Source organism: Neoarius graeffei, chromosome 5, assembly GCF_027579695.1.
Source record: "Neoarius graeffei isolate fNeoGra1 chromosome 5, fNeoGra1.pri, whole genome shotgun sequence".
NCBI lineage: Eukaryota > Metazoa > Chordata > Actinopteri > Siluriformes > Ariidae > Neoarius > Neoarius graeffei.
In genome coordinates, this window is record NC_083573.1 from 114,249,144 (window position 1) to 114,321,232 (window position 72,089).

The 72,089-nt window shown below is 43.6% G+C and overlaps 1 protein-coding gene across 4 annotated transcripts; it reads right to left on the minus strand.

The window, feature by feature from the left end:
* Positions 1–1,202: 1,202 nt before the first annotated feature.
* Positions 1,203–57,893, minus strand: slc6a16b (solute carrier family 6 member 16b). 4 transcript variants are annotated; one of them, XM_060922796.1, is made up of 13 exons: positions 57,689–57,893; positions 54,307–54,427; positions 42,249–42,453; positions 41,991–42,148; positions 40,678–40,798; positions 40,420–40,595; positions 29,154–29,264; positions 25,820–26,061; positions 25,471–25,657; positions 18,459–18,660; positions 18,195–18,354; positions 17,909–18,071; positions 1,203–6,968 (listed from the first exon to the last, which is right to left on the minus strand). In XM_060922796.1, exons 3-13 carry the CDS (start codon positions 42,451–42,453, stop codon positions 6,663–6,665), a joined length of 2,031 nt encoding a protein of 676 aa, XP_060778779.1. In that variant the 5' UTR covers positions 54,307–54,427; positions 57,689–57,893; the 3' UTR covers positions 1,203–6,662. The 4 variants fall into 4 exon arrangements, with proteins under 4 accessions (XP_060778779.1, XP_060778782.1, XP_060778778.1 ...); XM_060922799.1 differs by lacking the exon at positions 57,689–57,893 and adding an exon at positions 56,754–57,279; XM_060922795.1 differs by lacking the exon at positions 54,307–54,427.
* Between the last annotated feature and the right edge of the window lie 14,196 nt (positions 57,894–72,089).

The following is a 72,089-nucleotide window of genomic DNA, read 5'->3' on the forward strand; positions in this document are numbered from 1 at the left end:
ATCGATTCTTTGCTCACCCTCGATCCTGCACAAAAGTGCTGCATCTCTGTGATTTACCATTGGCTCCCTTAACCCTGTCCAAACAACCCGACTGAAGCAGACCTGGGAGCAGGAGATAGGAGCTCCAATCTCGGACAATCAACGGAATCAAATCCTTAAGCTAGTTCATACGTCCTCTATATGTGCCAAGCACAGCTTATTACAATGTAAAGTTCTTTTTAGAGTGCACTACACAAACGCCCGACTGGCGAAGATTTACCCAGGCACCAGTGACGGTTGTAATAGATGTAAGCAGTCACCTGCTAATCACACCCACATGTTTTGGTCCTGCTCGAACCTCACTGGCTTTTGGCACCAAATATTTGACACACTTGCAACAGTGCTTAATGTGGATCTTAACCTTGAGCCTTGCACGGCCTCGTTTGGCTCTCCTCCACTCTCGTCACCGAATTTCCCTGTGTCCAAACGTCGAGTACTGGCCTTTACAACCCTATTGGCTAGATGCCTTATTTTGTTTAAATGGAAATATGTTCTTCCACCTTCACACAATAGCTGGCTTAGAGAGGTCCTAACTCATATTAAACTTAAGATTAGATTTTCACTGGCGGGTTCTGATTGATGATTGCCTCAATGCCACGTCGCACTGAGGCAGTGATTAAGGCAAAGGGATCCCCAACCAAGTATTGAAGATTGACATCGTTTTGAAAGTACCATATTTTAATTGATTTGATGTGATCCTAATTTTTTTTTTCTGCAAAAGCTGAGAAGTAAATGGTGATTTGTTCACAGTATTCTAATTTTTTTGAATTCCTGTTTTCATGGGTTTTATGAGCTGGAAGCCCAAATTATGTAAAAAATAAATACTTAATCCATTTAAATTGTGGGCCCTGAATCTATAATCTATGAAAGTTTAACTTTTTGAATGGAATTATGGAAATTAAACAACTTTTCCATGATATCCTAATTTTTTGAAAAGGGTCTGTATACATCACCCTGTCTCTGTTGTACTCCCTCTGTTTCATCTCTGTTTTACATTGTGTTTTGATTTGTGGTATTGTTTCGTTTTGGTTCATCATGTATGTATGGGTTTTTTCCCCCCCTACTGAAAATCAGTTAAAAAAAAAAAAAAAATGAAACAAACAAAACCCACCAACTTAAATTCCCGGGAATCAGTTTGACATAATTCAGGACACTAAAAACAGTTTTATTAAATAATAACCAACTTTAATGTTCCAGTTGAGATTTATCAACTCTACAACCTCAAGGCACACACGCACATGATCAAATTTACTTGCATACAAAACTTTATAAAATGCACAAAAGCTATAAAACAATCTTTATATAAAAATTGCAAACAATTCTGGAGAAAAAGAAAAGCATTAAATTGGTGCAATAAACAGTGTGTGGGAGAGAAAATCTATTTTTCAGACAACTTTTTTTTTTTAATGGTTCCATATTTTTTTTTTTTTTCTTTCCTGTTTGTATTTAACTGATGAGACTTGACAGCATTCTGGTTGATGCTGGTTCTGTTTGTAAAGGAGCTGAACGTATAAATAAATACATAAAGGTGATGAACATTTCACCAGTTCAGTGGGAAAGTTCTGTCGTCATAATGAGCATTGGAGTAGCTGACCAATCAGCAGCTTTGATTCAGCTCGCCCATTCTCACCCCCATTCGTTTTTTAATCCCTCAAATCACTAAAAATTCAACACTTTTACAACGTTGTGGTTTTGACACATATCTGAAAAATAATTCTGAATGAATTACTTGTCATATCTTGTGTACCGTTAGGTTTCTTGCTGTACCGTGTCGCGACAGAGCTGACCTGAATAAAATCTGGCCTGACAGTCATTAAGAGAGTTTTGAGGAAGTTGCAGTGGACTGCAGGGAGTCGAGTGTGACGGCACGGTTTTCACACTAAAGGTTGCGAACTCGTGCAGGATTTTGATTCATAAATGGGGTCGCAAGAGAAACTCCCATTCCCCCTTTTATTTCATTCCTTTATTTTACAAATTATCATTAAGAACCATGATGGATTTTATATTTTGAAATCTTACTGGGAGTCACATTCAGACAAGCCACGTTTAAACAAATATACGCTACTTTACCGTTTCTGACTAGACTATCCGAGACAGAGTACTAACAGTAACCACTTTTCCTATTACAGTTAGTGTTTGGAATTTTAAAAACCTCACGTCCCCTTCAAGCCTTTAGAAAGCTACGAGTACCAGTCTTCTGAGTTTTTGATTTGAGACACTGTCCATGACAAACATCACCGTGTATGAACTCAAAACATTTAACAGATTGACCTGGAAACTTGATGCACAGGGCTGTTCTGCCCTCACGTGTTTCTAAATCTTCCAAAATGTTCATAAGATGCACAGGGAGTGTGTGAGCAACGATACACACAGGTTTACGGTCATTTAGCACAAAAGTCTTTTCGCACAAATCTAAAGTCCTACCTAAAACAATGGGCTATATGGTGAAGATTTTCACTTTTACAATCCTATTGTTCCCTTTAAATCGAGCACGAAGTTAAAACACGTTTAAGTTGTGATCTATCCTACAAGTGTAAAAGCAGAGGTTCACACAACTCCAATCATTCATTCTATCATTAGATTCTACACAGAGCAAGTTTGAGGTTACGTTTCAGCTTCATGAATTAGGTCCCGTGTTTGAAGCAAGCTGCCCGTTTCAGAACGTTAACCATAGTTCCTTAGATGGGAAGACGATTGTCATTGCTGGCAGCATAAGAAAATGTACACACTTGGGAAAATCAAGTGGAGGTGCCACTGGCCCCCAGCTTCCACCTTCCTCTCCCCAGCTTTTCCACAGAGCATGTAGTTGGATAAAGAGTAAACATGCCAATGTTAGTTTAATATCAACATTATCATTTTTCATGCATTATTGCTTGTCTGTTTTACTCTTTCCACTTTTTAAAGTAAACTCCTGACATGTTCATATCTAGTGACCCTTGTGTTTGGAGAGAGAACAGAAGTTTAAAAAAAAAAAAAAAATCACTGCATGGAAAGTGGTTCAGCTGAAGACAGTTTTGAAGGTTGGTAATCCTCACTTTTTTTTTTTTTTAAATAAAGCAAAGACTTGAAGGTAATCCCTTTTCACAGCCCAATCTCAGCAAGCTCACGTGAGCTGTTCACTTGCCAAATAGGCATTCACATTTATTAAATTTGCTGCCCTTTCCCAGGCCCCCAGAGAAAGATTTGCTCTTAAAAAAGGTCAAACTACTAAGATGTGTTAAATTCCTCACATTTCCGTGTTCATGTTGTTAATTGCGCATAAAATTGTGCTATGACTAGTGCATTACTAGCCATTCCTATAACTTGTTCTTAGTTATAGTGTAAACACTAGTTCTTATCTAGCGTTTACACTGTTTATATTGTCTGAGTGTTTAGTCTGTCTAGTTCTTATCTAGGTGTTTATACTGTTTGTTTATACTGTTTATATTGTTTGAGTGTTTAGTCTGTCTAGTTCCTATCTAGGTGTTTATACTGTTTGTTTATACTGTTTATATTGTTTGAGTGTTTAGTCTGTCTAGTTCCTATCTAGTGTTTATATATTTTTTTTTTTTCAATTCTATTTTTTTTATTTATTGCGTTGCCTGTTTGCACCGTGGGTCAGAGAGGACTGAAATCTCATCTGTGCTGTATGTTGAGCATGTACAGCATATTTGACAATAAAGTTGACTTGACCTTGTGCATCATGTTAGGACCTCTAGTCTCAAGTTCCGGAATTTAATTTTACTCCAGATACCACCCCGGATGAAGTCTGACTGGAACAATTACTAGAACAAGGACATAATGCCATCAGTAAGTGTATCCTATTATTTGGGGAGTGAACGTAGTCGTGTGAATGCCAGTAGATATGCAACTTAAATGCTTATCCTTGTTTGTCTCGTCTTTCACAGATGACAATGGTAGTTCAGCTTCCCCGGTCACCTAAAGGAAATTGCAAAACTATTGGGTGAGTGTCATGAGTTTGGTACCATGAGGTTCCTCAGTAAGAAAGAGGGATGTGATGCAGGGGGAGGAACTGGATGGAAATCCCATCAGCAATGTGAACTGCAGCAGAGCAGGTGTTGGGGGGGGAAAAACACCATGAGACAGAACGGAGGAGTGGGTGACGGGATGAAGAGGTACTGAAGGCTGTGAATGATAAAAGGAACGTGAAGAAGAAACTGGATCATGAAAGCTCATTAGCCAATAAAGGGAAGTACAAGACCGCAAAGAAAGCAGTAGCACAAGCGAAGGCTGGAGTCTACTGGCAACTGTATGACAACCTGGAGACAGCAGATGGTCAGAACATGGCAATCAGGATGGCGAAGCAAAGGAACAGGGACTTCAAGGATGTTACCCAGCCTAAGATCATCAGGGATAAAAATGGAAATCACAATACTGACCTTTAAAAGCACTGAATGGTCTCACGCCACAGTACCTGAGTGAACTTCTGCTCCTCTATGACCCGCCACGCCTACTTGGATCAAAAGGTGCAGGATATCTGCTGGTACCTCGTATAGTGAAGGCTACATCAGGGGGCAGAGCCTTTTCTTACAAAGCCCCACTGTTATGGAACAGCCTTCCAAGTAGTGTTCAGGAATCAGACAGTCTCAGCATTCAAGTCTCGGCTGAAAACATCTGTTTAGTCAAGCCTTTTGTTAATAATTTTTAACTTGGGTAAAGGAGTAGATCTGGAGGGTTCTCAGGCATAGAGTGGTAAACTGGGATGTATGGATGTAATCCCTGCTTGCACTCAGCACAAAATGCACACTGTTCTTACTCATTAGGTGACAATGGGCATACCTAACAATCTGTGTTTTTCTTTTTCAAAAAAAAAAGACAAAAGCTCTGCCCAGAAGCTCCAAAAGACTGTGTTTGAGTTAGAGGACAGCCATACACCAGAGGACTTTCTTCGAGGAGATATTCCCGCAAGAGCCCGCCACCATCTAATCTTTGCCATTAGTGAACAACAAGCCATTCTGGCCAAAGCAAAGTGCTTTTACTTCACTGGTCATAACGTTATAGCTGATATCCGTCAATCTCCTGCACAAGCTCCGGCTTCTTCCTAACGAGAGAGGGGGGACACTGCATGTCCCAAACCAAATTTCGGCAACCAGGGTTCAGACCACGAAGGCCCCCACCTTGGCCACAGAAAGAGCCACAATGCACTGGACACCTACGGCTCCTCCTATAGGTAGTGGGCCTGCGGGAGGGCAGACCCATGTGGTTCTTTCAGGATAAGCCTGACCCGGGCAAATGGATAACTGACAGGCGCATGCTGAGGAACCCCTCCCCCAGGCTGCACTCTCTTTGGGTGGGGTGTCCTGGTACATCTATTCCAGGCAAGACACAGGGATTCCTTGATTTTTCTTCTCATAAGAGTCTTTGGACACCCTATAATTAACAACAACAACAACCTGACCACTCGTATAACATCAGCAAACTAGCTTTCTCTGTGATGTTCCTCAGCTTTGGAACAGCTTACCTCCAGGCATTAGACCAGCTGATCCTCTAGCCATTTTAAGTCTCATTTAAAAGCACACTAATCATTCAGCATTTGTAGATGTTCTTAATTGTTTCTTTATATCTTTACAATTTTATTTATTTACTCTATTTTTACACCTTATCTTTACGTTTAATATTTTCCTTTATTTGAATGTAATATTTGTAATTTGCACATTTTGTAATGTTTTTCCTTTTTAGTCATGTTTTAGTTTTTTTTTTTTTTAAATTCTGCCTTACAGTTTTTATCATTCATTTATTTATCATGATGTAAAGCACTTCGTGCCATCTGGCTTGAAAAGCGCTGTAAGTGTATCATCAATAATAACATCATCCAGCTAAATGTATATAGCACATGAAAATTAATGTACAATATTTAACAACTCCTTTTGAAATCCATGTTACTGCTGTACCCGCTCGCTTTATACAGTTATTTTTACATTTTCAAAATTACCTGGGGGGGGGCACAATATATATAAAAAAAAATGTATTATAAATATTATATAAATTCTTTAAGCCATGGCTTCAGTACACCTGTATTATGCCTTAAAAACATTTGCAAAACTGCAAATGCACTTCAATCCAGATCAGAACTGTTTGGATGGACATCTGTCATTTTACAGACATGCCCCAACACTCCTACACCCTGCCAACCACCACAGGTCCTGGGGTAGGAGCTTTATGGGAACTGGAGTGGGCTGAACGTCAAACCCACCTTCTTAAAATTAGACAACATGGCAGAGTTCCAACAAGTAACGGTCAAAGATGAAGTGGTGGTAACGTCGCCAAGCTAATTAACATATAATCCAATGCGTTAACTGCTAACACTGAATATACCATGTCTCACCATGCATTACAAGTAACACACCTCTACGGCAAAGTTGATACCTTTTGTTTTTAAATAAAGGCTGGAATAGCTTGATAAATAGATATAAAAAGCATAAGATCCAGCATTTTGTGTGTGTGTGTGTGTGTGTGTGTGTGTGAGGTGTAAAGTGCACCTTTTATGGCACAGTGATGCATTTGTTCTCACTTTATACATTTAAAAAAAAAAAAACTTTTGAACACACTGTGTATAGAGTTTAAAGCGGAAGATGCGTGTTTGTTCTCTTTAGTAACTTATCTTCAGGAACTTCCTTTCCAGCTCATACTCTTGTAGACTCCTCCCCTCCTTCCTCCCCTGTCTGAGGGAGGAGCCTGTAGCCCTCCTCAGGCACTGGGGAGGAGGCAGAATTCAAGACAGAGTTCAGAGGTGGGCTGAGAGGGGTGGAGTCAGTATCTGTGGTACTGCAGGGGGCGTATCCTGCCTCAGTGTTGAGAGCTGACTGGCTGATACGCTGCTGTAACATGAAGTGGACGTAACCCAGGGGAACAGGAAGTACTGCAATGATGATGAGTGATGAGAGCATGGCCAATGCCCAATCAGGATATGGCAACCTCACCTCTGATGCCTGAGACAGAGACAATAAGACAGAGTCAGACACGGGGAGAGAAACTGAGGCAATGACTCAGTCTGCGAACAATGTTTAAACGGTCTTTCGTATAAATATTTGGCCTGTTGAAGTTACCATAACACAAATTCGTTTTAATGCCACCGATTTTTTTCTGACAAGACAGAAGTCCTTGTACTCGGACCCCATGCAGCAAGAAGTAAGTTTTCTGATTCCACAGTAACTCTGGATGGCCTTTGTTTCTTCACGTGCAGCAGTAAAAGACCTCGAGGTGATCATTGGCCCCAGTCTTTCGTTTGAAACTCATATTGATAACATTACCCAGGACATCTTTCACCCACCTCAGAAATATTGCCAAGATAAGAAATATAAATGTCACTACATGATACAGAAAAACTAGTTCATGCTTTTGTTACCTCTAGGTTGATTACTGTAAAGCCTTACTGTATGAAATGTTCCAGTAGGAGCATAAACGAGCTCCAGTTAGTTCAAAATGCCGCAGCAAGAGTCCTTACTAGAACTAGAAAATATGACCCCATCACGCCTGTCTTATCCACACTGCATTGGCTCCCAATCACATTTTGCATTCATCATAAAATACTACGATTGACCTTTAAAGCACTGAATGGTCTCACGCCACAATATCTGAGAGAACTTCTAGTCCTTTATGACCCGCCACACCTACTTCGAAAGGTGTAGGCTATAGTGCCTTGCAAAAGTATTCATACTCCTTGAACTTTTTCACATTTTTCCACCTTACAACCACGAACTTAAAAGTTTTTTATTGAGATTTTATGTGATAGACCAACACAGAGTAGCACATAATTGTGAAGTGAAATGAAAATGATAAATGGTCTTCAAAATTTTAAACAAATAAAAATCTGAAAAATGTGGTGTGCATTAGTATTCAGCCCCCCTGCGTCAATACTTTGTAGAGCCACCTTTTGCTGCAATTACAGCTGCAAGTCTTTTGTGGTATGTCTCTACCAGCTTTGCACATCTAGACACTGAAATTTTTGCCCATTCTTCTTTGCAAAATAGCTCAAGCTCAGCCAGATCGGATGGAGAGCGTCTGTGAACAGCAATTTTCAAGTCTTGCCACAGATGCTCAATGGGATTTAGGTCTGGACTTTGACTGGGCCATTCTAACACATGAATATTCTTTGATCTAAACCATTCCATTGTAGCTCTGGCTGTATGTTTAGGGTCAGTGTCTTGCTGGAAGGTGAATCTCCTTCCCAGTCTCAAGTCTTTTGCAGCCTCCAACAGGTTTTCTTCCAGGATTGCCCTGTATTTAGCTCCATCCCTCTTCCCATCCACTCTGACCAGCTTCCCTGTCCCTGCTGAAGAAAAGCATCCCCATAGCATGATGCTGCCACCACCATGTTTCACAGTGGGGATGGTGTGTGCAGGGTGATGAGCAGTGTTAGTTTTCCGCCACACATAGCGCTTTGCATTTAGGCCAAAAAGTTCAACTTTGGTCTCATCTGACCAAAGCACCTTCTTCCACATGTTTGCTGTGTCCCCTACATGGCTTCTTATGCCCGTCTTTCAACAATGGCTTTCTTCTTGCCACTCTTCCAAAAAGGCCAGATGTGTGGAGTGTACGACTTATAGTTGTCCTGTGCACAGATTCTCCCACCTGAGCTGTGGATTTCTGCAGCTCCTCCAGAGTGATCATGGGCCTCTTGGCTGCTTCTCTGACCAGTGCTCTCCTTGCTCGCTCTGTCAGTTTAGGTGGACGGCCATGTCTTGGTAGGTTTGCAGTTGTGCCGTACTTTTTCCATTTCTGAATGATGGATTGAACAGTGCTTCTTGAGATGTTCAGAGCTTGGGATTTTTTTTTTTTTTTATAACCTAACCCTGCTTTAAACTTCTCCAGAACTTTATCTCTGACCTGTCTGGTGAGTTCTTTGGTCTTCATGATGCTGTTTGTTCTTCAGTGTTCTCTAACAAACCACTGAGGCCTTCACAGAACAAGTGTATTTATGCTGAGAGTAAATTACACACAGTAGGACTCTAATTAGATGACTTCTGAAGGCAACTGATTGCACTGGATTGTATAGAGAGTGTGCACGTGACGTCACAAGGTCACGTGATATTTGTTTATCTGCCATCTTGGACGGCGTGGCCGCGCATAGAACTTAGATGAACCCGTTCTAATTATCAAGTGTGTGGGAGTAGATCTTTCGAGAATGGTTATATCTTGTTCAGCATTTGGTTGTACCAATAGACAGGGCCAAAAGGAGGGCGTGTCATTTTATAGATTCCCCGCAGACGCGGAGAGACGCGCAAAATGGGTGTCCGCTGTGCGAAGAGAAAACTGGAACCCCAGTTCTACCAGCCGAATTTGTAGTGAACACTTCATATCAGGTAGGTGTAATCTTCTAATTCAATACTCCGAGTACATCTGTTAAGTTGATTTTTGGATTGAATGATAACTGCATACTTAAACTATACAGATACAGATAGCAGTGATTTGTGATTTTTTTTTTTTTCTTCAGACAAAAACATACATATTTACAACCCTGTCATTATCTGGAACTGAGTTTAGATTTCAAACAAACATTCTTACAATAAAATGTCCTGCATAGTCTCTTTATGATAAACGTCTTAATGCCACTTACCCGTGAGGTTATCAAGTAGACATTCTTCTTCGGAACCTTCCAGAGATACAGTTGGGATACCCATCCCGCAACAAAATATTTATAAGCTTCCAGGCTTTTGTAAGCTTTGAGGGCTTTGCCAGTGTAACATGATTAACAAGAAAATTGTACGTTGTGGTAGGCCAGATCGGGCAAATCGCCAGCACCGCAGCTCCGAATTTCCCTGAACAAGGATTGCGGCAAGTTGTATGGATCTGCAATCCCCAACCTGGAACACTTTTCCACGTAACGCTGCCTCACGTCACCTTCAAGATGCTGAACAAACTTAGACAAGATATCGCGCGATGTAGATGGGGTATTTTCCGAATTTTCTTGGATTACTGCTTGGATCCATTACGCTCGCGCAAGGTAAACAATCCTGAAGCCGTCCAATATGGCGGAGTAAACACGGATGGGTCACATGACTGCACATCCTCTATTTAGAGGTATCAGAGTACAGGGGGCTGAATACTAATGCACACCACATTTTTCAGATTTTTATTTGTTGAAAATTTTGAAGACCATTTATCATTTTCGTTTCACTTCACAATTATGTGCTACTCTGTGTTGGTCTATCACATAAAATCTCAATAAAAAACTTTTAAGTTTGTGGTTGTAAGGTGGAAAAATGTGAAAAAGTTCAAGGGGTATGAATACTTTTGCAAGGCACTGTATCTGCTGGTGCCTCATATAGTGAAGGCGACATCAGGGGCGGAGCCTTTTCTTACAAAGCCCCACAGTTATGGAACAGCCTTCCAAGTAGTGTTCAGGACTCAGACAGTCTCAGTGTTTAAATCTCGGCTGAAAACATCTGTTTAGTCAAGCCTTTTGTTAATAGTTTTTATGAGGTCAAGGAGCAGATCTGGAGGATCCTCTGGTATAGTGCGTTTTGGTAAACTGGGATGGACGGATGCTGTCACCCCTGTAGATTTTGCCACTCCTAATATTGTAGCAGTTTCTCGGATGAGTTTTTTCTGTTTTCGTAGCTTAAGGATGGCTCGTTTCACCTGCATGGAGAGCTCCTTTGACCGCATGTTTTCTTCACAGCAAAACCTTCCAAATGCAAGCACCACACCTCAAATCAACTCCAGGCCTTTTATCTGCTTAATTGAGAATGACATCACGAAGGAATTGCCCACACCTGCCCATGAAATAGCCTTTGAGTCAATTGTCCAATTACTTTTGGTCGCTTTAAAAACAGGGTGGCACATGTTAAGGAGCTGAAACTCCTAAACCCTTCATCCAATTTTAACGTGGATCCCCTCAAATGAAAGCTGAAAGTCTGGACTTTATGCCCATGTCCATTATATAACTATAACTTGAATATGTTTCAGTAAACAGGTAAAAAAGAAAACAATGTGTGTCAGTGTCCAAATTAGGGATGGCGAAAACTAAAAAAAAAAAATCTTGACCGACCACCGAGCCTCATTAGCTGGTTAAAGTCGGTTAACCTACGAGTTTAAAATTCTAGAATTGGAATTATTAGGATCTATTCTAAATCTAACCGCGAGCATCCGCACATTCAGTCCCAGTCGCTGCCCTCCACTCACATTACCTTTTCTACAGCGCGAAACATTTAGTCAAACGCGGCACTGATGTCGAGGGGTTTGGATTGGAGCGGAGGACAAATGGCTCCAGCTTAGAGACAGTTGCAGTTGGCCATGATGGCGTTGAAAATAAAGTCAAGTGCTAGAAGAAGTACATAACATTCAGTGATGGGAATAACGGCATTAAAATAAAGGCTGTTATAACGCCAGGTAATCTAATTAATTAGCTACAATCGTTAACACGCCGTTACCAATATCAACACGCCATTGCTGCATGGTATTGAAGTTGCTCTGAAGCCGTCACCGACTTGGCTCACAGACATAAAAGCTGCGTTTGTCACTCCCCCTCCACACACCGCTGTCATTTCATTCTCTCCCCTTCCCTCCAAAAGTCGGCATCTGCGCCTTTAGTTTGTGTGGAGAGATCTGATCTGCAATAACGTGCATTGTTGGCTACAGACCGAAACATACTTTCAGAATGCACTGGCCAAGGCAGGACTAAACTCCATGTGCCTTCTAATAATAATAAAAAAAAAAAAAAAAAAAAAAAAAACAGAATAGTAATTTGTAAGCTAAAAAGCCTGTGTCTACACTTTTCTTTTGCCGAGTGGCAGCTGTCTTCAACTGGGGCGGGACATGACTGAATGGGTGTTTCTGATTTGTCAGCTGTCGTCCTTACACCGCATGGCATGCCCCAAGCGTTTACAACACACAATTCCAGGTTCTCCGCTCCAAAATCAGCAGCTTCAAAACGATTGATTTTTTTTTTTAACCGACAACCAAAAAAAAAAATTAACCGGTTGACGTTGATTCAGTCAACCACCGGTCAAACGGTCATCGGTTAACATCCCTAGTCCAAATATATGGACCTAACTGTAGCTCAGGCAGTGACATCCCTGCAGTTATCGCTAAAACCGGTGACGTCCTGGGTTTTAGTAATTGCCTGAGCCGAGCAGTAATGGCAGAATACATAGTATGAAGAAAAGTGAATGAGTGGAGCAGCCGTCTGATTTCTAAACTGGATATTGCTGCCATCTCACCCTTACATAGAAGAAGTGAATGAACGGAGAACAGACCAAACAACTGAAAGTCAGAGTGTTTTTGAAACAATCGGCCTTCAAGAAGCGAGAATGCAGACGGGTAAGCTCCGACTCTCATTTGGATAAAGATTTAAAAAAAAATTTTTTTACATGCATTTAGATTAATACATGTAACTTGTATTGTGTGTTTAAGTTAGCGGTATAAGATTATTTAATTTGCTTCAGAATGTGATCGTCTCCGGTGGTGTAGTGGTTAGCGCTGTCGCCTCACAGCAAGAAGGTCCTGGGTTCGAGCCCCGGGTCCGGCGAGGGCCTTTCTGTGTGGAGTTTGCATGTTCTCCCCGTGTCCGCGTGGGTTTCCTCCGGGTGCTCCGGTTTCCCCCACAGTCCAAAGACATGCAGGTTAGGCTAACTGGTGACTCTAAAATTGAGCGTAGGTGTGAATGTGAGTGTGAATGGTTGTCTGTGTCTATGTGTCAGCCCTGTGATGACCTGGCGACTTGTCCAGGGTGAACCCCGCCTTTCGCCCGTAGTCAGCTGGGATAGGCTCCAGCTTGCCTGCGACCCTGTAGAAGGATAAAGCGGCTACAGATAATGAGATGAGATGAGATGTGATCGTCTCAGTTCATCTGATTATTTAATTAGGCTTTTAGGTTTTATCAGTGAAAATGCATGCATGTACATGTATGTTGCACAAGTTATAACACCCATCCTGTTTTAATGAGAGTCAACCCACAAATCAGTGAAGTCAAATCAGTCTTAGTTGAGCGAGTCGGTAACGGTGTTTCTTACTTTCACCATCAATTTTTATTTATATGACTTTTTGGTCTATAGCTGTAAAAGGCCTCGGCCTTAAAACCGGTTACTGCAGTGATGTCACGCACTCAGGCATTGCTGGCTCAGCGGGGCGGCTCCAATCACAACTTTGCAGTCGATTTTAACTCTCAAAAATATATTTTTTTTATTCCCATTTATGCAGCATACAAGAGTCAAGGATGGAGATACTATCCACTCAAATGTATTTAAAAATAAAGGCTCTGCGTATCTCCTTTAATAGAACTGAGGAATGTGTGAAGGACATTAGACACTGGATGCTTATTAACGTCCTTCTGCTTAACTCTGACAAGACTGAAGTACTTGTACTCGGACCACATGCCGCTAGAAGTAGGTTTTCTGATTCCACAGTGACTCTGGATGGCCTTTCTGTTTCTTCACGTGCAGCAGTAAAAGACCTCGGGGCGATTATTGACCCCATTTGAAACTCATATCGATAACATTACCCAGATAGCTTTCTTTCATCTCAGTCGTCTTCTTCTGGCTGCTCCCGATTAGGGGTCACCACAGCGGATCTTTCGTCTCCATTGCTCCCTGTCTTCCGCATCCTTCTCTACCACACCTGCCACTTTCATGTCCTCTCTCACCACATCCATGTATCTCCTCTTTGGCCTTCCTCGTTTTCGTTTGCCTGGCAGCTCCATCCTCAACATTCTCCTTCCCACATGCTCTGCATCTCTTCTCAGGATGTGCCCATACCATCTCAGTCTCATCTCTCTTAGCTTCATTCCCAAGCTCTCCACATGTGCTGTCCCTCTGATGTGCTCGTTCCTTATCCTGTCCAACCTCGTCACTCCCATCGCAAACCTTAACATCCTCAACTCCGCCACCTCCAACTTTGCCTCCTGTCTCTTCGTTAAGGGTACGGTCTCCAATCCATACATCACAGCTGGTCTCACTACTGTCTTATACATCTTACCTTTCACTTCTGCTGGGACTTTCCCATCACAAATGACTCCCGAAATCCTTCTCCAACTGCTCCACCCTGCCTGCACTCTCTCTCTCACCTCACTATCGCAGCCCCCATTTTCCTGCACAGTTGACCCCAGGTACTTGAATTCACCAACTTTCTTTACGTCTACTCCTTGCATCTTCACTACACTCTCATCCCCATTCTCACTGATGCACATCAGTAGCGGCTGGCTTTTGTAAAAGTGAGGGAGGAAGGAATGCTTGGTTGAAGGTCACGGGCCCCAATGCGACCGCACCTGCTGGACCGGCTATAGTTACACGCACGGGTTGAGTTGATAATAGTTGAAAAACCTATCATTTTAACGGGGTGTGTACACTTTTTATAGCTGCTGTACACATTACTTTCAGGTGTTCAACACATCTTTCTCTTTCAAAATTCTCTCAAAATCTTCCGTATTTAATGAAGCAAACCTGGCGGCCATGTTTGTAGCTCAGCCCATGGAAGGGTTTTGCAAGCAAAACATTCACCACGTCCTCTGTTTCCATTACTTTATTCGTAGAATATCTATAACATAGTCAATCCACTTCCACCTCGCCGTTCTCACTCTGACTGCCGAAGTGCCCGAGTCACCGGATCTAGAAGTTAAGTTTGATAAGATAACCCCTCCCCCCAGGCAGCTAAGGCCTCTACTTATTGGTTCATTGCGCAACGAGGGCTGCAGCCTATTGGTTGATATTTTGTAGCACTTGTCAGATCTCTTAGCTAGTCCCACCCTCTTAGAGGAGGATTTTCCTCCTCTCTCTCATTGAAGTCTATGTTAACCACGAGCCGCCAGTGCCGGAGACTGTTTGAATCGGAGTGAATGGGAGCCGAAGGGAGGAAGATCCTCCGTGCAGTAATTTCTAATAGCGAGCGATAGGGGGTGCTAATGTAATTTCACCCAGAGAAACGAATATAATGTACATGTCGTATTTGGCAGTAAAATAGTAATATTCAAGGACAGCAATTCATTAAATTGGTCAAGACAATTTCAACTTTTTATTCTTAGAATTTTTAAGGAGGATCTTCCTCCCTCTCCTCACTGGAGAAGCCACCTGTGATGCACATGTATTCTGTTTTGCTACTGCTCACCTTCATTCCTCTTCGTTCCAGTGCATCCCTCCATCTCTCCAAACCCAACTCAACCTCCTTTCTACTTTCACCACATATCACAATATCATCTGCAAACATCATGCTCCATGGTGACTCTTGCCTCACTTCATCCATCAAGCTATCCATCACTATGGCACATAAGAAAGGACTCAAAGCAGATCCTTGATGGAGTCCCACCTTCACCTTCAACCATTCAGTCGTTCCAACTGCACACCTCACTGCTGTTTCACTGTTCTCGTACATGTCTTGCACCACTCTAATATACTTCTCATTCACTCCACACTTTCTCATACAATACCATAACTCATCTCTCGGCACTCTATCGTATGCCTTCTCCAGGTCTACAAACACACAATGTAGCTTTCTCTGGCCTTCCCTGTACTTCTCCATTAACATTCTTCAAGCAAAAATTGCATCCGACGTGCTCTTCCTTGGCATAAACCCGTACTGCTGTTCACAGATTGCTACCTCTCTTCTCAATCTCGCCTCCAATACCCTTCCCCATAGTTTCATGGTGTGGCTCATCAATTTTATTCCTCTGTAATTACTGCAGCTCTGTACATCTCCCTTATTCTTGTATATTGGGACTAGCACACTCTTCCTCCATTCATTTGGGATTTTCTCATTCTCTAGGATCTTATAAAACAATCTCGTTAGGAACTCCACAGCCATCTCACCCAAACATCTCCAAGCCTCAATCGGGATACCATCTGGTCCGACTGCTTTCCCAGTCTTCATTCTTTTCATGGCTGCCCTCACCTCATCCTTACTAACCAACTCTGCTTCCTGATTTGCTGTCTCCAATGAATCTGACCTTTTCTCTCTTGGATTCTCCTCATTTAATAAATCCTCAAAGTACTCTTTCCACCTTCTTAATACACTGTCAGCACATTTCCATCTTTCATCACTCTTACCTGCTGTACATCCCTCGCTTCCCTGTTTCTCTGCCTAGCTAGTCTGTACAGGTCTTTCTCTCCTTCTTTGGTCTCCAGTCTTTCATACGACTCCTGGTATGCATCTGCTTTCGCCACAGCTCTTTTTGCCTTCTGTCTCGTCTCTCTGGATAACCACCTGCTTTCCTCGTCTCTCTGATCGTCCCAATTCTTTGCTAGCCTCTTCTCTTTTATAATTTCCTGCACTTCTTTGTTCCACCACCCTGTCTCAGGCCTCGAAATTCGTATATTTTTTCCACCAGCCAGCCGGACTAGTTACCTTCCAAAGTAACTCGCCAAACAGAAAATCAACTCGCCAAAATTTGTTCACGTATGAATTTTACTTCTGTCAAAAATAACACAAAAAGAGAGTAGTTACCATTGTTCATGACTAATGGGCATTTATTTCAAGAACTGGAGTATTTTGATCAGGGGTGAAAGTAACTTATTTCTTGCCGGTACTATTATTTTGAGTCATAGTGCCTGCACACAGCGCGCACCGAAAAATACATCTAATTATTTATTATTGTCTAACAGGCACACACGCAGTCGCTCTCTCGCGCACTCCGTCATATGCGCGACGCAGACATTAATGTTTCGCGTGCACGCTCTTGCTCACTTGCTCTAGATTCCGGGAGATATTCTCCAGTTTGCGGGCATCAGGGAGCCGCTATCGATATGCGGGAGACTCCCGGAACTTCCGGGAGACTTGGGATGTCTTATAAGCATGCGCCGTAGTGAAGAAACCGACAGCCTGACCGTCCTGCCGATAAACACATCGATTAACACAGACACGGCACGCGCTTAATATGTGGCGGCTTTAGTTGCTGGTGTGTCTAAATCTTCGCTTCATACATCTTTTTTTTTTTAATTTTCAACTAGCCAGCCGGGCTGCCTAGTGACAGGAATTGCTCGCCAAATGACAAATTAAGTCGCCTCGGGCGACTGGACCACCGCGAATTTCGAGCCCTGATGTCTTCCTTCCTACTTCCCGAAGACCACCCTAGCACCTTCCTTGCTGCCTCTCTTACTAGTACAGCAGTAATATTCCAATCTTCTGGCAGACTTCCATGACCACTCAATGCTCGTCTCATTTCTTCCCTAAACTCCTTCTGATGTTCAACCTCTTTTAGTTTCCACCACTTAATCTTCTGCTCCACTATTCCACGCTTCCTCTTTTTCACTTTCAAGCTCATCCTGCACACGACCACTCGATGTTGTCTAGCTACACTCTCCCCTGCCATCACTTTACAGTCTCCAGTCTCCTTCAGGTTACCCCTTCTGCAGAGTATGTAGTCCACCTGTGTAGATCTTCCTCCACTCTTAAACGTCACCCTGTGCTGCTCTTTCTTCTCGAAGTATGTGTTGACTATTGCCAAATTCACCCTCTTTGAAAAATCAACCACCATTTGCCCTCCCACATTTCTCTCTCTTACACCATATCTACCCATCACGTCCTCATCGCTGTTTCCCTCGCCAGAGTATTTCTTTCATCTCAGCAATACTGAAAAAAAAAAAAAAAGTCACTACGTGACGCAGAAAAACTAGTTCATGCTTTCGTTCCCTCCAGGTTGGATTACTGTAATGCCTCACTGTCTGGATGTTCCAATAAGTGCATAAACAAGCTCCAGTTAATCCAGAATGCAACATATCTGTTTAGTCAAGCCTTTTGTTAGTATCCTGCAAAATGCAAATAACTGGACTATAATGCTTTTTAATGGTGTTACGGTTTAATGGTGTTTGATGGCCTTCACCAGCTGATCAGGCAAGAGCCAGTTTCTAGAGAACTGAGTCAGTATTTAGTTACTCCCTAATGCAGCTAGTCTAACAGGAGCACTACAGCACGTGTGTGTGTGTGTGTGTGTGTGTGTGTGTACCGTCTCTCTGTTCCAGGCTGTGTACCGTGGTCGGTTGAGACACATGTTCAATAGACTGGCTGTTAGCAGAGCCAGCATTGCTAACAGACATACATACTTCCACAGATACTTATAAAACACGCACACCGGGCGGCCCAGCATCTGTCTGATATCCTGCAGGAACCTGTCTCACACACGCACGCGCGCACACACACACACACACAAAAACCCTCCAACTGAATAACTGTTTGTGGTCAAAAATGCAGCACCATCACTATAAGATTAGACAAACCCAGGTGTGCATTACCTGTCTGCCCCATACACCCAGGCAACGCTGATGGTCTGGAAAACAACGACAATGATGAGCGGCAGTGTGGCAGAGTAATCATCAAACATCAGCACAAAGTAATTCCCACAGCGCTGAGTGAACAACAGCCCGATCACACACGCCAACACGCAGCTACACACTGCGGAGAGAGAGAGAGAGCGATACGGAGTGAGAGTTAAACATAATAAAACACTGAGACCGTGTTACAGTGCGTCTCAGGTGTGTGTGTGTGTGTGTGTGTACCTGTGAAGAGGAGTTTGTGATTCCTCAGTAGGGAGAAAGTATCAGACAGGGGAGTGAGGATCCCCTCCATGGTACCGAACATGGTGGACAGTCCCAGGTTGAGGAGCATGAGGAAGAACAGTGCTGACCAAAACGGACTTGCAGGAAACAGCGTCATCGCTTCCGTGAAGGCTATAAACGCCAGACCCGTCCCCTCCACTCCCTGAGAGAGCAAGACAGATAGGGACAGACAGAGGGGTGTTATTAAGCAGCAGTACTAACAGACGAGTCCAGAACCGCACTCATTACACAGTTTTCTAAAAGATTCTACAATCAAGGAAACTATTAAAGCACGCACACACACACACACACACACACACACCTTCCATTACATCAGCCACGATGTTGAGATAAATGGGGAAATACAACATGTAAACTAAACCAGTCGAATTTGAGAGTCTGGCATAATAGAGAAGAGGACCTACACTTTAATGTTTTGAAAGATTTCTCTCAAACTCTGACCTTATGACCTTTAAAACATGCTTTTAGTGAGATGACCTAGTCAACTCCTGGTAGACATTTATTTAAAAAAAATAAATAAAAGGAGAGCAACACCCATCAATAATAGCGATGCCATATTTCTGAGGAAAACCCTTCATGTCTGGAATTAAAATACAGCCGAGATTTCACCCTCACTAGAGTCAGCATTCATTCTGATGTAATTTAACGAGTAACCAATAAAATAAACTCATCTTTGTGTTGCTCTGCATGATCTATAAAAAGGCTTCTGTGTTCTGCAAACGTGAAGGACCAGTGCAGCCAATCAGAAGCTTTTTCTTACAGATCATACTTCCTGTATGAACCACAGCGAGAGAAAATCACAAAGCTCTTAAACTACAAGCACAGTTAAAAGTTGAGCAATTTAGCTGCAGGTTTCTTCACACGACTCTGGGAAGAGAGCGCGATAACTGATGCCAATAACAACGAAAATGACTGCCCCCCCAAAAAAAAACATTTCAGGTTCGTCGCTCGTGGTAGACATGCTGCCAATGCCAGGGGAGAAAGTTTAGACAGGTAGACGGAGTCACGTTTACATCTTGTGGGCAGTTACTATGATCTTTCTATTGTGGAAGAGGTTACTGCGAGGGGCATCAAACACAATGGGACTCAGCGTTAATTTCATTACCAAGTACGTTTCAGAGTCTCACAAAAGCCTAACAGTACATCGTTATGTTTATATGCACTGTGAGAACACTGAAGGCACATAAAAGGTAAACCAGGATGAGAAGTTTCAGTCACGTTCATTTTATTGCCCCATAACATTGCAGAGTCTCGACCTGACCAATCGAATCAACCCCAGATGATCAGACCGTCTCCAGAGGCTTGAACAGTGGGCATTATTCATGATGGGGCAGAGCTTCATGAGCTTCCCTTCTGACCCTGACATGCCCATCACTCAGGAACAGGGTCAACCTGGACTCAGACCACATGACCTTTCTCCATCACACCACCCAGCATGGCAGTACTTGCATCAGATTTTACAGTGTCATAAATCTAACAGACTGGTTTAAAAACTGAATAAATGCAAGAAACTCCAACACCGTGTATAACGTACAGGGCAGAAAGCAGCTCAGGTCAGCTCCTACACCACAACGGACCGGTAAAGGACTAGCTCAGGAGTTTAGTGCAACGCAGGGTTGCCATGTTGGTGCGACAAAACCAAACCCTCATACGTGTTTGTGTTCAAAAACCATAGCCCTGTTCACACGGCACATATTTGCATCGATGCTGCACCGATGTATTTTGTTGCGATATATCTTACACCGGTGTAAATTTTGTGGAGCGTTCACACGTCACAACCCTGCTTACTAGAGAGAAGCGTGTTAGCACCGGTGCAGCCCCACTTGCGGTCACACGGCAGTTTCTGCGACCGTGTTATAGTAGCAAAAACTTTATTACTATCATTTCCTTTGATAGTAATAAAGTTTTGATATCATTTCCTTTTATTATTATCATCATTTCCTATCATTATTACTATCATTTCCGATAGTAATAATGCGGAAATGAAATATGCGCATGCGTGAAAATGTACTTCCTTTTCCCGGTTGTCATGGCATCATCAAGTGCCGGGAAAACAACGTGGATGAAGACACCAGTGTTGCCAGATATTGCTGACTTTTTCCATCCCAAAATATGTTCAAATCCACCAAAATGCACTTAAAACTGACAATCTGGCAACACTGGAAGACACGCAGTTCTGTTGTTGTTGATATTCGCCATTTTGGAAGCGCAAAATACCAGGATGCAAAATTATGCAATGCCCGTATGTAATCAACTCTCCTCACGCGTAGCGAGTCTACCCCTGTAGCGTTCAGACGGCCCATTTTATATCGGTGCTGCCCCGCAAACTAGCATTTACTCCGGAGTAAATTTCTTAAACCACCTCCCGAGCAGGGTTAGATTTGCACCGGTTTAAGCAGCTTTCAGGGGCTACACCGGTATAACTTTGTACCGTGTGAACGCTCTACCGGGGCAGCCCCGGTGCTACACCGGAGTAAAAGTTGCCGTGTGAACACCCCTCATGACTACCTATCAACATTAAAAGCGATGCAGTTTTCCATATAGATACATATTCATCAAGGCCCTGAAACAGGAATATTATGAATATTCTCGCAAAATAAACACACTTTTACACAATAAGCACATTCGTACATAAATGGTAGGTTTGGACTATTTTAATCATTACATCATTTCTAATCCATTTCCCTCTGTGCATAATTTCACCTGTTAATTCTCATCTCATTTCCTTCCGCTTATCCGGGGCCGGGTCGCGGAGGCAGCAGGCTGAGCATGGAAGCCCAAACTTCCCTCTCCCCAGACACCTCGGCCAGCTCCTCGGGAAGAACACCGAGGTGTTCCCAGGCCAACCGAGAGACATAGTCCCTCCAGCATGTTCTGGGTCTTCCCCAGGGCCTCCCGGAACACCTCCGCTGGGAGGCGTCCAGGAGGCATCCGAAAGAGATGCCCGAGCCACCTCAGCGGATTCCTCTCGATATGGAGGAGCAGCGGCTCTACTCCGAGCTCCTCCCGAGTGATTGTGCTTGCCACCCTGCGAAGGAAACTCATTTCGGCCGCTTCTATCCGCGATCTTGTTCTTTTGGTCACTACCCAAAGCTCATAACCACAGGTGAGAGTCGGAACGTAGATCGACTGGTAAATCAAGAGCTTCGCCTTTTGGCTCAGCTCCTTCACCACGACAGACCGGTAAAGCGACCACATCACTCCAATCACACCTGTTAATTCACTCCTGTAATAACACACACACACACACACCTCTCGAGTTGGTAACCACAGACCTGCGTGTTACCGCGATGCTCGTTATAGCCATGCTTATTAATACTGTATAAAACCAGGGCTTTCCACTAAGGCTCATGCTAGCCAGCCATGACGAATAAGTAGCCAGCCCGGGGAGTAAACACAAAAACTCCTGTGCACACAGTTCCCAGGATTAATTGTATTTTCCACAGACCATTTATTTATTCACTTTACTCAAACACAAAGTAAAATGGTAGTAAATTTTCTTTCTTTTCTTGCGCATTGCATCATGAGGCGTTCCTGGCTTGTAAATCTCTTATTTTCGGTGCATGACACATTCACGCAGCTGAGCATGCTATGAATTAACAACGACAACGGTCTGCAGTGGGGCTACACAATTACACACTCAGCCAACATTTCTCCATTTGTGTATGAAAATACACTCCAACCACTCAGTTTGGGTTCATTTACAACCAACGGTGTCTTTTGATGCCAGCATGTAATTGAACGAGAGAAGACTGGTTTACCGGAGACAAAATAAGTGTCATCTCTGCTTCTGTTCCCTCCGACGGCCCCGACACACTACTGCCTCCGCCGAGTGCGCGCACACACCGCATGTCGGGGCCGCGGATGAGTTACTCTCCCCTGATCCACGAAGTCGGCGGGGAATTTGTGGTTATTATCGGTACAAACAGCGCGAATCGCAACTTAAATGAGTGCGGTTCAGTTTGACATTATTGTCAGTCCGTTAGATAAACATTTCATTTTATTAAAATTCAAAATTAATATTTAGAGCCTAGGCCTGTGCGATATGGGAAAAAAATGAATATCCCGATACATTTTCTCCATTTCACGAAATACAATATACATCTCGATCTATTTAAATCTCCTCTAAAGGACCCCATGAAATCTAACTTTTACTCTTTACTGTTTTCACTACAATCCCTGCAGATTAAATAACATTCTTGGTTAACTTTACAGGTGGTTTTCAACAACACATTTTACATTTTCATGTTGGTGATTAATCACAATTGAGTTGAAATAAGACTTTTTATTCAACAAAGATGAGGCACAAACTGCAAAAACAATCTTGAAAATTGCAACAAAGGGGCAACACAATACAGAGCTGCTCAGAGCTCAAACCAATAAAGTGCACCTCAACACTGAGAGAGACATTTAGCCTAAATAAGAAAAGTGCTCTTTCATTAAATTATTTAAAAAATAGATCTCCAAGCTCTTAACCCGACTACTGAGAACCACTGGAACATTCACAATAGAGAGAGAGATCTGCAAAACATCATTTTCCTCTTTGCACACTTTTGAACTGAATGTTTTCTGGCTCTGCCTCTCAGATGTGTAGAATTCCGGTATTGCCTTCTCTGTAAAATGTCTGCGACCAGGCAACTCATGTTTGGGATCAAGTGTGTTTAGTAATTGTTGGAAGCCTGGTTTTTCCACTATACTAACTGGGATCATGTCTTCGGCAATGACGTTAGTGATTGCATCCGTTATAGCTCTCCATCTCCGACTCGGTTTCTCATATGGGGGGCTTTGGAGAACGAGCCCGCTATGGTCATTTGTTTAGCTTGTGGGGGTTTAGCTCGTGGGCAAGTAGTTCGGAGTTTAAGAGACTCTTCATACTGTACCGGGTCAGTTTATGGAACACATTTGTAGTGCTGCTGCCTTTCGTGATGACAGGTTTTTTTGCACACTTTACAAACTGGCATTTGCTGTTCCACGTCCTCCTCGCGATATCCAAAAAATGCCAGATGACTGACCCCTTACTAGTTCTTTTAGGAACCAATTCGTCCGCTTCCATTTTTAATTTGTCGCTGAAATTGACAGAGCTTACACGGTAGCCTATGCAGCACCAGCGATTGCACGAACTGAGTCAGCGCTGGAAACCGGAACTAGAAAATCTTCCCGCCGGCAGTGTTGCCAGATACTGCTGATGTTTTCCAGCCCAAAATATGTTCAAAACCCGCCAAAACGCACTTAAAACCGCACAATCTGGCAGCACAACCGAAACTAGGAAATCTTCCCGCAAGTTCCTTTCAGCACCGAGATGTCACCCGGGATTGGTTGGCGAGTGTGTGACGTTATTGTTTTTTTTACCCTTAGGCAGCCTCTCACGTTACTGCCTGAGGGACAGGGAGAAAACCACCAGAAGTGTCAGCAGATGACCATAAAATACTCAATAGTTACGATATAATAATTATATGCATCTCACACAGAATTTTCGGCGATATATCGAGTATATTCGATACATCGCACAGCCCTATTAGAGCCTGTGGGCTACAAAAACAATAGTCATTAAAGTAGCCGGCTGGACTCAGTTGTGTAGTCGGCTGTATGGCCGGCAGCCGGCGCTTGTGGAAAGCCCTGTAAAACTCCTCTCCTTGTTTTCTCTTCACATTACACCCTCATTAGCTGCAGCTCGCCAACACACTCCTTTCCAGTCACAATACGTTTTACACCACAGGTCCAGATATTTAGTGAAGGATGGTTAAGATGTTTTTTTTCTGGATTTGCCCTGTGCCATTCACCGCTTGGCATTACAGTGTTCCAAACCAACAGGTCTGCGTTACAAACACAGCTAGAAAACATGCTTACGCCCCGAGATAATAAATAAAACCTCCAGCATGGAGCAGGCTAAAGGCAGGAGGGGTTCTTGTGAAGGAGGATGTGTGTGTGTGAGAGAGAGAGAGAGAGACTCGGAGGCCCACAGTAACATCTTATTCTTTGTTATGACCTTGGGGTGAGGGACCTCGGCATAAATGTGTTATGAGAACGGAGTGTTTGTTGTGAGAATCCTGAAGAAGGGAGAATGAGCGGTGTACTCGCGCTCAGACAGGACAAACACCCGGGTATGAACCTGAAGCTTCAATAAAACTTCTCTCCAAGTTTGTGCCTGCTGCACCTTTATGAAACTACAGGCATTTACTGCGCCAGACGCTCTTCCCCAGAGTGATGTACAACACACCCAGAGCAGCCGAGGGGTTCGGCGTTTTGCTCAAGGGCACTTCAGCCATTCCTGCTGGTCCAAGGAATCAAACCGGCAACCTCTTGGTCCTAAAACTGCTCCTCTCGCCTTCAGGCCATGGCTTCCCCATTAAAGAGAAAACAAAATTTATTTCATGATCCAACATCAGCCTGCTAGATCATTTCCAAGCATCTGCAACACATCAGAGACTCCTCACCGAGCATCTTTGAAGAGTTCAAACATCACAATTGAGTGCTCTGTGAGCCTCTGACGATCCTCCTCCGACCCAGAGTTTTCTTAGCGAGCTCAAAAAACCGTCTGCAGCTGGAAAATCCTTCCAGCGTGAACTAGACAGTCAGTGTTTCCTTTGCATGACGCAGGCCAATAATCTGACCTTCTGAAACACAGCAAGATCTTTTCCATGACCGCGAGATACGCCTTCTGACACTGTCGTTAAAGAAACAAGAAGCTCCTCACTGCATCCGTTCGGATTAAAATAACTGCTACAGCTGAAACGTTAATCACTGCAGTAATTATTCAATCAAAGGCTCTTGTATTTGCTTCTTTAAATCCACACAGCGACTTTATTGGCCAGCCAGTGGATATACCGCACATCTATAATCTACAGGTACCGTGTTCACAACCTCCTCCAGGCTGCAGGAAATCAACTCCACTGACGAGGTCCTGAGTGTTACTGTACATATTGTGTATAAATGGATATAAATCAATACATACTTGTTTCATGGTGTTCTCCACGCTGCAGTTACTGATCTTGTAGCCGGAGAGGTTCAGCTGAGAACCCTGCACGTCATACCAGTTTTTATACATCTCCACGGAAACAGAATCCACATCCGTTATGTTAATGAGAAGATCGGGTGGAGTAACGGAGGACGAGAGCACTTCAGATAACAGCTTCAGATTCCTGCCCCACACACACATACATATTAATATACAGATTATGATCAAACCTGCTCGCCCTGCCACGCCCTTTCACATTCATTTACTCTGCCTCATTCTGGGTGGGGGGTGGGGTGGGGGAGCGTAGTGTGTGTGTGTGTGTGTGTGTGTGCGCGCGCGCACATACTCAGAAATGCAGGTCTTTGCGAAGGTCTTGGCCCTGAACCCCAGAACAGAGAAGACGACAAGCGAGGCGAGGACGGAGGTGAGGAAGTTGATGATGGAGACGGTGATGGCATCACGGTGACAGTTGTTATTGCGCTGGTTGTAGGAGGAGTACGCTATGATGGAGCCAAAACCCAAACCCAGGGCAAAGAACACCTGAGTGAACGCCTGACGCCACACCTGTACATTACCCCATATCTCCAACTGAAAAAAGAGAGAGAGAGAATTTATGAAGAAAAATGTGTAAACAGAAAGTTCCTTATGGCAGTGTTTCTCAACCACTGGGCCGCAGTCCATTAGTGGGCTGTGAAGCGCCATCTAGTGGGCCGCAATTCCCCCCCCAAGTTGAAGCTATTTTTTTTTTTTTTACTCGCAGTAGGGCATCGCTGCTGGGTTGCATCCGACATCACATCCACCTCATTAAGCTACGGTCACTACAGCTCGTGATGCTTTGCGATGGATTACCACTGAAAATGAGGCATTTTGATAGTGAGCTACACGCGAACTAAAAGGTGTAGTCACACAGTAGGTGAACACTTGACTGTCACACCTTCGCACGCTTGAGTCTGGCGCAGCTCAAGCGGCCACGCACGCTCACGGAGCACGTTGCGCGCGCTCACAGGACCCAGTCAGTCATTACTGGGGGGGACCTGCTGCTTATTTGAGCGCAAATCAGCATGCACAGATGCAGAAGCTGTTTTCACAAAAGCTTTGCGAAGCGTCACCACGGTCACGTTTGTTTCTAGCCATATTTATAACGCTGGTTAAATACTCTGCTTTCCGTTTTGTTTTTGTAAAAGCACTTGGAAGACGCTCTGGACACTTACAGTAATGCATTTACATCTGAGGACTACAGTCAACTTGATAACTTTAGGACTGCAGTTGTCATGAACAGGGATGAGAATGGGACATTTAAAAAAAAAAAAAAAAAAAAAAAAACTCTGAAATGTCTGCCAACTTTCCCCACACACACACACATATATATATATATATATATATGAATGTTTTCCAATTTAGTGATGGTTTAAAACGTTTATAAACTTAATTGTATAACATTTAATAATCCCTAGTACTTAATCACTAATTCATAAGTAGTAATGATTAATAATCAATAATAATTACTATTACTACTAATTATTATTAGTGGTTGTTAATATTATTCTTATTATATTAAAAACACTGTTGTAGACGATAAGTAATAAAACTAAAAAAAACTTTGTACAAATTATTTATATTGTACTATATTTAGAATTATTGTATTTTCTGGAGTTCTTTTTAATTGAGTTTTGAAATAAAGGTTGTTTATATATTATATTAAACTTGGTACAATAAACAAATGTTAAATTATGTAAAAAAAAAAATGCTAATCATTATCATCATCATCAATAAGCCCCATTTTCCACCTGACTCTTGTGCGCATGCGCGAACCCCCCTGCATTTCACTCCGGAGCGCTTGACCTCTAACACACGCGTGCGCCTCGTGTTGGTGAAAAGCTAGTTTCCCAGTCCGCCGTGTCCCCAGCGCTGCGGTACCGGCTTTAAACACATTTGTGCGATCCAGCGCTTTTTAATCGCAAATGATTCCTCTCCTTATTTTGAGGGTATTTGTCATCCCCCAACCACTTGTTAAACAGACATCTTCCCATAATTATCAACGCTTTCTAGCGCCCGCGTAAGCTACCTGCGCATCTCTCACTCTTCACAACCACCGCACCGCACCACCTCCAGTAGCCTCCTAACGTTAGCTCTTGATCTACGGAATGCACAGAGCACACAGAACCAATGCTGCCCCCAAAAGGTGCGCGGGGTCACTTAAAATTACAGTTAAAAAAAATACCCCAAACCGGATGGAGACATTTCACTCGTTCGGTCCGATATTAAATTTAATGCCTCCCTTTCGAAAATTCCAGTCATTCCAAACAATTTAAGACATTTTTAGGCCTTGAAAACCGAAAGTTGTATTTAAGACTTTAAGGACCCGCGGGAACCCTGGCCTCGCCTTGCGCCGACCCCTCCCCCGAAATTCTCAACGGATTTACACGTTTCACAAAAATGACATTTTCAGCGGGAAAAACTTGGAATTCCGCGGATCCGCGGAAAATTCTCATCCCTGCATGAAGAGTTTTGCAGTCAAGTTTCCAATCAACGAGCAGTTTATAACATCAACAAAACAGAGTTCCTGTTAAACTATAATGAATTTCCTGGTTACACAGTTGTACTTTGTAACTCTATAGGACACAGTTATAGAAGTGAGTTATTTATAAATCACGTTCTCCGTTATCACCCAGATGAGGATGGGTTCCCTTTTGAGTCTGGTTCCTCTCGAGGTTTCTTCCTCATGCCATCTGAGGGAGTTTTTCCTTGCCACCGTCGCCACAGGTTTGATCATTGGGGATAGATTAGGGACAAAATTAGCTCATAAGTCTTTAATTTTCTGTAAAGCTGCTTTGGGACAATGTCTATTGTTAAAAGCACTATAAAATAAACTTGACTTAAATATCACGCCTGCACTTAGAACCATCGACTGCCGTCTATCTTGTAGTGTCCTGATCCCCAGATCTTTAACCCAGCCACATATAAAAAGTTGTCCTCCTCCATGCTCTTCCAGGTTTTCATCTGTGTGTCCGTGTAGAACGATGTCTGCAGCACCAGGTAGTTTGAGATGTCAGGGAACTCAATGGATGGATAATTTTCCAACTCATAAGAAAAATCCTTCTTTGTTAGCGTGTAAGGATTTAATCCCATCGAGTGGTTTCTATATCCACTTCTTTCAAATGTACTTCTGGGTTTTAATAACTTGCTCGTTTGCCGAACACAAACATGGCAGTAAGTTCTTGTGTTAATGGACCAGACTCCACTTTTGGATCATTAATCCCTTTTGGCTGAGAATGACCTGCATGCAGGGGTTTGGCTTCTGGCGCATCCATACAGTTTTAAATACAAAACCCACAATTAAACACAGTTTGTTTTTACTGCAGTTATTTAATTCCTGGGCTCCCATCTGTAACAGAGAGAGATGTCACATCCCAGTAACGCACTTTACAGTAGATTACTAGATTCTTTCCAGGAGATTACTAGATTCTTTCCAGGAGATTATTAGATTCTAATCGAATAGATGAGCCAAAATAATTGGAGATCTTTTTTAACGGGCCTCAACTCGTTAGGAGTATGAATAGGTGGGCCTCGAAGCAGAAAAAGTTGAGAATCCCTGCCTTATGGAACAGATCAGCACAATATTACAGACAGCATGGGGTGTGCGCGCGCGCACACACACACGTGTGTAAAAGAGAATGTACCTTTGGGTTGAACATGTACTTGAGTCCCTCTGATGCTCCGTCCAGTGTGAGACCTCGAACCAGGAAACACAGCAGGACCACGTACGGAAATACAGAGGAGAAATACATCACCTACAGAGCACAACACAATCATCAACTTTATTTGTACAGTTATTCACTTCCTTACTTACAGTGCTGAGCGTAAATGAGTGCACCCCCTTTGAAAAGTAACATTTTAAACAATATCTCAATGAACACAAAATTTCCAAAATGTTGACAAGTTTAATATAACATCTGTTTAACTTATAACGGGAAAGTAAGGTTAATAATATAACTTAGATTACACATTTTTCAGTTTTACTCAAATTAGGGTGGTGCAAAAATGAGTACACCCCACAACAAAAACTACTACATCTAGTACTTTGTATGGCCGCCATGATTTTTAATGACAGCACCAAGTCTTCTAGGCATGGAATGAACAAGTTGACGACATCTTGCAACATCAATCTTTTTCCATTCTTCAACAACGACCTCTTTTAGTGACTGGATGGAGAGTGATGCTCAACTCGTCTCTTCAGAATTCCCCATAGGTGTTCGATTGGGTTCAGATCAGGAGACATACTTGGCCACTGAATCACTTTCACCCTGTTCTTCTTCAGAAATCCAACAGTGGCCTTAGATGTGTGTTTAGTCATGTTGGAAAAGTGCGCGACGACCAAGGGCACGGAGTGATGGTAGCATCTTCTCTTTCAGTCTAGAGCAATACATCTGTGAATTCATGATGCCATCAGTGAAATGCAGCTCCCCGACACCAGCAGCACTCATGCAGCCCCACATAAGGACACTGCCACCACCATGTTTCACTGTAGGCACCAGGCAGTTTTCTTTGTATTCCTCACCTTTGCGGCGCCATACAGTTTTGAAGCCATCAGTTCCAAAAACATTCATCTTGGTCTCATCACTCCAGAGTATAGAGTCCCAGTAGTCTTCATCTTTGTCAGCATGGGCCCTGGCAAACTCTAGGTGGGCTTTTTTGTGCCTGGGCTTTAGGAGAGGCTTCTTTCGTGGACGGCATCCATGCATGCCATTCCTCTGCAGTGCACACCGTATTGTGTCACCGGAAATAGTCACCCCAGTTTGGCTTTCTGCTTATTTAGATAACTGCAGTGAACTTGCATCCCGATTTTCTTCAACCCTTATCAGAAGACGCTCCTGTCGAGGTGTTAACTTCCGTGGATGACCTGGACGTCTCTGAGAGATGGTTGCAGTTCCATCTTTCTTAAATTTTTGTACCACTTTTGCGACAGTATTCTGACTGATAAGTAAAGCTTTGCTGATCATCTTGTAGCCTTCACCTTTGTGGTGTAAAGAAATTATTTTCTTTCTCAGGTCTTGTGTCATTTCTCTTCCATGTGGTGCCGTTGCTGACAGCATGAAACGGGGAGGGGTTTTCTTTAAGTAACACCCTTTTATAGTCAACTGTCTGCTGGACACCTGTGTAATGACTAATTAGACTCGCCTGCGATTGTATTCTTGTTAAATTAGACATCTGTAGTCTACAATTTAGCTTTGCTCCAGAGACTTTCAGTGGGGTGCACTCATTTTTGCACCACCCTAATTTGAGTAAAACTGAAAAATGTGTAATCCAAGTTATATTATTAACCTTCCTTTCCCGTTATAAGTTAAACAGATGTTATATTAAACTTTGTCTTGTCAACATTTTGGAAATTGTTTGCGTTCATTGAGATATTGTTCAACATGTCACTTTTCAAAGGGGGTGTACTCATTTACGCTCAGCACTATATGTGCAATACAAAACAGCTTTTTTATTTTACATTTATGTAACCCCCTTTTTTTTTTTTTGGACAGGTGCTGATTACCCAGCACAGTAGGCTATAGGCTACTAAAGAGTTACCCTAAATCCCAATAAATAATGGCGCAACAGGGTCCTAAGTTCTCAGCGGTGGAGTGGTGAGCTGGCTGAGATTCCTGATACCATAAGGGTACAAGTATGAGTAGAGAGAGAGAATAATAAGCATAAATCTAATAAATGATAAATTTAACAGCGCGGTGCCTCCACTGCGAAAATACTACACTTACCTTTGAAGCTAGTGTATGGTGTATTTCCTCAGACTTTAAAATAACAGTAGCATGAGTGAAAGAACTAATAGCTAGTCTGCAGTGTGCATGTCAGAATGTTCAAATATAAACAACCAAATGAGCAGCCAATACACCCAAGATATAATTAAATAATAATGATTATATTTATTAATAAGCAATAATAATAATAATAGCAATAATAATAGCAATAATAATAATAATAATAATAATAATAGTATTTGACAATAAATGCTCCCAAAGAAGCATGCAATGTAATCACCAAGAAAATAGTAACACCGGCACAAGAAGAGCGGAAACAATTAGCCTACATAATAGAGATGTTACAGATAGCACATCAACAGTGTGTATACCAGCAGTACATAGTAAGAAAATAAAACTGGGTAAAGTATCAAAAGAAAAGAAGTGGACAAGAAAGAAAAACGCGCGCGCAGTTGGGGCCCGTTGGTGCACAGGTGGCAGCTCTGTGAACTGCAGACAGAACAGCAACCGCTGCAATGCCCTTCTAAAACGCTGGCTATCCAGGCGAGACCAGAGGAACGCGTGTGTGTGTGTCAGTGTAAGTGTGGGTTCGCGTTACTCACAATCCACGGTCAAACCAGACGGATCAGGTTACAGATGTCGGTACAGTCACGCAGCAGATGCTCCTGAGCAGAGGGCTAGCTATTGCTGTGGGTTAGCTCGCTCGAATAAGATGCTGCTCACCCCAAACCCCTCGGTAGCGGGCTGGGTCCCAGACCCGACACAGTGAGTTCCCGGGACTGACGAAAGCGCTCCGGTGGGCACAGCACGGAGGGCAGATGTGTCCGCAGAAAAAAAAAACAGCAAGATCACTCACTGGAGTGACACCGGAGTTTATGGCCACAAGCAGACCAAACTATAAAAAAAAAAAACTGTCTGCAAAATAAGTGCTGAAATAGAGCTCACAAACAACGCGATCTCTCTCTGCTCGGCAGCAGGCGGGAACTTCGTGAGCTTCTCCCTCGCGAAGTGATGAAACATCTCAAAAAGCCCGCGAACTCGCGGGCATTAAACATATACCAATTACCATTGGCTGACATCAAAATTCAAATAAAACTACAACGAGCAAATAAGTCTGATTGGTCCGAATGCACAGAACGTCACAACACATCAGAACAGTGAAAATATTCCAAACCACAAGGCATTATGGTAAATGGAGTTAATTACACAGAAAATAGGGCAATCCAATATAGAGTATAAAATACAGTGTTATTTTAGAGGACCTTACACTCTCCCCCCACCAACAAACAGCATGCCCCCATGCTGGGTTACATATATTATAAGGTGAACAGGAAAAATAGGTAAGAAAACAAATAAGCAAAACAAAACAAAGACCCAAAACAAACATGGCCTATTGCTTAAAAACTAGCTATGGGTGTAAAGGCAGGTGAAGTGCATGGCATAAGGAATGGCCGGTCTGTGCATGTACTGCAAAGAGCCTGCGGATTACACCACCAGGCATGAGAAACTTTATATCGTGCAGGGAATGGCTCGGCAAGTGCAAAGTGTGATGCTACAACATTCCTGCTCTGCACTCCTAGCTTGCCATAAGTCAAGCGGTCAGTAGGCTTCCTATCCCTATGTGACCTACGTACTAAGGGAAGAACGGAGTCTGTGGGAGCTGCAGAATAAACTACAGAGTGAACATCAGGACAACTAACATCCTGGTCTGTGGCTACTAAATCCTTCACTACCTCAGGAGACCTATGTGGAGAGGTAAGGAGTGCAGGGTTGAGTGGAGTTATCACATCTCTAGGTGTGGGCACTAACCTAGGGCTTCTAACTGTGGTGGAGACACACGGCGCAGTAGAATCTGGTACAGGCTGGGCATTATGCGTGCCAGCAGTCAGAGGAGCATGTTGCACTGCATCCTCAGCATAACAACCATATTCCGAATCAGAATCAGAAGTGCTAGACTGTGCATGTACCACAGGAGGCAACACCTCAGAGACACCAGTCCTACGATTTTCCCTAGCCCTTCTGTGTTTCACAGCTCTTGGGCCCACGGCTGGAGTGGTGGCGACCCCTGGACCTAGTCTTACCTCCTGTCCTAAAGGCAAGATATGGTTACGGTGCATCACCTTGACTGGTCCATTACCATCAACAGGCGTCAACCTGTACACAGGGAGGTCAGAAAGCTGACCATCAACACTGTAAAGACATGAGCTCCATCTATCCGCTAGCTTCTGCTTCCCTTTCAGACCCAAGTTTCTAATCAAAACCCGATCCCCAGGACTCAGGCTATGATAGCGAACTTTCTGGTCATACCTCTCCTTGTTGCTCTGATTCATCCTATCCGCAGAGGCACATGCCAGCTGGTAAGCAGCTTGCAACTCCTCTTTCATCTTTGCCACATACTTTAAATGTGATGCAAATGACGTGTCATCAGATGAAACACCAAAGCAAACATCAACAGGGAGGCGAGCCTCCCGACCAAACATCAAGAAATAGGGTGAGTACCCGGTAGCCTCATTAGGAGTGCAATTATACGCATGCACCAAATGTGCTATATGCTGACTCCACTTTGACTTTTGATGTGACTCTAGGGTGCCCAACATGTCTAACAAAGTCCTATTGAACCTCTCAGGTTGTGGGTCACCCTGGGGGTGGTAAGGAGACGTCCTCGACTTTTTCACACCCAACATTGTCAACATCTCAGTCACCAGTCTACTCTCGAAGTCCCTACCCTGGTCGGAGTGGATACGGGTGGGCAAGCCATAATGAATAAAATATCTCTCCCAGAGAGTCCTTGCCACTGTGACAGCTGTCTGGTCCTTAGTAGGAAAGGCTTGTGCATAACGCGTGAAATGGTCAGTGACGACCAACACATTGCAAACATTTCGAGAGTCAGGCTCAATCGAAAGAAAATCTATGCACACCAAATCCATGGGTCCAGAACTCTGTATGTGGGAAAGAGGAGCAGCCCTCTGAGGCAACGTTTTCCGCTTGATGCAGCGCTCACATGTCTTACAGTATTTCTCTGCATCAAGCTTCATACGAGGCCAGTAAAACCTGTCCCGAACCAGACTATATGACTTGTCAAACCCCAAGTGGCCACTATCGTCGTGCAGCAGCTTAAAAACCAGACCATGGAATTGCTTAGGGAGCACCAGTTGTCTCACACACTGACCACCCTGCTTAACAGTCCTGTATAGCAGTCCCTTGTCAATAGACAGCTTTGCCCACTCCTTTTTCAGGATCTTAAAGTCAGGATGCCGCGTCAGGATACTACTAGCAGGCTTCTTCAGACTTATAGCTTGCCAGACATCTCCTATAACAGGGTCGCTTTTCTGAGCTTCTTGAAGCTCACTAGAACTAAAAGTAGGCAACTGATCAGGTGCTACAGCAGCAACATGACAGAATGCTGTTGGAACAGCTGACTCATGGCTGCAAATCTGATCAGCAACCCGGGGGAATGGAGAACAACCAGCTCTCTGTGTGGCCACCACCTGACAAATAGCTCGCACTCCAGGGGCGGGAATCTCTTGCCACTCATCGTCAAGGGACAGACTGACGTGAGGGCGTCGCGACAGTGCGTCAGCATCCATGTTCTTCCGCCCAGGCCTGTACTTCAGGCTGAAGTCGTAAGTGGACAATGCCGACAACCAGCGATGACCAGTGGCATCCAATGTGGCAGACTTGGTTATATAAGTCAGGGGGTTGTTGTCCGTCCTGACTTCAAAACTGGCTCCATAAAGGTAGTCATGCAGCCGATCCACAATAGCCCACTTCAAAGCTAAAAACTCCAGTTTGTGAGCTGGATAATTCCTCTCTGAAGGGGAAAGACTACGACTGATGAACGCCACAGGACGCAATCCTTCAACGTACTCTTGATAAAGGATACCACCTAGACCATCCAGGCTTGCATCCACATGCAAAACATATGGCTTTTGGGGGTCTGCAAAAGCTAGCACCGGGGCCTGAGTTAACCTTGACTTCAACTCCTGAAAAGCGGATTCGCACTGATCGCTCCATCTAGGGCCAAAAGGTTCAGAGGGCCGGAAAGAAGGTTTCGAGTCAGCAGCCTGTGAACTCGAGCTCTTCTTCCGAGGCAGACAGCCCTGAAGCAACTCGTTCAGCGGTCGGCATAATGTGGAAAAACCCTTCACAAAACGACGGTAATATCCACAAAAACCCAAAAATGACCGTAGCTCAGTGACAGTCTGTGGTCGAGGCCATGAAACAACAGCCTCTATTTTGGAGGGGTCAGTGGCTATGCCATCCTGTGAAACTATGTGCCCCACATAGTTCACAGACGTCCTGCCAAACTGACACTTATCCAACGAAAGTTTGAGACCTTCATCTCTCAACCTGTCCAGAACCTTTAAGAGTCTCTCCTCATGCTCCTCCAAGGTGCTACCAAAGACAATCAGGTCATCTAAATACACCAGAACCTCCAGAAAATTCATGTCTCCGACTGTCCGCTCCATGACTCTCTGGAATGTGGCAGGGGCACCACAGATTCCCTGAGGCATACGCTCAAACTGATAGAAACCTAAAGGACAGATGAACGCTGTCTTTTCTTTATCAGCCTCGCTCATGGGAATCTGGTAGTAGCCACTTCTCAAGTCCAACACCGAGAACCACTTACTACCAGAGAGACAATGGAGGGCGTCTTCGATCCTGGGAACTGTGTACTGGTCAGGGATGGTCCGCTGGTTAAGTGTTCTATAATCAATACACATCCTGACTTTACCTGACTTCTTGCGCACTACAACAATGGGCGAAGCATACGGACTCCGAGACTCCGAAATGATGCCATGATTCTGGAGTTCCAGCAAATGCTGACGCACATCCTCTAGATCAGCAGGAGCTAAACGTCGAGATCGCTCCCGAAAAGGCCGCGAGTCATTTAACCTGATTTCATGCTGAGTGCTTTTTGAGCAGCCTACATCCCACTCGCTACAAGAAAACACTTCCTTCCTCTGCAACATCTTCTCGCAGAGGCGATGTTTTGCCTCCTCTGGCATAGAAGAAGTGCCAAAATCAAAAGAAGCAGAAGTAAGCTCACCAGCAGCTATGGGACTGCAAGTGGACGGAAACTGTGGCACCATCTCTACAGGGTATATGTGAGCGAGGGGACTACCTCTCTTCACAAGAACATCCCTGGAAGAAACATTCCTCACATTTACCGTAATACGACGGCAGGACACCGCAGAGACTGGATGGACTTCAGGCCGAACCTCAAGCTCAGGGACAGATGTATCATCAGCACTAAAAGGCTGGTCTACCAGGACTAAAGAGTCATTGAGTTCACCAGGAAACTTGGGCAGTCCTGAAAGCTGCAGCTCCTGCCCAGGCTTTAAAACAACAGGCTTAGGTTTCGTGAACCACACAGTACCGTGTTTATTCACATCCTCCGGTGATACACCTGTGTGCTTAATGGACTCAAAAACCTCTTTTATCACCGGGTGTATGGTCAGCGTGTTAAGAAACCCGTCACCTGCCTGTTCACGACAAGAGTGGAACAACTTCTTCACTAAGTGAGTGTTTGTGCCTACCAAAATGGCTATACCCTCTTTTGTCTGAGGGTCAGGACACACAAGAGCTAAAGTGTCCACCACCTGAGGCACACCAGTGACCGCTTCAGTGAACTCAAGCCTAAGAGGTAAATATCCATCATATGGGTATTTGTGAGAGCTCAAACCCCATATTTCCAGATTTTCCACTGGCTGCAGTGGCAAATGCTTCAAATATGCATTATAAAAGCTATGATACAAGATGGTGACCTGAGAACCACTATCAAGCAGAGCTTTAGCATAAATACCTTCTATCTGCACGGGCACCTCAGCCGAGGGCCCCACTAACCCAGACGGCAGTTGTGATTGGCTGACTTTGATTGGAGGTGAACAATGAGCGGAACGTGTTTTGTGTGATGGAGCTCTGTGCCGTTCCTTCACTGAGCTCCGGGGAAGTTTCCCTGCTGCGTGACCCTCTTAAGCAGCTTCTGATTCACTACCCTCAAGTTCTCAGGGCGTGTGCACTCTCGCTTGGTGTGGCCGTCTTCTCCACACTTGTAACAAAAAATGGCAGGAACAGAAGAGGATGTCGTAGACTTCGGCAGGTTCGAAGAAACAGCCCTTGTGGGAACAGCTGGGGCTGTGGTTTCTGTGCTGTGGCTTACACCAAACTGTGAGACTTGAGGATTTTCAGGAGCCACGGTAGTAGCAGTCAAAAGTTTAGTTACTAAAGACGTCAGCTCCTTGACCTCTTTCCTCAGACTGTCAACCTCAGACGCCAGGGGAGTAACAGGCACATGAGGAAGAGCGACAGCAGCAGTCACAGGAACCTGGCAAAATGTAGATGAGGCCACAGAAACCTTTGCACTCTCCCTTGCACTTACCCAGTGCTCTTCCTCTCTCACATTTCGCATTAACTGGGAAAAAGAAGGCGGAGCTTGCAAAGTGTGCAGAAGTCGCACACGTAAAGCCACAATGTCAGTGGTGAGAGCACCCTTGAACAACTGCTCCAGACGTGCACGATTCAGGCCTGCAGCTTCAATCCCTCCTCTCAAAAGAGCACGGTGGAGAAGCTTGTCCAAGCGATACAAGAAAGCAGAAAGTTTCTCACCATCTTCTTGAAAAGTATGGCGAAACGATGCCATAAGGTCTGCCCCACTCTCAGTTGATCCATAAGTAGTGTCAAGAGCGGTTAAGTAATCAGTAGCAGTAGCAGATGGGCTACTGACTTTCAAAAACCTTACTATATCCGCAGCAGGCCCACGCAAACTCTCAACAATGCGCTGTCGCTTAGCAGCATCACTGCACTGCCACTCAGTAATCATCTGAGTAGCCTGCTCCATCCAGGCCTCATATTCTTCCTCGCCTGGGGGAACGGGCCGTAAACCGGAAAACAGCCTCAGTTTTCTATAGCCAGGCACATCAACAGATGCCTGGTTACAGCGATCAACGAGCTGGCCTATGGCATTCACAAGATCCATGCTGACATCAGGTTTAGGAGGCTGCGTGCCCAAAACAGCCTTCACATCACCCATAGACTTGCCTTCCTGCTGTAATAATGAAAATAGCTTGGCTTCGAATCCATCACTTTCAAGAACAGGACTAGCAGGCAGCAAACTACTCACTACATGAACAGCCCATGGACCTGCCTCACCTACAATTCCCACTTCAGGAGGGACAGAGCTCTGATCCAACTCAGCAGAAGTCTCGACTAAAATGTACAGGTGCCTACCAGTCTTGTCACCACGGCGACCGCGTATCCGGGTCCTACCCAGAACCTTAACTGTGCTGAGCACACGGCTAACCACATCATCAGTGGCCTCCAATGGCACTCTGCTAAGTAAAATGGCATGACACAACTCCACATTCTCCTCACGGCTCCACTCAACAGCCTGACTAAGGTCCATGTTTAAAAAAAAAAATTGCCCAGCAAACAGCAATAACTAACACAACACAAACACTAAGCAAAACACAGCGATCTACTTGTTCTGGTAAACAGGAAAATCCCAGCGGTGCCTCCAAAATGTAACCCCCTTTTTTTTTTTTTGGACAGGTGCTGATTACCCAGCACAGTAGGCTATAGGCTACTAAAGAGTTACCCTAAATCCCAATAAATAATGGCGCAACAGGGTCCTAAGTTCTCAGCGGTGGAGTGGTGAGCTGGCTGAGATTCCTGATACCATAAGGGTACAAGTATGAGTAGAGAGAGAGAATAATAAGCATAAATCTAATAAATGATAAATTTAACAGCGCGGTGCCTCCACTGCGAAAATACTACACTTACCTTTGAAGCTAGTGTATGGTGTATTTCCTCAGACTTTAAAATAACAGTAGCATGAGTGAAAGAACTAATAGCTAGTCTGCAGTGTGCATGTCAGAATGTTCAAATATAAACAACCAAATGAGCAGCCAATACACCCAAGATATAATTAAATAATAATGATTATATTTATTAATAAGCAATAATAATAATAATAATAGCAATAATAATAGCAATAATAATAATAATAATAATAATAATAATAGTATTTGACAATAAATGCTCCCAAAGAAGCATGCAATGTAATCACCAAGAAAATAGTAACACCGGCACAAGAAGAGCGGAAACAATTAGCCTACATAATAGAGATGTTACAGATAGCACATCAACAGTGTGTATACCAGCAGTACATAGTAAGAAAATAAAACTGGGTAAAGTATCAAAAGAAAAGAAGTGGACAAGAAAGAAAAACGCGCGCGCAGTTGGGGCCCGTTGGTGCACAGGTGGCAGCTCTGTGAACTGCAGACAGAACAGCAACCGCTGCAATGCCCTTCTAAAACGCTGGCTATCCAGGCGAGACCAGAGGAACGCGTGTGTGTGTGTCAGTGTAAGTGTGGGTTCGCGTTACTCACAATCCACGGTCAAACCAGACGGATCAGGTTACAGATGTCGGTACAGTCACGCAGCAGATGCTCCTGAGCAGAGGGCTAGCTATTGCTGTGGGTTAGCTCGCTCGAATAAGATGCTGCTCACCCCAAACCCCTCGGTAGCGGGCTGGGTCCCAGACCCGACACAGTGAGTTCCCGGGACTGACGAAAGCGCTCCGGTGGGCACAGCACGGAGGGCAGATGTGTCCGCAGAAAAAAAAAACAGCAAGATCACTCACTGGAGTGACACCGGAGTTTATGGCCACAAGCAGACCAAACTATAAAAAAAAAAAAACTGTCTGCAAAATAAGTGCTGAAATAGAGCTCACAAACAACGCGATCTCTCTCTGCTCGGCAGCAGGCGGGAACTTCGTGAGCTTCTCCCTCGCGAAGTGATGAAACATCTCAAAAAGCCCGCGAACTCGCGGGCATTAAACATATACCAATTACCATTGGCTGACATCAAAATTCAAATAAAACTACAACGAGCAAATAAGTCTGATTGGTCCGAATGCACAGAACGTCACAACACATCAGAACAGTGAAAATATTCCAAACCACAAGGCATTATGGTAAATGGAGTTAATTACACAGAAAATAGGGCAATCCAATATAGAGTATAAAATACAGTGTTATTTTAGAGGACCTTACATTTATAATTACTTTTATTTTCATGATTGATGAGACGGTCATGAAAAGGTTCTACAGAAACAAAACCTACTGGCATTTTTATTAGTTTTCCCTCATAATACATGAGGTGTCTCTCTCTCCCTCACACACACCTTGCCAGAAGACTTGATGCCCTTAAACATGGCGAGACAGACGATGGCCCAGGCGAGAGCGAGACAGCCAGTGATGATCAGGTTAAACTCTCCCGTCTCATTGATCGAGTCCGTAACATCCAGGGCTTTACGGAACCAGAAGTATGATGTAGGAGAACTCGCAGCACACTCAGGAACTGCACACAAACACATACACGTGAGCTACTTTTCCTCTGACAGCACAGGGCAGTCTAAACACACACACACACACACACACACCTGTGATGTTCCCCTCTTTCGGACATTTCTCCCAGGGTAACGGACTCTGGAACGATTTGAAGAGATAAAAGATACTCCAACCGATGATTACGTTATAATACAGCGCAACGAAGAAACACACCTGAGAGACAGACAGGGGACAGAGACAGACAGGAGAGAGGGGGTAGGGAGTGTTATTAGGTCTATCCCTTTCCTGAAGGTTTTACAGCTGAGAGAATTGTAGAAATGTGCACGGACTCTTACTGCGTGACAGAGAGGTATCCAGCAGGTTGCAGAGCTGCACTGCTAATTCTAGAATCAGCGTGAGCCTCAGGCCAGCATTACACTGTACAATATTCAGGTTTTCTGTTGCACAGACAACAGAAATGCGTAAAGGACAATCTCTGTTCGAGAGTTGGGATCGGTGGGCTTAGAATGTATAATGTAGCCTCCCCTCGTGGCTCATGTCTCATCACAGTTAGATCATGACAGAACAAAAAGGGAAGCAATATGGGGGGGGAGGAATAGGATGAATTACAGGGTCCAGGTGCAGAGCCAGCAAATTAAGACAACGTGAAACTGTTTCCAGCTTTCCAGTTGAAGAGCTACAAACCTGTGTGCATTTCTGCACACGCAGTCCAGCAGAACAGAGTAGCCGTCTTCATCGTTCTGTTACAGAACTCTTACTGGGAACATCTCAGAGAGCTTGAAGTAATAAATCATCCAAGACCTCTGGATTCGCACAGTGTAAACCAGGCTATACAGCACACCTGAGGACTCGAGTCCGGCATTACTGAGTTTAGGTTCATCAGAAAGCCACAGGAATGGCTCTGGATTCAATAGAAGGCTGCACAATTTATTCTCAATTAACTGGACTGCAGCATTTCTGATTCTACAGTCATTAGAGTCCAGCGAGAAGGATTCAAGACTAATTAGACCGTCAAACTACTCTACTAGATTCATCAGAATGCTGCACACATTGTTCTAGTTTCTTTACAACACTGCACAAATGCTTCTAGGAGTCCTTAAAGTGCTACAAGACCAAGTCTAGATTCACTGAAATGCTGCATTAATGCTTCTAGATTCTTTAGAAGACCATACGGCTGATTGGAGATTCCTTACAATGCAGCAAGAATTATTCTAGAATGCTGTATTGCGTATTCTAGATCCAGCAGATTGCAGCATTATTAAGTGTAGAGCCATCAGAATGCTGCATTAACCAAGAGGCAGAAACACAGCTGCTGTAACTACAAACTTCTGTCCAAAACATGACAATGGTAAGGTTTGGAAAGGCTGCCCAATCAGATTTGAGATGAGTGGTTTAGTGTACACACCACACAGCTGGAGTAGCCAATCCCAACCAGTTTTGGTGAGATGTGTCTCCAGACACCGATGCTGCCCTGTCTGATCCTCTGACCCACGGCTAACTCCAGGAAAAACAACGGCACACCGACCACCACCATCAACAGCACATAGAGCAGCAGGAACGCTCCTGAGAGGGACAGGGGGAGAGACGGAAACCATGAGGAGACAGAAGGACATACTGGGAAGCATTAGGTTAAACTAAAATACACATTTACACACACACACACCTCCTCCATTCTGGTGACACAGGTAGGGGAATCGCCACACGTTTCCGAGCCCGACACTGAACCCCACCTGAGCCAGGAAATACTCCACCTTACTGTCCCACCCATCACGCACGCTGTCCAATGGGGCTTCAGGAACTGCCACAGGCCCCACCTCCTGCCCCACCTCAACTCCATCTTCTGACAGCGGTGGCTTTTCTGAGCTCATCTGGAGAAACAGCAAACACTTTTTATTGTAATATTTAGTCATTTTAAATGTTTTGAGAAGGAAAATACTGCTGTACCTTTAATACGTTTTAAGTTCTTCATGCGAACATCATGTATGTGGCTATAAAAAATAGGTCTACCCAGTTAATTCTGTTACTTATTACTTCCAGGCCCATATTCTGAGTTTCTTTCTGAATTTGCAGATTTCATCTCAGACCTGGTTATTTCCTCAGGCAAAGGTTTAATTGTTGTAGACTTTAATATTCACTTCAATAACCCTGAAGATAGAGCTGTGCAATATATCGTATTTTTATCACGATATCGATATTGGTGTCAAACGATATCAAAATTCATAATATCGATATGAAACGATTTTTTGTCATTTGTCGAAAGGGACGTGCACAATATTTCTACAATGGCAATAAAACAACAATAACATTGACGTGACAGTAAGGTAAAACGAACCCTTCTGTCCCCTAAGGCACACCGTAGCCTTGCATACGTCATCCATTCTACTCCCGCGATATCTCCGCAACAGTAAAAAATCAGTTCTTCTGTTTTCATACGTGTCGGGTGATTTGATATATTGATTTCTTAATATGTTGTTTGATTTGCTTGCTAATAGTTATAATAATACAATTAACATATATTTACGTCATATTTTTGGATGTGGGACTGGGTAATGTAAAAATGGCATCTACGGAAGAAAACAAGCACAACAATATTAGCACATATCCAGCTTGCTAGCTGTGTTAGATGTGTTAAACCGTGTGGATTTAAGTGGAATAATTGCGAGTCGTCCTGTGGTCAAGGCAGCGTTTTAAGGTAAGGCAGTTTGGTTATTAATGTTGCCCGCCGCGGCATGTTTACTTGGGTTCATTTGATTTTGACTTGTGCATCTGCAGCTCGCATCATGCTTTGAAGTAGGTTCTGCTAAGGACGGGTTTATTGCGCGATGTAGACGGACTCAGATGTAATTACATTGTTTTTAAAATTCCGTGCGCTTAAAACGGTGTCCCCCTGCTAATCATGTAGCCCTAATCATGTGTTGCTTTTACTTTTCGAGTGAAATATCTCTGCAAATGGTATTTCAATGCTGACATGCCAAAAAGATAGCGGAGTCCACATTTGGAAGATGAAGGAAGAGAAGCCTGATGCTTGAAAATAGATCGCTTAATCCACAACACATATCTGTATTTGAGACATAACCTGCAACTAGTGGGGATGTTTTGGAATGACTGTGCGTGGGGTGTTTTTGGCCACAGAACACTAACCCACAGTAGTAGGAGGACTACTGGGTTCGTGGATTTTGTCTGTTGACTGAGCGAAGCATGGTGTTTCCCTTGTGCCATTTCACGTAGCATCTAGCCGCAGTGCCACCTACACTTTCAGGGAATGTTTACATGCCGCTGAGCTATTTTCATGTATGTTAATTCTTAAGGACTTGTCTCTATATTGTGCGTGTTCACACACGGACTGGCCATCGGGAGTAGCGGGAGTTTTCCCGGTGGGCCGGCGGAGAAAAAAAACAAAACAGTTGCGCGCTGGCCTTTAATATGATAAGCAATGTTAACAGTTTCTTAAAGAAACTGTTAACATTAATATGATAAGCTATGTTAACAGTTTCTTTAAGAAACTGTTAACATTGCTTATCATATTAAAGGCCAGTGCGCAACTTTTTTTTTTTTCTCCGCCGGCCCACAAACTCCCGCTACTCCCAATGGCCAGTCCGTGTGTGTGCGCGTGTTTTAATGTTGGTGTCTTAACAACACACAAGCTTACGTTGTAGTGTGTGTGTGTGTGTGTGTGTGTGTGAGAGAGAGATTTTATCCTTGGCTGGCTACGAGCCAGTGTGGACGTTACGCAGTAATCACTGGTAATACCAGCGCTGGCTCCATCCTCTGTGATCGGAAATGTTGAGTGAGGAGAACGTGAGCCTTGTGCAGGCTATAGGACCTATGCAAAGTACGCGCTTGCACAGTAAATAGTTTAAGTAAAAGGCGTTTCAGGGTACAACGGGAAGGGTTGACAGGTAGCCTATGAGGCCTGTACTATAAAAATGTGGCCCGGTGCCTCAGGTGTTGATGATCAGGGCTTTAAAAAAAAAGGTGTATAAATATCGTTTTAAAAATCGCGATATCGATATTTACTGAAAAAATCGTGATATTGATTTTTTTCCAATATCGAGCAGCCCTACCTGAAGATCCTCTGAAAATAGCATTTGTGTCCATTCTATATATTATAGGGATTAATCAGAACGTCATAGGAGCTATTCAAAACTCAAATACTAAAAAACTACAATGAAACTCAAAATAAAACAAAATGGAATTACAGGTAAAACCAGCTTCATTTTTATTTGTTTCCCCTTGACACAGTAACAGACTAGTTCCAGAAGGTGTCAGTAATGTCATGCTGGCTGCCGTAAAACTCCAAAGATGATGCTTGCTGTGCACATATCTGATAAAGGCCCGAGCACACTTCAGCAGACATGGTCCATACACTGTGCACGTTGACTGCATGCGTGTGAAGCTGAGCACGCAGTAACACACCAATCCAGTAGTAGTGGTGCACGTGCGCTCCGTGCCTGCACACGCGCAATCAACACGCACAGTCCGCGCAACCACATAACCGGAGACCGTGCACACTGCTGAAACCTGCGTCATGTGCACCGTGCACACACGGTGTGTGGACCACGGCCGCTGAAGTATACTTGGGCCTTTAATACACGGGAACAGGCACGCTGCGTCGAACATACTGATGAGCCGTGGGCTCGTCACGACACCATCTTGGAGAGCTGATTTTTCAGCGTCCTGTAAGATGACAATCAAGTGGATGAAATTCTTTGGAAGTAGCATTCCTGCCTCATGATTAACTGCATTCATGATGCCAACAACATACCTGCCAACCTTGGAAAAAAATTTTGAGTAGCAACTTATCGTGGCGGTGCAGCGCAGCACGGCGTGAGGTCAGGCACATTTGCTGATCAGTATTGATTGTAATGAGGGAGCATGTGAACAATGTATTACTAAGCACAGAGTTCCCACTCACCACCATATCTAGTTATTCAACATACAAGTAGACTATGAAGAAAACAAGAACTCTTAATGAAAAGGCATGAATATATTTCCAATGCTTTCACCAAGACATTTGGCACAAGGCAACTGTGCCCCAAAAATATGTCCTTTATACAGACCTTAAACTTAAAGATAAGGGATAAATGTACTGCCTTTGGCATATTGTGTCTTAAATACATTGGGAATTATAAACAACAAAGAATCCCAAATAGCATGCTATGTCCCTTTTGACATTTAGCATTATATTGTATAGATAACAGAAAAACCAAAGGGCTATAGCCTATGTCTTTTAAAACAGACGCCGGCAGTCTGCAAAACACACACACACACACACAATCCTTTTTTCATAAATTTAGTTTTGACCATAAAAGAGATTCTGTTGCTCCTCGCTACACTAAACATCGAAAGTGAATATTCCAGAGTACCTATATAAATATATTTTTTTCAATATTAATATTTAGTAAATGCAAACTGATAACCACACTTACAGAAAAACTTACTGAAAATAAATTATAGGCTACTCTGGCCTATCCAATAACATAGCCTTTATAATATTCACTGACCTGGCCTAATTTGGAAAAAAATAATGGCCTATGTATATAAATGCAAGCATTTCTATGTTAGCAATATTATTACCTGTATTTCCTTGATGGCTAATGTCAAAATCATAATTGCACACTGTGCAAAACGCATGATTAGGCAGTTTAGGGGGCGGAGGCATGGCCATTGATCTTGATACTTCGTTAGGAACTTCTGAGGGGCATAGACTCGCTTCTCTTTAGATTTGCTAACCTCTCTCTGTCAGTATCCTCATCTGACGTCATGTGTATTATTAACTGCAAGGCACGCACATACACAAAACACACATCATCCACTACACGCACTTACGTGAAAACACTTCGTGCGCTGCTCATTGAATCTCACATGCACGAGTAGCCTAGTTCAGAAGATTTTAAACGCGTCTATCGGTCGACTGGATGGAAACGTCAGTAGGCTACTACATTTTCACTTTAGGCTATGCAATATTTTTTGGATTGAGAAGCCTGGGTCAAATATCAAAACAAGCTGGAACAAATATTTCCTTCAGATAAGGCGGAACACTGTGCTTTGAACTGTGACGTTAGAACGGTTGTCCTTGCTTTATTCACAATGCCCTTGCCCTGCCCATTTACCTTCAAAACGGTGTTTAGCACCGTCCTCCCTTGTAAAACCAGTCACAGTATGAAGATCGACCGAGAGGGATGAAAATCAATGTCGTTACTTTCGTTCTGCCGGTTCCTCGGCTCTCCGCTTCGCCTCATAGCCTAGGCCTATTTGAAGAGTTTAAAACTAGCGCTGTGATTGGTCGAAGTCTTCTTTTCTCTACAGGTTGCTGGTCAATGCGGTTACACCCACAGACGAGTTGCCTAGTGCGCGAATGCACAGACAGTTGAACCGGAATATTAAAGATCTTTCTAGAGGTCTGCGCTGGACAGAATTTTCAGTCCCGCTCCCGCAAAGAATTATGATTTTCAGTCCCGCTCCCACCTGCCATATTTTGTCCCGCTCCCAAATCCCGCATGATGCAGACGTTCGCGTTATTTCTCACGAAAGTTCTTGTCATTGGCTTGGGGAATTAAACATGCTGAGCTTAGCTGAGCTCTCCACTGACCGATCCTTCACCTAGCGCACGGAGCGAGGGTGCGCGTTGCCAGGCGGCATGCAGCGCAGCTGAGGCTTTACAGAGATACCCAACACACCTACCAACATCTACAGTGGATATTAAGAATATTGTACATAGCTTATATGTCACGCCTCACATTTACATTCTAGGAAATACAAGTAGGTCTATAAGAAATGAATATAATTTAAAGACACAGCGTGATGGTGCCCCGCCCCCTACTTTGAGTGGATTTGAGCATAAATATCTACAGCTCATGTTCAGGGCTGCGTTTCCCAAACAACCAACCAAGTTAGCATTAAACCAATATGGTACGATGCAAGTTTGAACTAACTAACATCCAAAAAACGACTGTTTCCCAAAGCTGTAGTACCAACTTGGTCTGAACCAAGTTGATTTGAACCAACACAGTTCAAACCACGATGTTTTCAGATGTGTTCGGATGGTCTCGTTTATTGTCGGAATTCAGAGAAACAACCCGAAGTTGGCTGACAGTGCGAGCGGCATTTCACCATTAAATGACCGTTAAGCCAAATTTGGTGCGTCCATAATCTTCCCCTGATGCTTGCAACTTGGTGTAGATGTTCATTTAGACTAATATAAAATTGCAATACCCCTCATTTGGAAATCACGTGAAAACAAAAGGCATCTCCATAAATTAAAGCATCATATACTAGTTTTGGCTATAAGGCTATTTGCCCTGATTAAAAATAGCTAAGCAAACTGCTGTGAGATGGCACAGATAACGTTATGTAGATCTACATGTTGTGTATTTATAGGTGGCATTGTTAGGTTTATTGTTTAGACTCTGACATTCTACTGACACATTCCAAGTTGAGCGCTGCATGCGCTCATGATTGACAGCTCTCACTTTGATTGACAGCTCTCACTTTGCACACTCGCACTCCCACTTTCTTTTTAAAGCAGCACTTCTGAAGCACTGTGAGCTTCACTAGAGGAGCTCTGCTCTTCTGCCACGATCGGAGATCTCAAACACGGAAGAGCGGAAAGGAATCGGAAACGTACGCGAGATTAGACCACATCCGCAAATTTAGGCATCTTAAAATGTTTTTATTAATGCCAAATAAAATACCCAGCACAAATTATATACGATAGACATAAATTAATAACTTATAAATTTTATTTTAAACACGTTTTTAGTTAGCGGGACTGCAGCTTATCACCTCCCCCTCCCGCCCGAAATGAGCTTTCAAAATTTGCCCCGCGCCGCACTGCTTTGCGTCGGGTCCCGCGGGAGTGCAGGGCTCTACTTTGAACTCAAAGCCATCAATGGCTTTTTGCGTATTTTGAAGTGTTAAATCGTAGCAGCGTAGTTTGATGTCTAAATGCGTATCTGCTACGCAAAATGCGTAAAGGTTGGCAGGTCTGCAACAAATATCAGAACTCTAGAAGGATCATCTTCCATAAGTATGAGTTCAAGTTCGAAACATATTTCTGGGGTGTTTACAGGATTGTGGTGTTTGTGTGCTGATTTTCATCCAGTACACTGATAAAGGGCTCTCTACAGAACAGGATAATACTCTGACATGTTCCCATTATAATGATTCTTATTCTTTCCAGATTCACTGGATATGAGCAATCACGTGCTCTGACTGGCTACTCTACTACTAGGCTATCAGCTCATATACCGTGAGTAGACAAAAACAAAATGGTGGAGCGTGTTCCTGAACCAACCGAGGACCCCCCCCCAAAAAAAAAAAAAAAGAATAAAAGTATTTGATGGTAAGAACTTTATTTTTTCAAGAATTATTGCATTTTTCACAAATTGCTCCTGTCATTTTGCCAGTTCGTTTACATTCTAAGCAGAAATAATTGCCAGATGTTTTGTATAAAGTTATTTATCGAATCTGCAAAAAATTAAAATGCTCCATTTCTCAAAATCCAGTGTAGATAGGATAAAACAGTTATTCCACTCAATCTCGTCATACATGGATTATAGACAACTCGGTGCGCTATGCGCCTCGTCAGCCATCAGCTCATGCATGACTCAATTTTGTGGAATAACTGTTAAATACCTGGAAGGAAGCAAGTAGAGTAGATTTATTTATTTGAAGGATTAGGGAACAATGGATGGACGGACCTCGGTAAAGTCCGTGTACATTTTTATAGTTTGCTGAATTACGGATAGTGAACCACAAACGATCTTTCCCAGAGGGATTTCTAACATGCTGTTGGCTCGTGTAATCAAAAAAATTCCCGTTTTCATCGACCTCAGAAACACACTGAAAATGTTCTTCTCTACGATGAGGAGTCTTGGGGTCACATCAGGTACGACTAGGGTTGCCAACCGTCCCGTATTGTCCGGGACATCACGATTTATGGCCAATTTTGATTTGTCCCTTCAGGGACAGCTCCAGTCCCGTATTCCAATCACAGCCTTGTCGCGCCAAAACTCACACAAACGCACGGTTGTTAGTAGTGACGGACCGGTGGGTGTGTGTGTGTGTGTGTGTGGGGGGGGGGGGGGGGGGGGGGGACGACTGGCCCCTGGTGAGCAGTATTGTGCGTCAAAATGAGCAGTGAACCTGCAAAGAAAAACCTTTGTAGCTATAAAAAAAAGTGGGAAGCCAAAAGGCCATGGGTTAAAGCAGTCGCCGACGACGCAAAGAAAGCGTTTTGTACAGTATGCTGCCAAGAACTATTTATTAGCCATGGTGGCGAGAATGATTTAACTTGCCGTGAAGCCTCAGACATTCACAAAAAGGCTGTGCTAGCGAAATGAGCAAGCAACATTGGTACATTCTTCGCCACATCTACGGCAGAAATCGACAAAATTGCCGCAAGTGAGGTAGGTTATGTATTGAGGTATTTCACCTGATGTCACAGGGTCACGTGACGCCCCGGTGTCCGCCATTTTGGACGGCAAGCTAGCTAATGTCAACAACAGTAGCTGGTATGTTACTGTAGCAATGTTTACGTTCAGTCATTTGGATGACTTAAAACCTTTCAGTCTCAAGTTTTTCCTTTACTGGATTTACTAGTTTACTGAGCTAGCCAGCCGGCCAGCCCGCCCCGGAGCGCGCTCAGTAAACTAGTAAATACAGTAAAGGAAAAATTTATAACGGGCCATGTCTCAACAGACTAAGAAGTAAGTTATTTCAATGACATTTAATAACATTTTGTTTATCCTGAGGACTGAATGAAAATGTGAACAAATCTTAGCTGTCAGTGAACAATCCTGGTGGAAGCAGGTAAACGTCGTTCTCCAAGCCTGCTAAACTCAATTTTTGCAAATGCCTCTCCCTCTGCTCGCCCTGTAAATGCCCTACGTCGCTGGATAGTGAAGGTGTTTTCTGCATCTCGCTCCTTTTTCTTTTATGTTTTTCGTTTGTCGCCTTCCTCGCATTCAAACTGATTCGAGCCGTGCCGTCCAAAATGGCAGCATCACATGACTTAGTCACGTGAGTGAAATACCTCAATACCATACCATCAACCACGGTCTTAGCTATAACAGCACTGACTGCACTGTTAAGTTAAATGGGACTTTATTTCAAGATTCATGTGTTGCTAAGAAGATGCACTTGGGCAGGACCAAAGCTGAGATGATCACCATGAATGTTTTAGGACCGAGCACAGTGGGGAGAGTTCTGTCTAACCTTTCTCCAGCCGAAGGTGAGCCTGTCTATTTTTCACTTGCCACCGATGCCTCGAATAAGGGAAATAGAAAAAATGTTTCCAGTATGCATGAGGTATTTCTTTGTGTCCAATGGCATACAATTCAAGTTGCTTGACTTTTATGAAGACAGCGATGAAACGGCAAATGGCATACACCAAGCTCTAATGACCTGCCTGGAAAATTATGAGCTGGATATTAGAAATATCACTGCATATACAGCCGATAATGCGAACATGAATTATGGAAAACATCACTCTGTTTACAAATTACTCAGCAGTGCAAACGATGGCATTTTAAAAGCTAATTGCCCGGCCCACATCGCACATAATACACGCAAACATGCCAGCGATCAGCTGTCAGTGGATATTGAGACCCTTGTTGTGAAAATATGCAGCCACTTCTCTGTTTGTTTCAGCTTCTAGGAGAGAGGAATTACGCTCCTTTTTCGCTTTTGTGGCTATAGAGTGATGAGATATTGCGTCATGTGTGCACACGATGGCTCTCCCTTCATCCTAGGGCTGCACAATTAATCGAATTTAATCGAAAATCGCGATTTTGGCTGCCACGATTAAATTAAATGAAAATCACGATTTATTTCCATTTAAAATGCGAGCTCTGCTGTATATCTGATCAAGCACTTTTTGACCAATACTCCGCCAAACCATTAGGGGGCGAACCAATGCATGTAAGGTTTCATTACTCCGCCTAAATAAGCAAGCAAGCCAGCCAAGTGCAGTGTTGCCAAATTGGGAGGTTTTAAGTGCATTTTAGCGGGTTTTGAACATATTTTGGGCTGGAAAATGTCAGCAGCATTGGCCAAGTGCGCAGCACTTCAGTGTAGCGGTTTCTTCTTCAAGGGGTGATAGCGTGAGAGTAGGTAACAGATTGAGGTGAGAGAGAAAAGCTAACTATGTCGGAACAACAGACTATTTAGCACTGGAGGCAATGCTGTGACCTGCCTTCGCTCATGTTTAAAGCCAGAGCATGTTGATAGGCTGCTCTTTCTAGCTAAAAACTTGTAGGCCTCAGTATAATGCTATGTAATTGTTGCAATGAGTTTTCAGTTCCTTCATCCTTTGGTAATTTCTTGGATAAATTTCATTTGTCATTTGGAAATCAGAATTTCTCTTTTAAATTTCATTCTGCACTGAAAGCTGTTCATATTGTTTGAATATGGTGAAATAAAATTTAAGTGATTTCCCTAACATCAAGAATAATCGTGATTAATAATCGTGATTACAATTTTGATCAAGATAATCGTGATTATCATTTTTTCCATAATCGTGCAGCCCTACTTCATCCTGCTGTGACTTGTCTCCTAGAAACCTGGCCTGCTCTGACCTCATATTTCAGGTCCCTTGGGGAGAACTGTCCGCTGATGCTGAGGAGAATTTTTGAGGATGAAGCAAAAACGGACACTACTGAGATTTATCTGTGCTTTTTCCACAATGTGGGATGCGTTTTCAATCAACTTGTTAAGAAGCTAGAGTTAACAGATCTCTGCATCACAGACGTGTGTGAGGAACTACGACAGTTCAAAATGAAGATGCTTCAGAGGAAACAGGACTGCTTTTTTGGATTCCAGACCAAGAAGCTGCTGGACAAACAGTTGCCAGCACAGACGTCCAAGCTACAAGAAGACTTTGTGATGTTACAACTCAGCCATTACATCAGCAAGTGGTTTGACTTCTCATCCGAAAATGTAATGGTGCAACTGAAACCAATAGGCCTCTAGAAGAAACCTTCTTTCTTAAGAAGAACCCTTTATTATTCGTCACATGCACACTTCAAGCACAGTGAACTTCATCCTCTGCATTTAACCCATCTGAAGCAGTGAACACACACACACACACAGAGCAGTGGGCAGCCACGCCAGAGCACCCAGGGAGCAGTCAGGGGTTCGGTACTTCGCTCAAGGGCACCTCAGCCCAAGGCCGCCCCACGTCAACCTAACTGCATATCTTTGGACTGTGGGGGAAACCGGAGCACCCGGAGGAAACCCACACAGACACAGGGAGAACATGCAAACTCCACACAGAAAGGCCCTCGCCGGCCGCTGGGTTCAAACCCGGAACCTTCTTGCTGTGAGGCGACCGTGCTAACCACTACACCGCCGTGCCACCCTATGATGAGCTCTCCTTTCCTGACCTGGAGCAGATGGTGGCTGCACTAAAACTGACAGACAGAATCAATATGGATCAGCTCTATGAAGAGTTCTGTGCTAGCAAGGAGGAAACACAAAGCTATAAAGGATACCACAAAATCCACCAGTGAGAAGTGGGCGGCAATTTTCCGAAATGTAGGGAAAGCCAATATGATCAACATGTTCAGGATTGTCTCGTTTGTCCTCAGCATGCCAGGCTCAAATGCCTTTGTAGAGATAATCTTCTCACTGATGAATAATTAATGGTCAGAATCAAGAAACAGATCAGGGATGTGATTTGGAGCTGGTGAAATTATCTGAAAATTTTAGCCGGGGGTCTGGGGGCCATAGGCCCCCAGCTGGTCCAGGGCAGAACCCTGGTGGGGGGGACAAGGGGGGCGAAGCCCCCTGAAGCTCCTAGGTTCTTCTGACTTAAAAATTGTACTAAAATGGCAAGCAAACACACAAGAAAAAACTTGTCATGATTAAAGGATATGGGACATGGATTTTTTTCTGGGTATAATTATGTATAAAGGACATAAGAAATGTCATCTAAATCACTGCAGGGCGTCAAAAATGTGAAAATCATCACATTATTAAACTTTTTTATACATCAGCGTAAAACAATGATTCGTTAATGAGCTAGGTGGTCACGTGACCCGTGACATCACAAAAACTTTCCAAGGAGCCAGCGCTTGGGAATCTAATGCAAACAGGTTACTGAAATGGACACCAGTGACATTCCCGATGTTTCACAGAGATGTGAAGTTAGACCCTATCAATTCGAACCGATAGCTGGAAATTCACATGAATCTTGTCTTTACTCTGACGGGTCAGATGATTCTGAGAGCGAGAGTTCATTCAATCCCCATGAAACTGAAAGCGGTCGGCTCGATAACACTTCTTGGTAAGTTAAAAAGAAAACAATTCTGCTCAAAGGCTAATGATCTGTTGAAAGAAGTATTATTTTTGTATCATACATTGAAAGTTCATCATAGATCTAGCTAAAGTCCGTTGCAAGCTAGGTTTTTTTTGCTGATATTTTTCGAGATTGATTGAGATACAATGCTTCCAGAGTCCGAGATGAAAACATTCAAAATGGCGAAATGCCATCACACAGCCAACAACACTACGCCGTTTGGCAAAAGAGATGAAAATTAAGTTAAACAAACTTACCAACATAACATTTATTTAAATGTCCATTAATGTTACAGGATTTCTTGACTGTCTCTACAGTTGTAGGAATGTTAGGCCCTGTATATTATGGCGCTATCACTGCCTCCATGAACCCGGCTATACGGCCTCTTAAATTTGGCTTGGCAATTAATATCGCTCAGTACCTGAGTATTAATGTTGAAAGAATCCTCAGTGAAATGGTCCGAACACAGTTTGTGGGAAACAGTAGGTGCAAAGTTTTTTTCTACGGCAGTAGTGAGCCCACACTTTCCTCAGCTTCGGGTCCTTGGGGAATGCAAAAAAAAAAAAAAAAAAAAAAAAACTTACTCCAGGGCATTTCCCATTGGAATTATTGCAACCATAAGCAGCACAATACACCATGATGTTCAATGTACGTTAAAGACTATAAAAACAATTTTCTTGTCATTCACTTCTCCATTCATCTACCCGCCTGTTCTGTGCCCGAAAGTTTTTGTGATGTATGATTACGTGACAGCGGCTCTTCCGGTTGTAAAATATGCATATCGGAGCTCGAGCAGAAATGCCATATAATCATCACGAATATAACGATTTTGCTGAATTTAATAGATGATTTTGTATTTGTTGATGCAATTAATTCATATTTTTAATGGAAAGAAACTGATATAGCGTGCATTTATGTTTCATGTCCCATATCCTTTAAACAAATTCAAGCCAATTTAATGGTCAACATGCAACTCTGAGCCCCTATAGTAAATTCAATGATTCTTAACTGACAAAAAGCCAAAACATGAAACCTAAAAATGTCATTCTAAATTAAATCATCTGCATTAGAATAAATAGAAAAATGTATAAGGAAAAACAAAAATTTATACTTTCAATTACTGTAGAAGTTGAACATACCTAAATGTGCCTTTTCAAACAAACATGATGCAACATAAGAATTCATCCACAAGTCTTCAGGAACTCTCAAAGAAAACAGATGCTAGCATCCATGTCCAGTTCCAGCAGATCAGTCACTTTTTTTCTGCAGTTTCTACTCTAGCAATGTCAACTTCATATACATAACTCTACAGTGTTCACTCACCAAAGGATAATCATAACTCCACAGTGTTCACTCACTTAAGGATATTCAAAACTACTGCGTTCACTCACTTAGGTTTCGTTTCTATCCCGGGCTCCAGCCCGACTTTGCACGCTCGTAGCTCGGGCAGGGGAGGTCCCAGCATCCCCAAACTTAACAGCCAGAGACCTCTGCCCTCCCCCCAAAGAACGAAATCGCTGAACAAATGTCTCACAGTCTTATGCCCAACGTCTGTAGCAACCTCTTTCTCCAACCATTCCCAGTGGAACTTATTTTTCACTATTCTGTCGATTTCTTTAACTCGATTTGCATCTTTACGCTCGATCACAGAGGCTGCCATCTTTCAACTCTTTGAAGCGAGCTTACGTACAGCTATCTAACAAGCGTGTTCATTGGTTGTTACAGAGTGATGGGCCAATCACGTACCTCGTTTCATCTCAATGACGGAATTACTGAAAGTTGGAACGAATAGGATACGAATGCGGATTTTTGAGCAAAAAATCTGAAAGTTTTTTCAAATTTTGAGGTGAAAAAAGCGGAATTCCACGAATTCGCGGAAAAATGACATCCCTGACAGATGCAGCACAGAGCTGATCAAAAATGAACTTCGTCACTGTCAACTGTGACTTGTCATGCATGCAGACAAACAGAAGACAGATGGACTAACAAAAAATTATACACCTGTTAAATGACATGTTTTAAATGTCAAAGTTATAATAAAATGTTAATATATAATATAAATGTGAGTTTTTGCTGCAAAATGCGCTCCCCATGTATTATTGAGAAGTGGGATAAGTTAGTTTGACAATGGTTGGTTTAGGCTTTTCAGTGTCTGTGGCATATTGAGCGAGGTGCCGAACCCCTGACTGCTCCCCGGGCGCTCTGGCGTGGCTGCCCACTGCTCTGGGTGTGTGTGTGTGTGTGTGTGTGTGTGTTCACTGCTTCAGATGGGTTAAATGCAGAGGATGAATTTCACTGTGCATGTGACAAATAAAGGTTCTTAGTTTTCTTCTTTTTTCCTTATATGGCTATAGTCAAGTGCTATTTCAAGAAAAGAACATAAAATGTAAGAAAACTTGAAATAACTGTCTTGACTATTACTGTGAACCATACATCCAGGCAAGTACAGTAGTAGTTTGTCCTTTTACACTGAAATGAGTAGATTTATAGTGCGGTTAATGAAACTTTAACATTTCCATTCCTGCGGGTCAGCTGCTGGGGGCGCGCATGCGCACACACCTGGAAGAAAGTGTCCCTGATTTGGGTTGAGGAAGTTGCCAACCGTCGGTACGACACCGCTGTCACGGTCTGATCGCGCGCTGGTGTAAATTTACCACGCGCAGACCGAGTTTTCCCCCGGTCAACTTCCGGGAAGTCTAAATTTACCATTTCTTGCTGCGATTTTGTACCGAGCATTTCAACACATTTGTGGACTAACAGAACGCGAATTGTGAGATTTGATTATCAGTAGACAAGCTGTTGAATATGGACGAGGAAGCAACAGTTTCCCAGCCACAGAATGAAGATCAGCAAACTCCCATCTCTTACCTGCTGGCGGTAAACATACAACCCCGCCGCGCGCTCAGAGTCACAGACCCTCCGGCACACAGTCTCATCACTTCAGCGTTAAAACATCCACACGCAGCGGGACACCTGGGACAAGAACCAGCGAACCGACATGGCGCCGAAGGAAACCGCTTGAGAAGAGTTCAGTCACATTAGCACACATGCTAACATGGATGTTACTGGGCTCATTTCATTCTCTCTCTCTCTCTCTCTCTCTCACACACGTATTGTTTTAGTTTCCCGCCTTCTGCGATGCAATTGGCTCGTAGGCTCGAGCCTCCAGTGTTGTGATTGGCTCTTTTGCTTCCCGCCTCTGTCTCGAGGCCCGACTCCAGCCCTTGTGTGTAAGGGGCGTGGCTTGGGAATAAAAGAATAAGTCTCTGTAACATCAAAGGCGTTTAATCCCTGAATGAAGTAATCCGGCAAAAAAGGGTTAAAATACTTTCAGCCTCAGTTATTGCTGGTGAAATTTAAACAGGAGGTTCAGACTGTATCCTGCGGTCCAGGTGTTTAATAAACAGAAGTGACTCCTCAGGAACTTCCCGCAGGCTAATAAACTCGAGAAGCATCACAGTTAACACAGACCTCTAAACAAAATTAACAACAAGCAAGTTATACTAAAATATAATTTCGGTTAATTTTATTCAGAAATAAAGTAGTCTGGATCAGCGTGAATGATGTTTTCCCATTAAAGTGTGAGATATGCACACTCAGTTTAACTCAGAGAGAGGCGGGTTTTGTTTTTTAATGGCGTTCTCCACGTGGTCGCGCTGCTGATGCAATCACCAACCGCTGTTACTGACACAGAAAAAGCGCGCGGCTCCTCATTAAAACTACACATCAGGGCTGTATTACCACATTTATTCAATTAAAGTGTGAATTATTCGCGCGTGTGAACGGAAATCACAGGAACGTACCTCAGTGTCTGTGTTCTTCTGCTCTGAGTTTCTCTCCGGGACTCCAGCCGAGACAAACACAAACCACGCGCTCAACGAACCGCGAGTTACTCACACAAACAAACAAACAAACCGCTCAGTAGCAGCTCGGCGTTCGATAAAGTGCAGCAAACTGAGCCGCGTTACCCGACGCCACACTCTCCTGAACCGACTGCCACGTTGGATTCCCGCCCCTTTCATCTGCTGTCCAATCAGGATACCGGAAGAAGGGTTTTAACCAATCGCTCTGTTTACACAGAGCATTTTTAAAGCTGATCTCAGACATAATAATAATAATAATAATAAACAATTTAATATACAATAAGCCCCATACATTCATTTCGACTATATCAATAATACATAACAAATAATTTATTTTTTTCACTTATGAGGCGGCACGGTGGTGTAGTGGTTAGCGCTGTCGCCTCACAGCAAGAAGGTCCGGGTTCGAGCCCCGTGGCCGGCGAGGGCCTTTCTGTGTGGAGTTTGCATGTTCTCCCCGTGTCCGCGTGGGTTTCCTCCGGGTGCTCCGGTTTCCCCCACAGTCCAAAGACATGCAGGTTAGGTTAACTGGTGACTCTAAATTGAGCGTAGGTGTGAATGTGAGTGTGAATGGTTGTCTGTGTCTATGTGTCAGCCCTGTGATGACCTGGCGACTTGTCCAGGGTGAACCCCGCCTTTCGCCCGTAGTCAGCTGGGATAGGATCCAGCTTGCCTGCGACCCTGTAGAAGGATAAAGCGGCTACGGATAATGAGATGATATTTTCACTCATCTTCAGTAAAATCTTTATCCTGGTTCTATCCCAGGAGTCTATCCCGGGATTACTGGGTGTGAACACACACCCACAACTAGAGCCAATGTAGCATGTTTTTGGGAGGTGACAGGAAACAAGAAGTTTGTACTGATACCTTCATTTGCAGTGGACTGACATCACATCCAGGGTGTATTCCAGGGATAGACTCTGGACTCACCATGACTGATAATGTTTACTGATGAAACAAAGAATACGATTACAAATTGTAATGCTGCTTCAGGGAAAAGGTAGCAGGCGACTTGTAATTCATGCTCACGTTTGGAGGAAACCAATGGAGGAAGCACAGCAAAGCAGTGGTGTGGGAGAACTTGGGGAGGTTGAACATAAGAACTGGACTCTGGAATCAGTCTCAAAATGACAAGGGACTGAACAAGCACCTGAGTTGCCACTGTGGACAGAAATGGATAAATCTTCCTAATCTTGTAGAGAAGAACCCTATACGAGCATGTCAGGTTAGCGATGTGAGGCAGGATTGTCTCTGGTTGTGTGCAGTGACAAATGATAAGATCTGAGAGTTGTCCAAGAAATTCACAAGCTCCTGGCATGGGTCTGCATACAGGTATCACTGAGCGATACTTCACACTGAATGAATGTCCAAAGTCTGTTTATATCGGCAGTGACTGTGAGATTGAGATCAGCTGTGCAAGATTAGAACTCAAGATTCAACCGAGTGTGAATGGGCCAGTGCAGGAAGAGTAGGGGATTGTAGTCCAAGGTGGCCATATTTATAGGTCACTGTGTATTGTGGGAAGTGGAGTTTCTGGCAGATTCGGGTGTTGGCATGACAATGAAAAGTTCATTTGATATTTGTACAGTTAATAAAGGCATGGATTGTGGGTATCGTTTTGCATAATCCACTAGAATTAACACAAAGCGATGTTATTCCAAAGGTTTGAACTTGCAAAGTTTTTAATGCAGAATTACAGCCACCACAGGCATCTGATCGAGGATGAAGGAGACAGTAGAAGTTTGCTTGCAACCTTTAATCTCCTTTCATCATTGATGGAGTGTGGTTATTTGTTTTCATCTTGACAAATCCAATGATACTGGGTCGTTCTTCTAACCAGTTCAGAATCAGAATCAGAAACACTTTTATTGCCAGGTATATGGACACACAAGAGGAATTTGACTCTGGTTTCACTTAGCTCTCATAGTACAAAACAGATAAAAAGCATATACACAAAGCAAACAAACAAACAAACAAACAAACAAAACCTCCTTCTGTTGGTGGTTTCCAAATTTGTAAATGTGTTCTGTGCAGCACTCAATTATATCTTCCCTCCCTGCTTCTGCTTCTGCTTCTTGTAGCCATTCTTCACTGAATACCGCTCCAAATTCTCCCTCTAGGGCAGTGGATCTCAAACTGGGGGGCGCAGACACTCGGCGAGTGGGGCATGTGGTCACAGACCGCTCAGTGGAAAATGCAGGGGGTTGGTTTACAGTTGCACCAACAAATAACGAACGTCTTCATCTTCAGTCCAGCCAATGAAAACGGAGAGTTATTATTTGAAATCTCAGCAAGGAACTTTTATAGACACACCTCAAGTACATAAGAGATCATAGACATCGGAAACACACCACTGTGCAATCGAGTTGAGCTTGTACCATTGCAGCTTTCATATAGCCTACTATTAGCTTTTCAATTACCTTTCACTAACAGCCTTTTTAAAGGCTGTATCCTTGCATATATAGCCAGACCCGTTGCAACAAGGTAGGCAGACTTGGCAATTGCCTAGGGCCCCAGCCCTCGAAGGGCCCCCGCTGCCGAACGACTGGTTATGTATTCAATAGCAATGACAACTTTTTGAGCGTGGCAGCGCAGCGCCTAATGACACTTGTTGAAATACCCTAGTTCCAAGGGGGGGCCCCCTAATGCACAACAGCGCCTCCCTACATGCTTTGGCTGAAAAGTGCAATGACAGTCTGTTGTCAACCCCTCAATGCCCATCTCCGTCTAGTCAAGTGGTTGCAGAGCTCCGCGGCAAAAAAAAAAAAAATCAAATATGAAGCAAAATTACCCCTCAGGGAGCCAGAAGAGAAAGAAGAAAAGGGAAGAGGAAGACAGAAAAAAACAAGACACTGGTAAGTGAGAATGTACACACTCATTAATACCAAGCGGGTCGACAAGCAAATGTGGTAGCTAGCTTACGTTAATGGTAGTTATCTTGTAGACAGTGTTTATAACAGTGATGTAAACGTTGTCATGCACAACAGGCTTACAAACTTGCAAGGACTGGCTAAAAATTCTAATATGTGCCACACAAATAGGTGAAAGACTGTCAACTTCTCCCAGATTAACTTATTGTGTTTATCAAAATGTCATAGGCAGAGTTAGTTTCAGCGAGCTGCATGGCTTTCATCAGAAGTAGCTAGTGTGTCGTGAGCATGAATGGAGTAGGACAGGGGATGGCTCACAAGAAAGCTCTTTTTTACATAAATAGGCTACTTTTGTGTGATGTTTATTTATTAAGTCTTCAGTGGGTAGGCAGCCATAAGGCCTTTCGTCGAGGGGGGGATAATTATGGGCCCCAGATCCCCCTTTGCCTAGGGCCCCCAAATAGCTTGAAATGGGCCTGTATATAGCTAGCCTTCCAGCACTGCTATTGCAATATTAATTTAAACAGTCTTTTTAAAGATTATTTCAGCCCTCTTTTCTTGCTTTAAAACTTCATTTAAATCTGATCTTACCATCTCTCTTTCCTACTTTTCAACTTACTTTCTCCTTTGTCTCCTTTGCCTACTTGGCAACCTACTCTTTCTCCTTTCTTTAATCTTTCTCCTACTTTTTTCTCTCTTTTCTCCACTTTTCTTTGATTAAAAATTGTAAGGTCCAACACCGTATCACAGTTAATTATATTTTAACTTAATTACATTAAGCACAGTTTGTAGATTGATCATTTTAGCGGAGCTACAGTGGTGCTTGAAAGTTTGTGAACCCTTTAGAATTTTCTATATTTCTGCATAAATATGACCTAAAACATCATCAGATTTTCCCACAAGTCCTAAAAATAGATAAAGAGAACCCAGTTAAACAAATGAGACAAAAAATATTATACTTGTTCATTTATTTATTGAGGAAAATGATCCAATATTACATATCTGTGAGTGGCAAAAGTATGTGAACCTTTGCTTTCAGTATCTGGTGTGACCCCCTTGTGCAGCAATAACTGCAACTAAACATTTGCGGTAACTGTTGATCAGTCCTGCACACTGGCTTGGAGGAATTTTAGCCCATTTCTCCATACAGAACAGCTTCAACTCTGGGATGTTGGTGGGTTTCCTCACATGAACTGCTCGCTTCAGGTCCTTCCACAACATTTCGATTGGATTAAGGTCAGGACTTTGACTTGGCCATTCCAAAACATTAACTTTATTCTTCTTTAACCATTCTTTGGTAGAACGACTTGTGTGCTTAGGGTCGTTGTCTTGCTGCATGACCCACCTTCTCTTGAGATTCAGTTCATGGACAGATGTCCTGACATTTTCCTTTAGAATTCACTGGTATAATTCAGAATTCATTGTTCCATCAATGATGGCAAGCCGTCCTGGCCCAGATGCAGCAAAACAGGCCCAAACCATGATACTACCATGTGAGGGAAATTTAGTGGATGAACATTCCTATTCTCTGTGTTTCTGTGTGTTGAACTCAAGTGGCCTAGTGTACTGAGAAAGTTGTCTTTCCCATGTTGTAATCGCCTTTCTGTGGCCTTGGTGGTGATAAGCAGGGTGCCTGAGTTCTCCCTTACTACACATCTGCCTGCACATATCAGAGCATTCCAGGTGCATGCATTAGCAAAGCCTCATAGAAAATCTTGAGCCAATCACGTATGGATGCGAGCAGTAAGCAAATATCTTCAGAGTATAATGGAGAACATTCCTAAGAAATAACTCAGAGTGCACTCTCAACATCGCTAGAGGTGGTGTTTTGTTTTTTCTTTTCTTTCTTCTTTCCTATTTTATATATCTGTTTTATATGATCTATTATAATAAATAACTAAAAAGACAACTGATAAGCATTCTGAAGTGTTTATTAGAAGTTTCCATTACAATTTGGCGTCCCTGGGTGGGCCCTTCGCGTCTGATCCTCAGACGACGGAACACTCCCAAGGCTACGGTGCGGAGCTGAGAACTCGGACGAGATACCAGACCTTCAGGACTCACCGAACCAGTAAGTGATAACTTTGCATTCTTGTGTAGAGATTTGTCCAGTCAAGGAAGACTGATATAAGAGAGGGACAGAGATTGTCCCAGTCAAGGAAGACTGATATAAGAGACGGACAGAAGTTTGTCCGAGCCCAGGAGGACTGCTAAGCTGTGGTACCATCAATATGTTTGCAGAAACGGATAAAACACAATTTTGAGACAATAAACCATGAGTAGTTTATTGGGTTGTGTAAGAGAATTATCCCCCTAAGTGACGACTAGGTAACGGCTCGCCTACTTGAGGGGGGGGAAGTACGGGTGCGTGTTTCGACGGATTCACGTTCAGCGATTCGTAACTGGGAAAGAATTGAATCTTGCTCCCTTTGTTCTGTGTGAACAACTGGCCTGTCATAGGAAGGGGATAGAGAGGTTCAGTCACGAAATTGCCAAGACACACCGGTGTGCATGCAAAATATTGATGAATTAACAGAGTACTGTCCTCCTCCAAATTCTGAAACAGAGAAATAGATTTTGTACACGTGTGAGTTGTCTTTGAGGTTGTTGTGCTAAATGATACCTACTTTAGTTTAAGGCAAATGTCAGATAAATTGTTTACTAATAAGAACATACCTAAAGGATTATTGTGTCGCATTTTTGAACATAGTCCAACTTGTTCTTCTTGTGATGCTGATAAAAAAACTCAGCCATTGTTGTCACAACCTATTAATATAACAGTGTACAATGGGGAACAGAAATGGCAAGTTAGGCAAAGAAAAGGAAGAAGCAAGTAAGCCTGAGGCTTACTTGGATTAAGCCAAATGAATATATAGCATTAAATGAAGCGAGTCCTCCTGGGTACAGTTATATACACCAGCCTCGTCTAACTGGCAGAGGAGGAGGCGTTGCGGTTATTTATAATGATTATCTAGGTGTAACACAAAAACCTGGTTATAAATTTAATACATTTGAAGTTCTTCATACTCATATAATGTATGTAGCCTCGAAAAATAAGTCTACCCAGTTAATTCCGTTACTTATTATTTACAGGCCCCCGGGGCCATATTCTGAGCTTCTTTCTGAATTTGCAGATTTTATCTCAGATGTGGTTATTTCCTTAGACAAAGCTTTAGTTGTCGGAGATTTTAATATTCACTTCGATAACCCAGAAGACCCTTTGAAAACAGCGTTTGTGTCCATCTTAGATTCAGTCGGGATTAAACAGAATGTCATAGGACTGACCCATAATGGTGGTCACACCCTTGATCTAATACTAACATTCAGATTAAACGTAGACAATATAGTCACACTTCCACAGTCTGAAGTTCTCTCAGATCATTATCTCATCTCATTTAAACTATGTCTGAGTAATAATATATGCACCTCACCACACTACTGTATTAAACGTACTTTCACGTCAACTACTGCACAGAGCTTTATAAATGATCTCCCAGAGTTGTCAACTTTGATTGGGTCACTGTCAGCCCCTGCAGAACTTGATCAGGCAACTGAATGCTTAGAGTCAACATTCCGCCATACTTTAGATAATGTAGCTCCTCTAAAAAGGAAAATGGTCAGAGACAAAAAATTAGCACCCTGGTATAATGATGACACTCGCACATTAAAACAGACCACTCGAAATTTGGAACGTAAATGGCGTCAAACAAAATTGGTAGTGTTCAAATTAGCTTGGAAGGAGAGCTTCCTGAAGTATAGAAAAGCTCTTAGTGCTGCGAGATCAACGTATTTCTCCTCCCTAATAGAAGATAACAAAAATAATCCTAGATTCCTATTTAATACTGTAGCAAAATTAACCAGGAATAAGTCCACTATTGACACATGCACACCTGCAGTATGTAGTAGCAACGACTTCATGAATTTTTTTAATGACAAAATTGAGAATATCCGACAAAAAATTCAAACTACTAATTTAAGGTCAGACAATGAAAGTGACCTTGTAGTTAACTATATAACTGTATCAGATCATCAGTTAGAATGTTTTACTCCCCTTAAAGAAACTGAATTACTTTCATTAATCTCTACATCAAAAGCCTCAACTTGTGTACTAGATCCCTTACCTACACGTCTATTCAAACAGATAATGCCTGGAGTAATTGAACCGCTTCTAAAAATAATAAATTATTCTCTTAGGATCGGCTATGTACCCAAATCCTTTAAACTAGCAGTTATCAAACCCCTGATTAAAAAACCTGACCTTGATCCCTGTCAGCTGTCCAATTATCGGCCAATATCAAACCTCCCCTTTATCTCCAAGATCCTTGAAAAAGCTGTGGCACAGCAGTTATACTCATATTTACATAGGAATAACATCCATGAAATGTATCAGTCAGGATTTAGACCCCATCATAGCACAGAGACAGCTCTGGTTAAAGTAGTAAATGACCTACTGTTGGCGTCTGATCGGGGCTGTGTCTCGCTGCTTGTGTTGCTTGACCTTAGTGCAGCATTTGATACCATTGATCATTCCATTCTTCTGGATAGACTAGAAAATGTTGTGGGAGTTAAGGGAATGGCCCTCTCCTGGCTCAGGTCTTATCTAACTGATCGTTATCAGTATGTTGATATAAATGGTGATATTTCTAGACGTACCGAGGTAAAGTTTGGTGTTCCACAAGGTTCTGTCTTGGGTCCACTGCTTTTTTCTCTACCTTGAAAGAAGGTCGTTTGAATATAAAAAATCTTTGAGTTGCTCACACACCAGAGATTCAAGGATTTTTGTGTATCCTGTCAAAAATCCTTGAATCTCTGGTGTGTGAGCAACTCAAAGATTTTTTATATTCAAACGACCTTCTTTCAAAGCTGCAATCAGGTTTTAGGAAAAAGCACAGTACTGTCACTGCTGCCACAAAAGTGATTAATGACATATTTGTTGCCCTTGATAAAAAACAGTACTGTGCTGCGCTTTTCATTGACCTGTCAAAGGCGTTCGACACTGTGGATCACACAGTTCTAAAGAAAAGGCTCTCCAGTTTTGGTCTTTCAGATCATGTAGTTTCCTGGTTCACAAATTATTTAAGTGATAGAACCCAATGTATCAAATATGATGACTTGTGTTCAGAATTTGTGGGTGTCCATAAGGGGGTGCCACAGGGTTCTATATTAGGTCCCCTCCTGTAAGAATATAATCCTGAATACTCCTAAACCTACTCTTGTAAATGCGCGGCCCAAGGGTGACTGTCGTTTAGTGTAGCAGTTTAGGGTTTACTTTAGGCCAGCTACAATACAGTACGTGCTGCTTTGTACATTTTGCATTTCCACATGTTCTGTTCCCGTTTCATATCCTGATTTTGTCTATGTTTTTGTGTGAAACATCCTGTTGAACTGTGCATAACTCTTGTGTGACCTTGATACTGAGTGTGCAAAGCACATTCCGTAACTTTCCACTGCTGATACTCCCTACGAAGAGTATATAAAGCCCCGACGCAGCTGCGCGTTAGGGCACGACTGAGAATAAACCAGATTGATTTAACTCATGTGGTTTGCTCTCTTTTTGTCCTCGGAGTACTCCTTGTAACGCATCTGAACAGCACGCAGCACAATCCTAACAATTTGGTGACCCCGACGTGATACTCTCAATCAGGTAAGACATGTTTGATTGACTACCTGATTGGAAGTAGCTCCGTAGTGCCCTAAGGAGGGCTTTGTTTTCCCTGGTTCGAGTCCAGGAAGAGCGCGCTATAGAAATTTGTGTAGCGCCCTAAGGAGGGCTTGGTTTTCCCTGGTTCGAGTCCAGGAAGAGCGCGCTATAGAAATTTAGATAAATATCTGCTGTTTGTTTCTGTTCAGATCCGTTTGCTTTACTGTACGATGGGGGGCTCGTATCCTAAACCTGAGGTCACAGACACCCCGGCGGAATGGATGAATAAGTGCGGTTTAGGCTATTACGTTACGCCGTGGCTGGACAATTTGGCTGGGTGGACGGAGGCAAATCCTCAGATTCCATAGTATTCCCGTGATGGGACGTTTAATCCAGGCTTCCTTGCTTCAGCGCACCGTATGATTTACGAAAGCAATGGTTTGACATGAAGAAGGTATGGGATAAATCAAAGGGTGTTTACACCCCGAGACCTGTTTTAAAGGATATTCCAAAACCAAAACTTTCTCAGTCAACCTCCCATGTAAAAGCGAGGGAGGAATAGTTACGTCCCACTCATTCCTCATCTCATATACATGTCCAGTAAATTTGTTAGCACATGATTTAATGTGCAAATTAGAAGTAAATCTCACATCCACTCCAGATGGACTAACTATTGAAGTAAGTGAAATGTGTGGTGTGCAGTATGGGTTTGGAAGCCCTCTGTATGTGTATGTCTGGCAGCTCTGTTCAGATCAGCTTACACAAACTCCAAAACACCTTGTACAGCTCGCACACTTGAACACCTCATCAGTTGACACAGATCATATGATGAGGAGCGTTTGCTCGAAATAGTCGATGTGTTGCAACCTAGAAATGACGTCGCTGTGAATATAAAGGAAGAAATAGCTCCGGCTCAGGAAGGTGGCCGTCCGCGTCAGCGCACCGTGTCGACATTTTTTTTTGGAGGGACACACCGAATGCTTTGCAGCTCCTGCGTGAGCAGTTAACTAGGTATTTCTCCACCTGATGTTTTTGCCCTATCCAGTTCTGTGCTGCCACATAATATTCTGAACGCTGCTTGTACGTCCCAAGCTCCTTCCCCTGTTCTCTCTGCTCTTCCTAACACCCTGTGGGCGGATCATAAGGACGATGTGGGCTCTGTGAGCTGCTCTCCGTATGAAGCTGTTATTAAACACTCTACACCTGTTTATGTTAAACAATACCCTCTGTCTCCTAGTAAGCTCAATGGTATTGACAATATTCTAAAATCTCTTTTGCAGCAAGGTGTCGTGGTTCCTTGTGTCAGCCCGTATAACACCCCAGTGAACCCGGTCCCAAAACCGGATGGCACATGGCGCCTCACTCAAGACCTACGTAAAATAAATGAACTCATCGTTCCCGTGGCTCCAGTGGTCCCTGACGTTCTTTCTCTTATGTCTTCTATTCCGTGTGACCATGCTTATTTCTCTGTGATTGATTTGTGCTCTGCCTTTTACAGTGTTCCTGTGGGCCATGAGACTCAGCCCCTGTTTGCTTTCACACACAGGGGAAGACAATACACGTGGACGCGGTTGCCACAGGGTTTCATTGACTCACCGGCGGTCTTCACTGCCGTATTGCGGGACGCGCTGGCTGATCTCTGTCTTCCCCGGGGCTCCACGGTGCTCCAGTACGCGGATGATCTCCTGGTAACGGCGGAGGATCAAGACGCTTGTGCTGCCGCCACATTGTCTCTCCTCACACTCCTGGCGCAGAAGGGTTTCAAGGTCTCCCGCACGAGGTTGCAGTTTTGCCTCACAACTGTTCGCTACTTGGGACATGACCTCTCTCAGGGTTCCAGGAGGCTTAGCCCGGAACGCGTTCAAGTCATTATGGACACTCAGGTACCTGCAACCAAGCACGCTCTCATGGCATTTTTGGGCCTCATCAATTACTGTCGTCAATGGATCCCTGACTGTTCAATCTATGACAAGTGTTTGCGTTCAGCTATAAGTCACTCAGATCCTTTGACTCAGCCCCTGGTCTGGACTGAGGACATGCTAACGGCCTTCAAGGCTCTGAAGCAAGCTTTGTGCTCCGCCCCTGCTCTCGGGCTGCCGAACTATCGTTTGCCGTTTCACCTGTATGTGTGCAATCAGAAGGGGACCGCCTCTGGGGTGCTGGCTCAGGAGCACGGGGGGGGCATGCGACCTTGCGCGTTTCTGTCTAAAACTCTTGACGCTGTGGCACAAGGGCTTCCTGGCTGTCTTAGGGCTGTTGCTGCGTGTGCTCTCATGGTCACGGACGCTGAAAAACTTGTTTTGTCGCATCCGCTCATTTTACACACTTCACATGACGTCGTGTACATTCTGCGGAATCTTAGCACTCAGCATTTGTCTGCTCAGCGTCGCTCTGGCTATGAGTTTATTCTTTTGGCCACAGAGCATCTCACTGTTAAGCCCTCCTCGTCGTTTGATTCTGTCGCCCACGCTCTTCAGCGTCTTCTTAACTCACAGGATGACGATGTTGCGTTTGACTCACATGACTGTCTTTCTAATATCGTTTTTGAGACTAGCATCCGCCCAGACTTACACTCCACCCCTCTTTCCACAGGCGATTCTCTTTTTGTAGATGGTTCCTGTTCCCGCCCTGCGGATGGTGTGTTCCTGTGTGGTTACTCTGTTTGTCGCCTCCCTGATGAAATTGTTGAAGCTCATTCTTTGCCTTTTTCTTCTGCTCAGGCTGCGGAGCTCTATGCTTTGACTCGCGCGTGTATTTTGGCTCAAGACACAGACGTTACTATTTACACCGACTCACGCTACGCTTTCGGCGTGGCGCACGACTTCGGCCGCATTTGGGCGTCTCGGGGGTTTACGACAGCCGACGGTAAGCCCATTTCTCATTCTTCACTTGTTACTGATTTAATCACCGCCTGTCTCCTTCCGTGCACGTTGGCCATTGTTAAGACACGCGCGCACACAAGAGGGGACTCATTTGAAGTAAAGGGCAATTCATTCGCTGATCGACTCGCTAAAGCTGCAGCCGCATCCGGTGTCCTGCCTCCAGGCTTTAATTGCGCTTTAGTTTCTACTGATCGCATGGTTAGCGCTGTCTTACCTGACATAGATCTCATTTCTATCCAGGCCTCGGCCTCTGTGGCAGATACGCAGTTCTGGGACGCCCAGGGCGCGACAGAGAAGAGTGGCGTTTTGCTTGACGCACAGGGCCGTCTTTGTTTACCTCGTCACTGTACTCCCTTTCTCGTCCGCGAGTTCCATGGTCCCACTCATCGCGGCCGAAGAGGGGTAGTGGAGGATATGAACAGAACATTCTGCATCAATAATTTGCACACAGACGCACACAACATTCTGGACAAATGTTTAACGTGCGCCCAGAATAATCTATCTAAACCAGGCGCGGTACATCAGCACCTTCCCATACCCGACACGCCTTTCCAAGAATGGCAGATCGACTTCACTCACATGCCAAAGCAGGGCCCGTTCAAATACCTTTTGGTCATGATTGACAAATTTTCACGGTGGATTGAGGCTTTCCCGTGTAGCAAAGAGAACGCCCGAACAGCAGTGAACAAACTTACACAGGAAATTATCCCACGTTACGGTCTTCCGGTAGGAATTGACTCTGATAAGGGAACGCCGTTCACCTCTAAGGTAACGCAGGAGCTATGTAAAGACCTCAAGATCAATTGGCGTTTTCATATCCCATACCATCCACAGTCCTCTGGCATTGTGGAGCGCGCGAATAGAACAATTAAGGGTAAGTTGCGTAAGGCTATGCAAGACGCAGGCACGAAAAATTGGGTCCAAGTTTTACCGTTGGTCCTCGCTGATATGCGCATGACTGCTCAGGTCGCTCTCGACAATTTATCTCCGTACGAGCTCGTCATGGGACGCCCCTTTCCTGTCCCTTGGCGTAGAGGCATGCAGGTTATAGGAACGGGTGATCTTGAAGTACATCTCAGCGAGTACGCGGTGGGTCTCATGCGGGTGCTGGATGAGTATTGGGCGAGAGTAAATTCCAAAAAGCCTCCCATTCCAGAGGCACACACTCACCCCTTTGAGGTAGGGGACAGAGTTTTAGTAAAGAGATTCGGTAAACTAAACGCTCCCATGGAGGAGTCACCCTACAGTGGGCCCACCGATGTACTCGCTGTAACTCGCACGGCTGTGCTAACGGACCTTTTTCCACAGTGGATCCATGCCAGCAGAATAAAGAAGGCTCCAATGTAATAGAAATCTATATTGTTGATGCTTAACAGACTTTTGTGTTTCAGAAAGTTGCTGTGACAATAGCTGACGGCCTTTTCAGGGATCCCCTTCCAGCATCTGGAGCAATCCAGTTTCGGCTGATCTACAAAGAGGGGATGGTTGGTGAGTCTTGCAAAGTTCTGGGCTGAAGAGTCTGAAAAGCACGGGAGCCTGTGACATTTTTCGCCGTCTGCACCCTGTGAGCATTAGAGAACAAAGTCAGTGACCAGTATGACTTTCTTCATCATCGTGCTGATCTCAACGCTTGGGGCAGGGTTACCCGCACAAGCAATACACCGGGACCCAAGGGATAACGAGTTTTAGAAATATGTAAACTTCACTGTAAAAACATCAATGAATATGAGTAAACCCTGTTATGTGTGTTCTTTGTTACCCCATGACAGCAGCGCTCCTTTTCCGGTCCGAATAGCCCCGTCTAACTACTCTGAGGTTAATATGACATGGCTCAGCCTGTGGCCCGTTTCTTTTCCGTTGTTGCATGGATCGTATATATAATATGATGATCTCGCACACAGGTTATGTCCCTGTGTCGGCCAAGACTGGGGTGTGAATAATACTCTGGGCTTGCGTCAGAGTATTAAAGAGGGGATTGTAAGAATATAATCCTGAATACTCCTAAACCTACTCTTGTAAATGCGCGGCCCAAGGGTGACTGTCGTTTAGTGTAGCAGTTTAGGGTTTACTTTAGGCCAGCTACAATACAGTACGTGCTGCTTTGTACATTTTGCATTTCCACATGTTCTGTTCCCGTTTCATATCCTGATTTTGTCTATGTTTTTGTGTGAAACATCCTGTTGAACTGTGCATAACTCTTGTGTGACCTTGATACTGAGTGTGCAAAGCACATTCCGTAACTTTCCACTGCTGATACTCCCTACGAAGAGTATATAAAGCCCCGACGCAGCTGCGCGTTAGGGCACGACTGAGAATAAACCAGATTGATTTAACTCATGTGGTTTGCTCTCTTTTTGTCCTCGGAGTACTCCTTGTAACGCATCTGAACAGCACGCAGCACAATCCTAACACCTCCTATTCATTATGTATATAAATGACGTGGGTCAAAATGTGTCTGATGCAAATATGCATTTCTATGCTGATGACACAATCATTTACTGCTGTGGGTCATCCCCTACTAATGCTGTTGAATCCTTGCAGAAGGCTTTTGATGTGATCCAGCACGCATTTCTGCAGCTAAAATTAGTACTTAACGTGGACAAGACTAAACAAATGTTGTTTTCAAAGCCAAGGAAGGGACTGTTAAACATCCCCACAGTATTCACTCTTGAGGGAAATGAAATAGAGGTGGTCCACTCGTATAAATATCTTGGTATCCTGCTTGATGACACCCTGACATTTAAAGCCCACATTGAAAATCTTGTTAAGAAACTTAAACTGAAGCTGGGTTTTTTATTTAGAAATAAATTTTGTTTTTCTTTTGATGTTAAGAAGCGCCTTGTCGCTGCAACTTGTTTATCTATTTTAGACTATGGAGACTTGTTGTACATGAATGCTTCAGCTCAATGCCTAAGTAAGATTGACTCTGTGTATCATGCTGCCCTGAG

Coding starts and splice junctions, on each gene's coding strand:
- slc6a16b (XM_060922795.1), bottom strand. CDS start 42,453: ATGAGCTCAGAAAAGCCACCGCTGTCAGAAGATGGAGTTGAGGTGGGG. Junction 42,149..42,248: donor GTGTCACCAGAATGGAGGAG/GTGTGTGTGTGT, acceptor TGTCCCTCTCAG/GAGCGTTCCTGCTGCTCTAT. Junction 6,969..17,908: donor CAGCCTGGAACAGAGAGACG/GTACACACACAC, acceptor TCTCTGTCTCAG/GCATCAGAGGTGAGGTTGCC.